Here is a 71,158-nt window from a genome sequence, read left to right on the forward strand (position 1 = left end):
TTTTTGGGACTAACCTACTAACCGGAGGCCCAACCCGTATTGCTGTTTTTTTGCCTATTTCAGTATTTAGAAGAAAAGGAATATCAAACGGAGTCCAAACGGAATGAAACCTTCGGGAGCGTGATTTTTGGAACGAACGTGATCAAGAGGACTTCGAGTGCAAGTCAAGAAGCAGCCGAGGCGGCCACGAGAGGGTAGGGCGCCCCCTACAGGGCGCCCCCCTGTCTCGTGGGCCCCTCGGGCGGCCACCGACGTACTTCTTCCTCCTATGTAAGCCTACGTACTCCGAAAACATCCAGTGAGCCAACGAAACACAATTTCCACCGCCGTAACCTTCTGTACTCGCGAGATCCCATCTTGGAGCCTTCGCCAGCGCTCCGCCGGAGGGGGAATCGACCACGGAGGGCTTCTACATCAACACCATAGCCCCTTCGATGAGTTGTGAGTAGTTTACCACAGACCTTCGGGTCCATAGTTATTAGCTAGATGGCTTCTTCTCTCTTTTTGGATCTCAATACAATGTTCTCCCCCTCTCTTGTGGAGATCTATTCGATGTAAACTCTTTTTGCGGTGTGTTTGTCGAGATCCGATGAATTGTGGGTTTATGATCAAGTTTATCTATGAATAATATTTGAATCTTCTCTGAATTCTTTTATGTATGATTGAGTTATCTTTGCAAATCTCTTCGAATTATCAGTTTGGTTTGGCCTACTTGATTGATCTTTCTTGCCATGGGAGAAGTGCTTAGCTTTGGGTTCAATCTTGCGGTGTCCTTACCCAGTGACAGAAAGGGTTGCAAGGCACGTATTGTATTGTTGCCATCGAGGATAAAAAGATGGGGTTTATATCATATTGCATGAGTTTATCCCTCTATATCATGTCATCTTGCTTAATGCGTTACTCTGTTCTTTGTGAACTTAATACTCTAGATGCAGGCAGGAGTCGGTCTACTTGTCACGGACGTGATGCCTATATACATGATCATGCCTAGATAATCTCATAATTATTCGCTTTTCTATCAATTGCTCGACAGTAATTTGTTCACCACCGTAATACTTATGCTATCTTGAGAGAAGCCACTAGTGAAACCTATGGCCCCCGGGTCTATCTCTTATCATATTTGCTTCCAATCTACTTTTATTTACATCTTTACTTTTTGCATCTATATTATAAAATACCAAAAATATATTTATCTTATCATACTATCTCTATTAGATCTCACTTTCGCAAGTGGCCGTGAAGGGATTGACAACCCCTTTATTGCGTTGGTTGTGAGTTCTTTGTTTGTTTGTGTAGGTGCGTGGGACTTTTGAGGAGCCTCCTACTGGATTGATACCTTGGTTCTCAAAAACTGAGGGAAATACTTACGCTACTATTGCTGCATCACCCTTTCCTCTTCAAGGAAAACCAACGCAAGCTCAAGACGTAGCATTGATCTTCCGAGGCCGGGCATGACCCAGGAAAGTGTGTCCGGCCAAATGGGATCAAGCGTGTTGGGTTATGTGGTGCACCCCTGCAGGGAAGTTAATCTATTCGAATAGCCGTGATGTTCGGTAACAGGATGACCTGGAGTTGTACCTTGACCTTATGACAACTAGAACCGGATACTTAATAAAACACACCCTTCCAAGTGCTAGATACAACCCGGTGGTCGCTCTCTAACAGGGCAACGAGGAGGGATCGCCGGGTAGGATTATGCTATGCGATGCTACTTGGAGGACTTCAATTACTCTCTTCTACATGCTGCAAGACGGAGGCTGCCAGAAGCATAGTCTTCGACAGGATTAGCTATCCCCCTTATTCTGGCTTTCTGCAGTTCAGTCACTGATATGGCCCTTTACACATATACCCATGCATATGTAGTGTAGCTCCTTGCTTGCGAGTACTTTGGATGAGTACTCATGGTTGCTTTGCTCCCCCTTTTTCCCCTTTCCGTTCTTTCTGGTTGTCGCAACCAGATGCTGGAGTCCAGGAGCCCGATGCCACCGTCGACGACGACGCCTACTACACTGGGGGTGCCTACTACTACGTGCAGGCCGCCGATGACGAACCAGGAGTAGTTTAGGAGGATCCCAGGCAGGAGGCCTGCGCCTCTTTCGTTTGTATCCCAGTTTGTGCTAGCCATCTTATGACAACTTGTTTAACTTATGTCCGTAGTCAGATATTGTTGCTTCCGCTGACTCGTCTATGATCGAGCACTTGTATTCGAGCCCTCGAGGCCCCTGGCTTGTATTATGATGCTTGTATGACTTATTTTTTTTTAAGAGTTGTGTTATGATATCTTTCCGTGAGTCCCTGATCTTGATCGTACACGTTTGCGTGTATGATTAGTGTACGATTGAATTGGGGGCGTCACAGTTAGTGTTTGCGACTAACATTGTTTGATGTTTGTGGCTAACCTTTGACACTTGTTTCTTGTGCTAACTTTTAGATTTGTTTGTTTCATTTGTGGTTTGACCAAATCTTTTGTTTCGCTTTGACAAAATCATGGTTGACTAGTTTTCTTTTCTAAAAAATAAGTTTGTTTTGCGGTGAATTTTGGGGATAAAATTCTTATAAGGTGGGGAGGATGTGATAACCCGAATTTTTGAGTTATTAATTAGTTTTGGTAAAATAATAGTTAACCTCTAATTATCTGCATGCATGAAAGAGAAATAGAGTTGATTGGCCTGTTTTGTTTGTGCATGCATCGATCAGCCACGCTTGAGTAGTTCTCTCTCCGTCCGAAAATACTTGTCATTAAAATGGAGAAAAATAAATGTATCTAGAACTAACATATATGTAGATACATCTCCTTTTATCCATTTTGATGACAAGTATTTCCGGACGAAAGGAGTACTAGTACGAAGCATCTAGTTAGAGGTTGTATTCTTAATCTTGAAGCAACGTGGCTTCATACAAAGAAGATGGGAGGTGTTGAACAGGGCAAACTAATAGTCGGCGGATATTTCTCCTATGTGGGCCATGCCCATGCGTTGCTGGCAGCACCCTAGTGGCTGACTCAGCCTTGTTCTCTCAACGTGGTTTGGTTGCATGGCGTCCAGGACAGCAAGGGATGTCCGCAGATTTTCCTTAGCAGCCAAGGGTCGCGCGGCAGAGCGGCAAGATATTTAGCTAGTTCTCCCCCGACCGACTCTTATAAATAGCTACTCTGTTTCAAATTATTTGATTTTCATTTATTTAGATATAGATATATCTAGACACTAAACAAGTATAGATACATTCATATCTAGACAAGTGAGAGTCAAGTAATTTGAAACGGAGAGAGTAGCACTTCTACTTGTGAGGCATACCATCACAACGTCTACCAGTCGGTCCATTCGAGAGAATGATAGAGAAGGAGGTGCTGTAAAAATACAGAGAGTGAGAGCAAGGCTGGCGAGATATCAGAGTAGAAGGTGCTGCTGATCCATAGCGTGCGAATCAGTTGCGTAGCCAGGGGGTGTGCCGGGTGTGCCCTGGCACACACAGACCTGTGTGAAAAAATTAGCTACTATTAATTAGTTGTTGTCCCATTATAGTTAAAAATGAAAAATCCATCTACAAGAAAAAAAACGTAGGGAGAAGGACAGAGGACGCGGCCCATTTACAAGCTTACAGCCCATAGAGCCAAAATTGCTCCCGATCGGAGGGCATCAACGTCTGTTTTCGCTTGGCATCCTGCCTGGGTTGCTCGTGCACAGACGACAGCTCAGCTTCTCCAGATTCGTGAAATCCCTAAATCCCCACGCTTCAACACATAGGCTGCCGGCGGGAGACCATGTGTGCAGGCAAATCAGGCGAGCCCGCGCGGCGGCGCTGAGACTTCGGCCGGCTTGCGGCGTCGAGCACGGGCAGGTCAACTGGGCAAGGACAACCTGCATCGGCGACATCACACGGGCAGGCTGCGGGCGAGCAGCGATTCGACAGGTCGACAGCAGCAGGCCAGCAGCAGCACGCCGGGCCGCCGTCGGCCGGCCAACGGCCAAACCTAGCTAGGCATCGGCGCATCGAGGTAGTTCCCCACTTTCCCTGTTTCATATTGCCATGGACCGTATACTGCAGTAGTGTTTCTGTTTTGATTTTAGCCTGTTAGCTATTTTTCTATTTTTCCTGTCAACAAAGAAACATGTTGAAACAAAGAAACATGTTCTTTATGACTTGGTTTACTTACTTCTCAAGTTGGTATTGATCCTACCGGTTTCTACGGCGACGGTTGAAAGAGTATTTTCCTCCATGAGCCTAGTCAAGACTATTTAATATTATCAAACTATTTGTATGGCTACTTTTGTTATATTTAAACATATTTGGTGAGCTATAATATTGTCAGACTTCAACTTATTTATATACCCCCTCCGATCCATAAAAAGTGTCGGCCACTTTTGATGGATCGGAGTGAGTAGTTCTTTCCATACAATTGTGGATTACATGTGTTGTCAAAAAAAATCGCCAGTGGGACACCTGTCAGGACCCGAGAGGGAGTAACAGATTTCTATAGCTAATTTGAGGAGATTATCGGGAGAGAAGCGAGATCTCAGATGTATTACTTTGGAAGTAAATGTAGGGTTCTTGTTCAAGCCGTAGCTCGCAAGGCAAGTTGGGAAATCGATAATGATTCTCTCCAGCCACAACCCGGCTGTTTATAGGCTGGCCAGTTTAGTGACTGCGATTCAACGGTGGTGATCCACCCATGAGAGCCATCGTGGCCGTTCCTTATCTGAAACGTCGGAAACGCTACACCCCTTTCTCTGAATCTCAACAGGGCGGCTTGCATAGCATACACTGCAGTCCTGACATTACCCCCTTCTTGAGAAACGACATGTCCTCATGGCGCTTGTTCTTGTTCTCTCCATCCTTGTGTAGTTGTCCGAAAGAAGTCCGGGAATGTGTACTTTATGAAATCGGCATCCTCCCAAGTTGCATCTTCAGGTGGTAAATTTTCCCATTGAATATACCATTGGACCACCAGCAGATTGTGCCGAGGAATTTGTCTGACCTGAAGGACTGTTGCAGGACCCGTCCTGACAGTGCCATCCTCTGTGACCATTGGTAGATTAGGGCTAGGAATGGCCTTTGGACCAATGTGCTTCTTTAACTGACTAACATGAAACACAGGATGTATTTTCACATGTTCAGGAAACTGTAACTTATAAGCCACTTTGCCCACTTTCTGGGTGATCATGAATGGGCCATAAAACTTGTTTTGGAGGTTCAAAGCCCCACGAAATCCAAATGCAGCAAGTCTGTAAGGAGCCATCTTGAGATACACCATATCTCCCACCTCAAACACCTTTCACTTCTCTTCATATCTGCATACTTTTTCATCCTGTTCTGAGCTTGCTGCAAGTTTGCTTTTAAATGTTCCAACATGTTTTGTTTATCTGCTAGGAAGGACTGTGCATCCTCATCTTCAGGGCCAGGTATAGCAAGTTCAGAGATCAGTGGTGGGGCAAAACCATACAGAGCTTGAAAAGGAGACATCTTCAGAGCAGTATGATAAGTTGTATTGTACCAGAATTCAGCTAGGGAAAGCCAAGAGGACCATTTTTTTGGTTGATCAGTAGTCATGCACCTGAGATAAGTTTCCAGACACTGATTAACTCTCTCTGTTTGGCCATCTGTTTGAGGACGGTATGCAGTACTGTATCTCAGTTCACTATTGAGAGCAGCAAAGATATCTTTCCATAGCTTGTGGTAAAAATTATATCTCTGTCTGAGATTATAAGCTGAGGTGGTCCATGCAATCTGATGATATTATCTACAAATGCTTGAGCCACACTTAGCACAGTGTAGGGGTGTGACAATGGAATGAAATGAGCATATCTAGTGAACCTGTCCACCACCACTAATATAACTTCCTTGCCTTGAGAATTAGGTAAACCTTCTATGAAATCCATAGAGATATGCTGCCAAGCCATGTCAGCCATAGGTAGGGGTTCCAACAAGCCAGGTTGCAGACAATTTTCATGCTTGGCTCTCTGACAGATAGGACATGCAGCAATGAAGTTTTCCACATGTGCTTTCAAACCAGGCCAATAAAATATGCTTTTAACTCTCTGATATGTAGCTCTTGTCCCTGAGTGTCCCCCCACTGGAGAGCTATGTAAAGCAGTAATAAGTCTGGTTCTCAAATCAGCCACATCTGCTACCATAATTCTTCCTTTATATCTGATAATGCCAGCTGTTAAGCTGTACTCAGACATGGTATTACTGTGCTTTAGCAGTAGTTGTTCCAAGAGAGCTTTTGTGGCTGGATCTTTGGGATAACTGTCCACTAGTTCTTGTGCCCACACAGGAGTAGCAACAGATATAGCCATGCAAGAAGGAAGTAATCTAGAGAGAGCATCAACTACCTTGTTCTGTATACCCTTTGTGTACTGGATCTTGAAATTAAACTCCAATAGCTTCATCATTAATTTGTGTTGGACTCCTTTAGTGATTTTCTGATCAGTGATAAATTTTAGAGATTGTTGATCAGTTTTAATGATCAGTTCATTTCCTATGAGATAATGCCTCCATTTCTTAAGGGCTTCTAGGATAGCCAGAGCTTCTTTCTCATAAGTTGATAGAGCAGCATTTCTAGGGCATAAGGAAGAGCTGTAGTAAGCTATAGGTCTACCTTGTTGCATCAGTACTTCTTCTATCCCTTTGCAAGAAGCATCAGTTTCCAGTATGAATGGTTTAGAGAAATCAGGCAGTGCTAGGACAGGGGCTGTGATGAGGGCTTGTTGGAGTTGAGCAAATGCTCTGTCATGTTCAGTTTTCCAAGCAAACTGACCCTTTTTCAGCAGATCATGTAGAGGTCTGCAGATGGTACCATACCCTTTAATAAATCTCCTATAGTAACCTGCTAATCCCAGAAAACTTCTCAACTTTGTGACATTTTCAGGGATGGGCCACTCAACAATTGCTTTGATTTTCTGTGGGTCAGTTGCCACTCCTGCTGCAGAGTGCAGATATCACATGTCCTAGGTATTCCACTTGTTGGACTGCAAATACACACTTGGATAGTTTAGCACATAGCTGGTTTTCCTTTAGTAGTTTAAGCACTAGCTCAATGTGTTCCATGTGCTCTTTGAGAGTTTTACTGTAAATGAGTATGTCATCAAAGAAAACTAGTACAAACTTTCTCAAATAGGGCCCAAAAATGCTGTTCATTAATGATTGGAAGGTGCCTGGTGCATTAGACAGGCCAAAGGGCGTCACCAGGTATTCAAAATGCCCCAAAAAAGTTCTGAAAGCCGTTTTATGTATATCATCAGGGTGCATCCTAATTTGGTGGCATCCTGCTCTCAAATCCAACTTAGAAAAATACTGAGCTCCATGCAATTCATCCAGTAAATCTTCTATTACTGGTATGGGGAATTTGTTTTTCACAGTGACGGAGTTGAGTTTCCTGAAATCAGTGCATAACCTCATAGAATTATCCTTTTTCTTCACTAATATGACAGGAGCTGCATATGGACTCTGGCTGTGTCTAATGAAATGAGCAGCCAACATTTTCTTGATTTGATCTTCCATTTCCTGTTTTTGATGATGTGGTACCCTATATGGTCTAGAATGAGGGGGCTCCACTCCAGGTTGTAAGGGTATTGTGTGATCACACTCTCTATGAGGTGGAAGGGTATGTGGTTCCTCAAATAGGTCTGCATATTCCATGAGTAACTTCTGTAATTGGGGAGGGGTTTGAAAACCAGCAGGTGCTTCCATTACAATATTATGCATCTGTAGTGAGAAACCTTCTGCTCCTTTATCCAACAGTTTACTCACTTCCTCTGCTGGGATTTCCTTTACTTTCTCAGGAGTGTTGAATATAGCAGCAGTCACTGTTTGCTTTCCCTTCATAGTGAAACTGAAGGTGTTATCAGGTATGTTGAAAGAAACAGGACTCATCATAGTGAACCAATCATAACCTAGTATGACATCATGACTAGGTAGAGGCAAGGTTCTGAAACTGTGTTGTAGTGTTGTTTTTGCTAACTGAAATTTACAGTTTGGGATGACAGCATTTGATATTAATTTCCCTCCTCCTGCTACTGCTATTGCTCTAGGTTTTACTGGCAGCAGATGGCAGTTTGCCTTCACAGCAAATTCCTGATTCATAAAGGATGATGAACTCCCAGAATCCAACAAGGCTACAGCTCGTTTACCATTGATATGGATTATAACAGTTGGTGTAGGAACGGCTAGCTGTTGTCCCATAGCATGAGCAGTGATAAACATGGCTTGATCTCCTGCCTCTTGAATTTCCTCTTGCTCTTGAGGAGGATTATCTTCTATATCTTCCTGTTGTTCTCCCATTTCTTGTTGCAACAGATGAATATTAGGAATGAGCTTGCATTTGTGACCATGCATCCACTTGTCTCCATATCTCCAACATTCACCCACCTTTCTAATTCGCTGAGGGTTGTTATTGGTACTTTCAGGCTGTTTGATTTGCCCACTTCGTTGTGGAGTAGCTGTTGTGGTACTGCTCTTGTTCTGGAAGTTGTTATTGTTCTTCTGATAGAAGTTTTCAAAAGAACTCTGTTGCTTCTTTTGTACTGTGCTTGCTGGTGGATGATTTGGTTCAACCTCTTTGGCTAAACAGTAGGCATCTGTTAGTGACTGTGGTCTGAGTGGTCTGATTTGGAATTTAATTCCCTCTCTCAAACCATTGACAAAGCATCTCACAAACCACTGCTCTCCAAGTTCAGGTGTTTCTTCTAACACATCTGCCATCAGATCTTCAAAGCTCTTGGTGTATTCCGAGACAGTGTTGTTTCCTTGTTTAAGTGAGTTAAATTTCTCAGTTAAGTCATAGGATCCATGTTCTGCAAATCTTTTAATGACTTCCTTCCCAAACTGAGTCCAAGACAACTGCTTCTTCAGCAGTCCAGATCTCCTAAGCCATGTGTCAGCTTCTCCAATGATGTACATTTGAGCAAGGGAGACCTTATATTCTTCAGGTGCAGCAGACATCTGAAAATACTTGTTACACTGCCTGATCCATCCCATTGGATCTTCACCAGAGAATCTAGGGAATTCCAATTTGGGCCCTTTAGTCAGTGCTTTCATGAATTGAGCTTGCATATCTAATTCATAAGTTCTGTGATACCCCTGCCACATCTGTCTGTCTCTGTTGTTCTGATAGAAATGATTGAATGCAGGTGTCTGGGCATTGTGCCTAGCTGTCAGTGGAGTACTACCAGAGTGGTGTGCTTCCTGTCTGCTCTGCTGGACAAAACCAGGTGGTCCATTAGCTTGGTTTGTGCGAATAGGAGGAAGATTCTGAAGTTGAGTATCTTCCATTTGCTTGGATTTCTCTCTCTCAGCAGCCAATTGTTTCCTTAGTTGCTCAAGTCGAGCCTCTTGTTCCTGTGTTTGATCTTGGTTCAGTGTAGGAGATTTGGGCACTTCCATCGAGCTAGAAGGGTGGTCTGAATGTTGAGCCTGCTGAGTTGTTTTGACCAGTGTTTGGAGAACACTGCTGATCACCGACAGCTGCTTACCCAGATCTATGACCACTTTTTCAGCCTCTCCTACAGTAGCTGAAATTTCCCCTTGCTTGGATCCAATAGCCTGCACGTCTGTCTGTAGTTTCGACACTTGTGACTGTACCTGAGCACTCTCTTTTTGCAGAACTCCAAAATCGTCGCGCAGTGAGAGCACCTCGAGCAGATCTGCTTCATCAATTCCTTTACCGCGTCCCATCTCCTTGATCTGAAGTAGGAATAAGGAATTTTACTACTGGACTGCCAGCAACCCGTTCCCTACTCTCGATCCTGCCGCCGCCGCGCTCCATGCCTCCTTGGCACACGGATCGGTGCTAGAGCGTGGAATTTTACAGATCAAGCAATTTGCTCGAACAACCGCCTCTGCTCTACCAATCTGTGCCCGAATAAGCACCGCCGCCAGCGCCACCACACCGTCGCCAACTACCACATCCCCGCCGTCACGCCTTGTCGCCGGTCGCCGAAGAAGGGAGGGAAGGGTGGGAATCCCGGATCTGAGAGGGGAAAAAATTGCTCCAAGGAACGATGGCTCTGTATACCAATTTGTCAGGACCCGAGAGGGAGTAACAGATTTCTATAGCTAATTTGAGGAGATTATCGGGAGAGAAGCGAGATCTCAGATGTATTACTTTGGAAGTAAATGTAGGGTTCTTGTTCAAGCCGTAGCTCGCAAGGCAAGTTGGGAAATCGATAATGATTCTCTCCAGCCACAACCCGGCTGTTTATAGGCTGGCCAGTTTAGTGACTGCGATCCAACGGTGGTGATCCACCCATGAGAGCCATCGTGGCCGTTCCTTATCTGAAACGGTATTGTCGGAAACGCTACACCCCTTTCTCTGAATCTCAACAGGGCGGCCTGCATAGCATACACTGCAGTCCCGACACACCCTTTCATAATTTCCTAGCTCCGCCACTGCGTGCGATGGTGGTATTCTTTTGGTGTACTGGTGTTTGAGCTTGTACGCCAAACCGGGTATCTGGAGCCAGTGTTGTTTGGTATCTACAGCGTAGATTATTGAGGCAAGCTCTTCTTGCATCTTTTGTATATTTTGTGATATATGCTTTGTTGATAATTTACATGATACCGAGATGGTACAAGATTGATGTCGATATATTGGGGCTAATGCGCTGGTGTCGGTACACAGTGATGGATCCGTAGGAGCCACCGGTACGAGCCGGGCTTAGCACGTACATTCGACATGGAAATGAACTCAAGAAAACTTGGTCTACGAAGGTGATCGTATTGTACCGGTTACAGTTCAGGTATGGGACTGTCTGAGTTCTTCGCGAGGGGCGGCCCTTGAATGGAAAATGTCGGTGATGGATTCGTAGGAGCGATCGACGTGAGTAGGTCAGGGTGTCCGGTGTCTTAGCGGGTCAAAGGTCTCTGCTTGTTCTGGAACCTGTGTGGTTCTGGTCGAGGCTGTCGGTATCGGAGTACCCCTCTTAAGAGCGTAAAAGTGTGAATATTCACCCATGTGATTTCCAGGTTGAGAAAGTCACTTTCATGTGTGGCACCATGTGTTTTAATATGCTTAATTACTTAACAACAATGCTCTGTTTGTATTTTCAAAACTTAGTGTATTTTACAATTTATATGAAAGTGTATGAATAGTTTGCTGAGTACGATTTGTTTGTACTCACCCTTGCTCCCCTTTGTTTTTATCAGAGTTCGCAGCGGAAGACGTCGTTATCCGAGGAGTAGGCTGGACCAGTTGGGTGGGAAGACGATAGAGAACCTTAAACTGTCACGCCCCGAGACCTGGCCCGGTAGAATGACAGCCGCCACGTGCCTATAGACCCCAAAGTCTATACACGCGCAAGGTGTGGAAAAGCTGGATAAACCAGCACAGTGGATCTCAAGATGCTCCTTTATTCAATTTACAGGATTAATTATATTTATACAAGAATAAAAAGATTCTCTAGTCGTTTCCCACCCAACTGATCCAGCCTACTCTTGGCTTAACGACGTCTTCCGCTGCGCACTCTGGTGAAAACAAAGGGAGCAAGGGGTGAGTATAAACAAGTCGTACTCAACAAACCATTCAAACACTTTCATATACTTTGTATTATATGCTTTGATGTGAATTTGCATGATACCGTATTGGTACGAGCTTATGTGTGGATATATGGGGCTAATGCGCTGGTGTCGGTATGCGGTGATGGATCCGTAGGAGCCACCAATACGAGCCGGGCTTAGCACGTATATTCGACATGAAAATGAACTCAATGTTTTTATAAAGAAAACTTGGTGCTACGAAGGTGATCGTATTGTACCGGTCACAGTTCAGGTATGGGACTGTCTGAGTTCTCCGCAAGGGGCGGCCCTTGAATGGAAAGTGTCGGTGATGGATCCGTATGAGTGATCGCCATGAGTAGGTCAGGGTGTCCGGTGTCTTAGCGGGTGCAAGAGCTATGCTCGTTCTGGAGCCTGTGTGGTTCTGGTCGAGGCTGTCGACGTCGGAGTACCCCTCTTAAGAGCGTAAAAGTGTGGAATTTCACTCCTGTGATTCCCGGGTAGGGAAACTCACTTTCAAGTGTGGCACCATGGGTTTTAAACTGCTTAATTCACTCCTGTGATTCCTGGGTAGGGAAACTCACTTTCAAGTGTGGCACCATGGGTTTTAAACTGCTTAATTATCTAACCATGATTACTTATTTGTATTTGTAAAACCTAGTATATTTTACAAAGTATATGAAAGTGTTTGAATAGTTTGCTGAGTATGATTTATCGTACTCACCCTTGCTTCCCTTTGTTTTTATCAGAGTTCGCAGCAAAAGACGTCGTTATTCGAAGAGTAGGCTGAACCAGTTGGGTGGGAAGACAATAAAAAATCTTTTTATTCATGTAAATGTAATAAACATGTAATATTAATTTAAATGAGCATCTTGAGATCCAACGTGCTGGTTTATCTTGCTTTCCACGCCTTGCGCGTGTATAGGCTTTCGGGTCTATAGGCGCGCGGCGGCTGTCATTCTCCCAGGCCCGGTCTCGGGCCGTGACATGTCGTCTTAGCGCCTCCCCTCGCCGCTGATCGCAGACGATCTTCATATTTCTCCGCCATGCCTTCGAGGATTCCTGGCAGCTCGGCGAAGTCTTCAACAACCTCCACGCTCCCAGGAAACAGCTTGTGAAAACATGCTTTCCCAGACTCGTGGAGGCTATGCAGATACTCCCCAGCCTTAAGAACACGCGCCAGGCACGGATCAGTGCTGCCTTCATCACCAAGCTTTAGGGGCACTGTGCAAATACAAAAAGAAGTTATCAATCATATGTTGAGAAAGTACAAAGGAGCATTGAAGGAGAAGAAGGAGGAGGAGGAGGAGGAGGAGGAGGAGGAGAAGGAGAAGGAGAAAAGAGACTTGCCGGTGAGAAGAAGAAGAAGAAGAAGAAGGAGAAGAAGGAGAAGAAGAAGGAGGAGGAGGAGAAGGAGAAGAAGAAGAAGAAGAAGTTATCAATCATATGCGGCTCCGTCTTCATGAAATTCTACGACATCATTTCCCGTAGGATCAGCCGTTGGATTGTTGGCCGCGTCAGAAGCAGCAGAACCACTGCCTGGAGCGGGGTCGTCGGAGATCACCAAAGTCTCCGTATGGAGGATCACGTGAACGCTAGAAGGCGTTACCGGTCCCACAGCTGGAGAAGGGCGTGACGGCTTGCCACGGCCTGTTTGGAGCTTTGGCCTAAGGCGAGTTGCCGGCTTAACACTGTAAACACGAAGAAAGAAATAAGCCAAAAGATGAAAGAAAGAAAGCAAGCCAAAATCCAAAAAAGCAAAAAGAGGAATAAGACGAAACGATTGAAGGCTTACTTCTTAACAGGAAGGAGGCTGGTCGGATCGTCCATGCCGAAGCTTATCAGTTCAAATCAAGTAGGTTTCTACCATTTCCTAACGACCAGGAAGATGCAGACGTGAAAGGGAGTGGAGGGAATAGGTGGAGTCGTTGACAGGCTTTGACTGAGTTCGCTAGTACTGCGGTTTGGGCCGGACTATGGGCGAAGCAACTACCGTGACTAGCACCAGGTGAAGAGAGTATCGTACAGAAATCGTGCACGTTTCCTAACATACAGTCTTGAGAAATATAATACTTCCTCCGTCATAAAATAAGTCTTAACTTTGTCCAAAATTGGATGTATTTAAACATAAACAAGTCTAGATACATCCACTTTTTAATTTTATGTCTAGATACATCCACTTTTTAATAAATTTGAGACACTTATTTTGAGACGGAGGAAGTAGTACGTTTTGCATGTATGAAGTCAACCAAGTTTTGAGCAGACAACCAGCCCCGAAATCAGAGCTCATGGTGGACAACAGCAGGTACTTGGATGTAATTAACACAACGGAATATATACAAGCAGCAGCAAATAGCAAAGCACATAAAGTATTCTCATAATCGTTCAGAACTTGGAACAGGGATCAAGGTAACTACTAGAAGCACGCGTAGTGTGCGCTCAATCGAACATACACTTAATGATGATGGGGCAGCTCACAATTTCCAGCTCATCCTTCTTCTTCCTGTACTCATCATCCGTAGCTTGCTTGTTGTTGTCCAGCCAATGGACGGCCTGGTCGATGGCGTCCTCGGCCACCTTCTTCTCATCCGCAGACAGCTTGGAGGCAAACTTGTCGTCCTTGATGGTGTTGCGCAAGTTGAAAATCAAGAGCTCAAGTGCTTGCAGGAAGAACGGCCTGTCCTTGAAAATCAGCCTGTCCTCAATAGTCTTATTCATTGTGAACTGACTCTTCTCCCCAGTGGTCGTTTCCTCAAATGAGACATTGAGAATCAGGATGCCATTGGCATCAATGTCAAAGCAGGCTGTGATCTTGTACTCACCCTTGGGAGCAGGAGGGATGCCAGAGAACTCACACTTTACCAACAGGTTGTCGGCCCTGGTGCCCTCACCCTCATACACCTTGATGATGTCATTGGTCTGGCCTTTGTTGGTGAAAAAGACCTGCTCCTTCTTTGCCGGGATGGTAGCGTTTCTCGGAATTAACACTGTCATGACACCTTCGTCAGTCTGCATACCGAGAGAAAAAGGTGCGACATCCAGTAGCAAGAGGTCCTGGACCTTCTCATTGCCCTCGCCACTCAAGATGGCAGCCTGGACAGTTGCACCATAGGCAACAGCTTCATCAGGGTTGATGTTCTTGCACAGCTCCTTGCCATTGAAGAAATCCTGAAGCAACTGTTGAACCTTTGGGATCCTTGTCGAGCCACCAACAAGGACAACATCATGTACAGTGCTCTTGTCCACCTTAGCATCCCTCAGACACTTCTCCACAAGTACCAAGCACTTCCTGAAGAGGTCAATGTTCAACTCCTCAAACCTGGCACGGGTGATGGTGGTGTAGAAGTTAATGCCCTCACACAATGAATCAATCTCAACGGTGGTCTGTGCAGTTGAGGAGAGGGTCCTCTTTGCCCGCTCACAAGCTGTCCTTAGCCTACGGAGAGCCCTGGGGTTACCACTTATATCCTTCTTGTTCTTCCTCTTGAATTCTTCAACAAAGTGATCAACCATCCTGTTGTCGAAGTCCTCGCCACCAAGGTGAGTATCACCAGCAGTGGACTTGACCTTAAAGATGAGGTCCTCAAGGGTGATAAGGGAGACATCAAAGGTGCCACCTCCAAGGTCAAAGATGAGAACATTCTTCTCACCAACGCTGATGACCTTCTTGTCAAGACCATATGCAATAGCAGCAGCAGTTGGCTCGTTGATGATGCGCATAACATTCAGACCAGCCAAACCTCCAGCTTCCTTGGTGGCCTGTCTCTGAGAGTCGTTGAAGTAGGCAGGGACACTGACAACAGCATTCCTGATTGTCCTGCCAAGGAAGGCTTCCGCAATGTCACGCATCTTGATGAGGACAATGGAGGAGATATCTTCAGCAGAAAACTCCTTCTCCTCGCTCATGTACTGAACAGCTATCTTAGGCTTATCACCAGGTCCAGCAATGACCTTGAAGGGCCACAACGTCATGTCCATCAGGACTGAACCATCACTGAATCTCCTGCCAATAAGACGCTAAGCATCTGCAGAGCAAATGGTATGTCAGTACTTTGAAGTACAAAAATATGAACAATGGTGTAAATTATATGGAAAATCAGAAACTTTGAAGTACATATACATGAACAATTATGTTTGTATTAATTTATATGGACCAAGGCTTGTATAAAGAAACCAACTTGACAAATGGTTATGCCAGGACAAACACCAGCGGAAGCAATAAAGTACAAAACAGTAATTAATGGGCAGAAAAGATATACTAGTAGTCAGCAACACACATCGACTTATACTTGGAACAGAAAACTAAACTCGAGTACTGTGTATAGCAGAATGTAATACCAATAAAATACTACAAAGTTATAGATGAAAACATAAAGCAGATTACAATACTACCATAGGTTACTCCAAGCACGTAGTAAGATCAGATGGTGTTGCATGATGACATTGTTCATCATCTTAGATTCAGAGATGTCTATTGATAACGCATCATCACTTCTCCCTTTAATTAAAGGAGATACTTCCTCCGTTCCACATTATAAGCCTTTTTAGCAAGGTAAAACAATTTGCTAGAAAGGCTTATATGGAACGGAGGGAGTATATGTTATGTAAACAGTTTTTTCCTAAAACTGCTTTGTCAGCAAGGAACTACTCTCTCCGTCCGGAAATACTTGTCATCAAAATAAATAAAAGGGTATGTATCTTGATGTATTTTAATTCTAGATACATTTCTTTTCGTCTATTTTGATGACAAGTATTTTCGGCTGGAAGGAGTATTTAACACGAGAGATGGGATGACCATGAGCAAGCAATACAATGGCAACAGATAACTGATTGGTATATACGAACATTGCACACGCACACTATCTTTTATAATAGATCTATGGCAGGAAGATACTAGTCAGACCAAACAATTAAACTAATCATCCAGCCACATGTACTAAAACGTGGCGCTTTGACTAATTAATAATCAACAGATAAAACGAACCGAAGCACGAGCAACAACTATCTCACATCAGGATAGAATCGAAAGGCTACACTACTGAAGCAATAACCACTACCAATCCATTCAAAATCTGTAGCCTCGGATCTAAACAGGTACTAGAACTAAAATAGATCCACACAAGCACCAGAGCCACAACCGACAGATCTAACGCACAGGAACGACAGCAATTACAAAGGTAGTGGTAGAGGGTGGGTTGCTCACCAAAAACTGTGTTGACAGGGTTCATGGCGACCTGGTTCTTGGCGGCATCGCCGCTGAGTATCTCGTAGTCGGTGAAGGCGACGTAGGACGGCGTGGTGCGGTTGCCCTGGTCGTTTGCAATGATCTCAATTTGGCCGTTGTGACGTCCCAGATTTGACCGTACACTAATCATGCACGCAAACGTGTACGATCAAGATCAGTGACTCACGGGAAGATATCACAACACAACTCTACAACATAAATAAGTCATATAAGCATCATAATACAAGCCAGGGGCCTCGAGGCTCGAATACAAGTGCTCGATCATAGACGAGTCAGCGGAAGCAACAATATCCGAGTACAGACATAAGTTAAACAAGTTGCCATAAGATGGCTAGCATAAACTGGGATACAGATCGAAAGAGGCGCAGGCCTCCTGCCTGAGATCCTCCTAACTACTCCTGGCCGTCGTCAGCGGGCTGCACGTAGTAGTAGGCACCTCCGGTGTAGTAGGAGTCGTCGTCGACGGTGGCGTCTGGCTCCTAGGCTCCGGCATCTGGTTGCGACAACCAGGTAGAAGGGAAAGGGGGAAAAGAGGGAGAAAAGCAACCGTGAGTACTCATCCAAAGTACTCGCAAGCAAGGAGCTACACTACATATGCATGGGTATATGTGTAAAGGGCCATATCGGTGGACTGAACTGCAGAATGCCAGAATAAGAGGGGGATAGCTAATCCTGCCGAAGACTACGCTTCTGCCCACCTCCATCTTGCAGCATGTAGAAGAGAGTAGATGGTAAGTTCACCAAGTAGCATCGCATAGCATAATCCTACCCGGCGATCCCCTCCTCGTCGCCCTGTTAGAGAGCGATCACCGGGTTATATCTGGCACTTGGAAGGGTGTGTTTTATTAAGTATCCAGTTCTAGTTGTCCTAAGGTCAAGGTACAACTCCGGGTCGTCCTTTTACCGAGCGACACGGCTATTCGAATAGATAAACTTCCCTGCAGGGGTGCACCACATAACCCAACACGCTCGATCCCATTTGGCCGGACACACTTTTCTAGGTCATGCCCGGCCGCGGAAGATCAACACGTCGCCGCCCCACCTAGGCACAACAGAGAGGTCAGCACGCCGGTCTAAATCCTATGGCGCAGGGGTCTGGGCCCATCGCCCATTGCGCACCTGCATGTTGCGAACGCGGCCGGAAGCAGACCTAGCCTAGCTGGTGTTCCAGTCCAATCCGGCGCGCGCCGCTCAATCGCTGACGTCACGAAGGCTTCGGCTGATACCACGACGTCGAGTGCCCATAACTGTTCCCGCGTAGTTGGTTAGTGCGTATAGACCAAATAGCCAGACTCAGATCAAATACCAAGAACTCGTTAAGCGTGTTAAGTATCCGCGAACGCCGACCAGGGCCAGGCCCACCTCTCTCCTAGGTGGTCTCAAACTGCCCTGTCGCTCCGCCACAAAGTAACAGTCGGGGGCCGTCAGGAACCCAGGCCAACCTCTACCGGGATGGAGCCACCTGTCCTTTCAGCCCCCTCATCAGAATCACTTGCGGGTACTCAACGAGCTGACCCGACTTTAGTCACCACATGTGTCATGTATAAAAAGTATATAGTATAAACCCGTGATCACCTCCCGAAGTGATCACGGCCCAGTAGTATAGCATGGCAGACGGACAAGAGTGTAGGGCCACTGATGGAACACTAGCATCCTATACTAAGCAGTAGGATAGCAGGTAAGGGTAACAACTGTAGCAACAATGACAGGCTATGCAACAGAATAGGATTAACCGAAATCAGTAACATGCTACACTACTCTAATGCAAGCAGTATAGAGAAGAATAGGCGATATCTGGTGATCAAGGGGGGCTTGCCTGGTTTCTCTGGCAAGGAGGGGTCGTCAACACCGTAGTCGTACTGGGTAGCAGCGGCGTCGGTCTCGGTGTCTAACGAGAGAAGAGGGGGGAGAAACAATGAATACAATGCAAACAGAGGCATAACGATGCATGACATGACAAAGCGTGATGCTAGGTGTGCCCAAACGCGATAGTAGGTGATACCGGCGAAAGGGGGGAAACATCCGGGAAAGTATTCCCAGTGTTTAGCGTTTTCGGACAGTTGGACCGGAGGTGAAATGTTGCAGGTTCACTATGCTAGAGACGTGTGGTGAACGAACGGGCTGCGTATTCGGATTCGTCTCGTCGTTCTGAGCAACTTTCATGTACAAAGTTTTTTCATCCGAGCTACGGTTTATTTTATATTAAATTTAAAAGATTTAATCATTTTTAGAATTTAATTAATTATTTTAATTCAACATTATCCATAATAGTGTGTGCTGATATCATCATGACGTCAGCAGTCAACAGGGCGTTGACTGGGTCAAACTGACGTGAGAGTCCCGCATGTCATTGACTGATTAATTAACTAACAGTTAAATAGGTTAATTAGTGATTAGATTAATCTAATTATGATTAATTAATTTAATTAATTCTTTAATTAATTAATATTTTATTTATTTATTATTATTATTATTAATTCCTTTTTTTAAACGTTCTAAGGGCGTGGGCCCATCTGGCAGTGGCCCAGAGGCCTATGCGGGTTTGGTCCAGCGGGTGCGGGCGCACCGAAGCGAGCACTCGCCTGCAGGGCGGGACGAGGCCGCCAGGGCACCAACAGCGGGGCACGCCGGCGCGGCCAGCCAGGGACACGGCGGGCGGAGGCGAGGGGTGGTGCCGGTGCGGCCATTGGCGCGCGGGCGAGCGCGGTGGCGCGGCCATGGGAGGAGGAGAGGGCGGAGATGAGGCGCGCTGAGGCACGGGGCCATGGGGCGCCGGCCGGAGCGGGACGCGGGTAGGAGGCCGGAGTGGTGGTGGCGGTAGCGCCGCGGCACAGCAGCAGCTGTTGCAGCTCGCGACGGGGCAAGGCCAGGAGCGGCAAGGGGGCGACGGAAGGCGCAGCCCCGACGCGGCAGCACGGGCAAGCGGGGCGCGAGGCCAGGGGAGGCGCCCGGGACGCAGGGCTGCACGTCTCGGCGCGGCAAGGCACGCGGCCAAGGGCGGGAGCGCGACGACTGTGGTCGAGCGCGGCGACGAGCGCCGGTGACAGTGGCGAACGAGCTAGGGGAGGGGAGGCCGGAGCACATAGGAAAGAGGAGGGCGCGGGGCTCACAGTGAGCCGGACGGGGAGGCAGCGGCTCGGCGTGGTCGGTGGAGAAGCGGAACGACGAGGTGGCAGTCGGGGAGGCGGGCGACGTCGTCCTCGGGCAGTGGCATCGCCGGGGCTCCGTGGCAAGGCGCCCAGATCGGGAGGGGGCAAGGAGGAGACGAGGCAATCCGGCGGGGAGGTGGTCCAGCGAGGCGGCCTCTGGCGACGGCGTCGAGCGGCGGGGGCGGAGTCGGGTCCCGATGCCCCGATCCGATCTGGATCGGGGGGAGAGGGAGAGGCGAAGTGGGCTGACCGGGGGTTAGGGTTTCGGGACGGGGAGGATAAGGTGAGTGGGGCGGCGGCTTGGGCCAGTGGGCTGGCCGGCTAGGCCGTCTGGCCAGGTTGGCAAGGGGGCTTTTTTTCCTTTATTTTGTTTTCTGTTTTTTTATTCTTTTTCCTTTTCTGTTTTATTTTATTTACACTTTATTCTTAGTTTAGTAAAATATGACAATAGCTCCAAATTAGTGTTTCAAAACAACCCACCACCCTAAAAAGTTTTACCTCAAAATAAAATAGTTTATGATTTTATAAAATATCAAAGGCATTTATTTAATAGTTTTACCTACTGTTTTAATCATTTAAGTGCATTTAAACCTTTTATAAAATTGTGGTTTCTCCACAATAATTAACTATGCATTATTTGGCAACACCTCAACATTTTAGTTTTAATATTTGAAAATCCTTACCGTTTGATTTTAATTCAAATTTTGAATTTGAATCGGTTTTGAACTAACCCGAGATTAACTACAGTGACAGAGGTGACGTGGCATCATTAGCAGGGAATTACTGTAGTCTAATTATCCGGGCGTCACAGCCGTGCTGCCACACGCCGACGCGGGAGTAGGTGGTGCCGAGGTCAATCCGGATGGCCGGACCGTCGCCCTTGTCAGCCATTGCTGCAGTTGCTGTGGTGGAGGCGGCGGCGCTAGGGTTCTGGGGGGTTTTGGAGAGGACGGGGAGATTGGGGAGGCGGGCGGTGGAACTTATAGCGTACGGGAGGGGGCTCTAAAAGATTCCAACATTGGCATCTGCGGTCATACCTGGCCAAATGGGCCGGCCCGGCCCGGCCCGGCCAGACCTGTGTTAAACGGGCCAGGCACGGCACGGCCGTCCAGGCACGCTAAGTAATCGCGCCGTGCCGGGCCAGCACGCGTGCTGGCCTCTCTGGCCCAGGCACACCCCCCTTGCTACATGGGCTGGCACGGCGGCCCGTTTAACACGCCGAAAGAGCTGGCCCGAGTAGGCACGTTCACGAGCCTACATCGATCGTTGCCTGTTTTCTATTAAAAACCCATCGATCGTTGCCTAATTGGCTCTGGCCTCTCGTTCGCTACCTCGTTGGCATCACTGGAATTAAAAAATGGAACATTGGCCGACCGGTCGTGACCGTGCAGCGTCGCAGTGCGCCAGTGCGCTTGTCACATCGATTCATGGATAAGGAATCGCAGGCACTCACATCGGCAAATTTGACAATTTTGACCTGGAAACGAAATAAATTCACAGAATTAACTGGGTGCGAAACTATTTCACACCCCTGACCCTTTTGTGTAGCGCCCGCCACACGGGCGCCACACCCTACGGTGCAGCGCCTAGCTCCGGGGCGTTGCACCTCTGTCCACCGTGGCAGCCCATGGGCCCGCACCCATTAGTGCAACGCCTCCGAGCTAGGCGCCGCACATGTAATGTGCAGCGCCTAGGCGCTAGGCGCTACACGTGTAATGTGCAGCGCCTAGCCGCTAGGCGCTGTACTGTGACTTATCCAGCCACTTGGCTGGGCCCCCCTCCCCCACCCCCCCCCCACCACACACTCTCTCACTCTCTCCCCGAGCTTTGCCCCCTCTCCCACTCTCCCCCCCTCCCAAATCTTCTTCCAAATCTTGCAAATTTGAAGAATTTGTCCGTGGATTTCGAAGTCAAACCCTCCCTCAAGGTAATAATCTCCGATCCCCTTGTTTTGATCGAAGTAAAGTTCTCCCATTGCTCATTTGTTGGTAGTTTGGGGAAACCCTAGTTTTGTTTGGATCTAGAGATTTGCATGGAGATGTGAGATGTTTGTTTGCCAATTTCTATGATTAGGCTTTGTTAGTATGCTAGGGTTATTCTTATGGGTGTTCTTATGTTGGTGCTAGGGTTAGGTTTAGGGCTAGGGTTATGGTTAGGGTTATGGTTATGGTTAGGGTTAGGGTTATGGTTAGGGTTAGGGTTGTTGTTTCATATATATATTCGGGTTTGTATTCGGTGTTAATCCATGGATTAGTACTCATGGAAGCAATGTTACCTTGTGTTCATTGCTTATAGGGATGGGAAGAACATGTGTGTTTGTTCATCATGGGGACAAAGACGCCTTTTTGAAAGGCAATAAAGAACCGGACCCGGATGAGTTTGACATGGTGTTTGATAGTAGTCCTAGCTATGCGGAGCTCTTGCAACAAGTTAGGAAAGATTTGAATTGGATGGACCCTAGTGATATCATTGAGTTGGAGGGAAGGCATAATGTTGGTTTTGGAATGCACGTCCGTTGGAAGACAATGCGTGTAAACTCGGAGCAACGTTGGGTTGCATACAAGGAGACGGTGGCCGAATCACTAGACAAGGCTCTTGAGTTATTTGCAACGAAGAAGGTTGAGTCAAGTTTGCATTTGGACTTGAACCGGAACCCCTCCCCTTTGGTTGCTAGTAGCCCCCCATCCTTGAAGCGAGATGAAATTGTTGAACCTCTTTTGACCCAAGAAGTGAGGCCAACATTGAGCCCTTATAGAAACAACCAAGATGAATCTTTGCAAGAGGACAATGATGAGTATGCGGACGATGACAATGAAGTTGATCTCCATGACAACAATGTGGGTGATCTCGACAAATATCATTTGCAAGAGACAATGGACCATTCCATCCCTTTTTCCCGTGCATATGCATCGGACTCGGATGACGATGGTCCCGATGAACAAGTTGATGCGGAGGGGTTCACGGTGAAGGAGGCGGAAGCTTTCGAGAAGGTATTTGGTCGGGATCATCGGACTACATTGTTCAAGGATGTTAGTCTCGCGGATGAAGCCGTGGTAGATGGTGGCCAATGTGTACCTCTTGGGGTTAGGCCAAGCTCTCACCGTGATTTGGTAGACGACAAGAACCGGATTGCTAAAGGTTCTAAGTTCGACAGCTTGTTGGATTTGAAGATGTGGCTCGACAACTACTCGATTACGCATTATCGTCCACACAAGGTGGTGCACTCGGACGTCAATGTGCGCTACACGGTTGCATGTGCATGTGAAGATGAAAAGGAGGTCCAACTTGGACTTACAAGAGGCCGTGGTGGTGGTAGAGGTCGTGGAAAGGAGGTCCAACAAGGAGTGGCAAGACGCCGTGGCGGTTGTCCGTGGATTGTGCGTGCAAGACCATGGAAAGGAGGTCCTACTTGGCATGTAGTGAGTTGTGTGCCAACTCACATGTGCCAAGGCAAAAGGGTGGATGGCAAGATTGTGTCCGAAGACCACAAACAACTCACGTCCGAGTTCATCGCTTACAGGCTCTCCAACTCAATATCCACACTTCCAACAATGAGCGTCCAACATGTCATTGACCTTGTGAAAGCCATCTTTCATTACAAGGTGAAATACGGCAAGGCATGGAAGGCGAAGCAAGCCGCATTTAAGATGTTGTATGGTACATGGGAGGAAGCATACAACCGAATCCCTAGGTTGTTGTTAGCCATGGCCGCGACAAACCCGGGCATGGTTCATGTGGTCGAGCCTCATGGGCACCAAACAACGGTTCATGAAGGAAGGAAAGTCAGAGTATTTGGCCGTGCTTTTTGGGCGTTCGAACAATGTGTGAGGGCTTTCGAACATTGTAGGCCAGTCATCGCAATTGATGGCACGTTCTTGACCGGACAATACAAGGGCACCTTGTTGGTTACGATAGCAAGTGATGCCAATAACCGGGTGTTGCCATTGGCATTTGCTTTGGTTGAGGTGGAAAACAATGACAACTGGGAGTGGTTTCTGCATCTTTTGAGGACGAAGGTGTTACCCGCTCAAAGGGAAATTTGTGTCATATCGGATCGGAATCAAGGAATTCTTAACGCCGTGGAGATTGACATTCCCGGGCATGCTCCGTTGCACCATCGTTGGTGCATGAGGCACTTTTGTTCGAACTTCTATAGGGCATGTGGCCTTAAGGAGTTGGCCGATGATCTTCAAGATTGTTGTCTCGCTTTCTCCGATAAGCGCTTCGCCACTTTGTACAACAAATTGCTCGCACACAAAAAACTTGATCCCGGGGGTCAAGAGTTTCTCAATAGGCACATTCAATACCGGAACAAGTGGGCACGTGCTTTTGATGAAGATGGCCGGAGATACGGTCAAATGACAAGCAATATGGCCGAATGCTTCAATAGGGTGCTCAAAGGTGCACGTGGATTACCCGTGACGGCAATAGTTCAATACACATTTGACAAGATGAATGCGTACTTTGTAAAGTACTCGATGGAAACCGATGCACAGATAGCGGGTGAGAACCCACGGAAGTACAAGTACAAGTTCCCACCCAAAGTTGATGAATGGTTGCTATTTCAATCACGGAAGGCGGACTCAGAAGAAGCTATATTATATGACAATGAAGAGTGGAAGTACGAAGTGAAAGAGCCAGGAGGAACCACAAATGATGGCCGGCAACATGGAGGTCGGGCTTTCAAGGTGTCGTTAACACAATGTGATTGCACTTGCGGGAGGCCATTGTTGCTTCATCTCCCATGCTCACATTTGTATGCCGCCGGCCGCGTTAGGAATGTGGACATCAATCACCCACGCACCGTGAGGGAGTCGGAGTTCTCAATCATGACGGTCAAGAAAACATGGGCTCCCCGCTTTCACCCATACTTTGACCAATCACAATGGCCGGAGTATCATGGAGTTCAACTATGGCCGGATCCGGAGTTGAAGGTTGTTAAACGGGGTAGACGTAAGACAAAGCGTCTTAGAGGCGACATGGACGGATGGGGCCATGGTGGGCGCCGCGAAGCGGGCAACGACCAATTCCAAGAGCCTTGTGAGAGCTCCCGTTGTGGGGAGTGCAAAGGTCATGGCCACAACAAAAGAAAATGTACCAAACCAAGGAAAAGGTCCAAGAAAAATGATGCAAGCACAAGCCAACATGGAGCTACACAAGGGAGCCAACCAAGTGGTAGCCAACCTAGTGGTAGCCAACCTAGTGGTAGCCAACAAGTGCCAAGCCAACCAAGTGGTAGCCAACCTAGTGGTAGCCAACAAGTGCCAAGGCAACCAAGTGGTAGCCAACAAGTGCCTAGCCAACCAAGTGTTAGCCAACCTAGTGGTAGCCAACAAGTGTCAAGGCAACCAAGTGGTAGCCAACAAGTGCCTAGCCAACCAAGTGTTAGCCAAAGAGGATCTAGGCAACAAAGAGGTCGGCAACTTGGACTTACAAGAGGCCGTGGTGGTGGTAGAGGTGGTGGTGGTGGTCTCGGCCGTGGTGGTGGAAGAGCTCGACGTGGTGGTAATGGCCGTGGTGATGGTCTCGGCCTTGGTGATGGTCTTGGCCTTGGTGGTGGACTTGGTCGTGGTGATGGACAAGCGCAAGTTCGTTATAGAGGAATGTTTGGATACCTAGATGGACCGTTTCCGTATTTTCCTCACTAACTATAATGTATCATATGTTCTTGTTTTTTCATATGTTCTTCTTTTTCATATGTGCTTCCATTTGTTCTTATTGTCCTTACTAACCGTTATGTTCCACTCATTGTAGGTATGGCGGCTTCCCAACCCAACAAACCAACGATGAAGGAGGATGGCGAAGATGAGATGGCCGGATGGTGGGAGAAGGCTGCGAAGAAGCTTAGAGAGGAGGATGCAGCCAAGCTAAAGAAGAAGAAGGAAGAGGAGCTTGAGAAGGAGAGGAAGCGGAAACAGAGTGCGGCAAATGCGATGCGCGCTAGGGAGCAAGCGTTGATGAGGAAAGTTGAGGAGGCACAGAAGAAGCGTCAACAGGATTTTGAAGAAAGAACCATGAAGCTTTGGGCAATTGCAGCTGAAAAAGAAGAGAGGGACAATCAGATATTCATGGAGAGGGTGGTTAAGGAGGCTCACCTCATAAGAAAAAGGGAGGAGGAAGAGGAAGAAGAGAGGAAGAAGAAGAAGGGAAAGGGGCCTTGCTCTACGCAATAGAGCTATGTCTCCTCTTCGATTTGGTTGTGAACTACTATGTCTCCAATGTGATTTGGTTGTGAACTACTATGTGCCATGAACTACTATGTCTCCTCCTCGATTTGGTTGTGTGAACTTCTATGTGCGGTGAACTACTATGTCTCCTCTTTGATTTGTTTGTAAGAACTACTATGTGTCGTGAAGTACTATGTGTTATGAACTACTATGTGTCGTGAAGTACTTGGGCGCTGCAATCTACCATGTGGCGCCTAGCTGCTGTGGCTCTCTGGATAGCTAAAAAATTCACTAAGTCCAAGTCCAAGCCACTCAAACTGTAAAGTACCTTCTGTTCTGGCTGCATAGCTACAGACCAGTGCAGCGCCTAGCCAGGAGGCGCCACACTGTACAGTGCAGCGCCTGGGGGCTAGGCGCTGCACTGTATAGTGCGGCGCCTCCGCGCTAGGCGCTGCACAAACACTTAGCGAAATTTTTGCCTGAAACTGGAGGCATACCTTTTGTTGCACTCTGGATAGCTACAGACATGTGCAGCGCCTAGCTCGGAGGCGCCACACTCTATAGTGCAGCGCCTGCGAGCTAGGAGTTGCACTGTAGAGTGCGGCGCCTCCAAGCTAGGCGCTGCACATGTCTGTAGCTATCCAGCAAGCAACAGAAGTATGGCTAGTTACAGACATGTGCAGCGCCTAGCTCGGAGGCGCCACACTCTACAGTGCAACGCCTGCGAGCTAGGCGTTGCACTGTAGAGGGCGGCGCCTCCAAGCTAGGCGCTGCACATGTCTGTAGCTATTCAGAAAAGCAACAGAAGTATGGCTAGTTGCAGACATGTGCAGCGCCTAGCTTGGAGGCGCCACACTCTACAGTGCAGCGCCTGCGAGCTAGGCGTTACACTGTAGAGTGCGGCGCCTCCAAGCTAGGCGCTGCACATGTCTGCAGCTATCAAGAAAAGCAACAGAAGTATGGCTAGTTACAGACATGTGCAGCGCCTAGCTTGGAGGCGCCACACTCTACAGTGCAGCGCCTGCGTGCTAGGCGTTGCACTGTAGAGTGCGGCGCCTCCAAGCTAGGCGCTGCATATGTTTGTAGCTATCTAGAAAGCAACAGAAGTATGGCTAGTTACAGACATATGCAGCGCCCAGCACGGAGGCGCCACACTCTACAGTGCAACGCCTAGCTCTCAGGCGTTGCACTGTATAGTGTGGCGCCTTCGTGCTGGGTGCTGCACAAACACTTAGCAATTTTTTTGCCTGAAACTTGAGGCCTACCTACTGTGCCTCCTCCCCCCCTCTACTGGGTCTTTTTCAGCCACAGTTCAACAATTAGTATAACAAACATTCAGGTTCAAAAAGGGTTCACAAAAGACATCATTTCTTAGAAAAGAACCATCACAATAAGTTCCAGTTGACCATAGAGCTACCACCACTCCAAGTTCAACGACATAAAAGGTACGACCACTCCAAGTTCAACGACATAACAATTCGCACTCGAAGTTCAACATTATAAAAAAACTAAGATGACTAGTGCTTTCCACGCTTGCTGGGTCCTCCCCCCCTCTTGACGCTTATCTTCTTCACCTTCCTAGGAAGAGGAACCCGCTCCAGCTCCGGCTCCGCCTCCGGTTCGACATCGTCATCCAAATAGTCATCCAAAGCCGCCATCCGCGAGGTGCCGACCGTCCTTTTGCCTCTTTGGGTGAAGTCTTCAGGTGTGTACTTGTTGATTCCCCTCCTAGGCTTCAACTCGTATGCAGACCGAGCCCGGTACGTCCCCAAGGTCATATCATCAGCAACCTATGCATCAACAAAAGATATGGAAAGACCGTGTGTGAGGATATAGTTGGCAATGCATCATCAAATGGATATATATCGTCATGACATACCTCTTGGGTGACCGCACCCACATCCTCATCCTCGAAAGGTTCACCATGGCTCTGCCCCGAAGCGGGATCTGATGGTGTCGCCGACCTAGACCGTTCTGGTGATACATACTCGGGGTCACGACAACCGAAAAGGTTTGATAGCCGCCTTAACTTTTGGCCCTGTCGCTGCAACATGTACAAGTGAATGAGACATGGAACGTACCAACAAATGTTAAGTGCGAGTTTGAAGGAGATGTGAACCTTAATGAATTCTCGAAGTGCACCTTCCCCATCGCTTTTGCCAGCCGGGGTTGTTTCCAGAATAGTCTCGGTCTCGTCAGCTGCTTTCTTGATCTGGGCACGCTATGAACAGAAACGGTATCAAAGTGTTAGGCAAGCAAAGATGTGAAAAGTGCGAATGGAAAAGCAAAAAGGGCTAACCACAAAGTTCATCATTGGAGCTGAAGGGATCACCGAGTTGCCTTTCCTGACTAATGCGTTGTACTGGTGTTGGGCTACCTCATCAAAAACGGTGGGTTCTTCCAGAATCTCCTCAGCATACGCCAGCTGGCATACCTCCACGCGGGTACTTGCAAGAAACCATGCGAGATAGTTGTTGAACGCGATCGGGCAGTGCTCACGAAGCTGGGCTCGTTTTCCAGCCCTTGCTTGCTCCACACTAAAAGCGAACTGCACGACATACTTCCTGTGATGGCTGGCCCAATCCTTGATCTTCCGCTGCTTTTTCCTATCCAACCTGCAAGTTAGAAACAGAATATTAGCATCATCGAAACCGTCGAGAAGCTGCTAAGTGCTCAAGGTTAATTATATCTTACGCGTGTAGCAACTTGTCCGTGTCCTCCCACTCCGGCGGGTGTGGCTGGAACAAACCAAACTGGCGGAACACCCGATGTGGCAGGTGAAGCTCAACCGCCCAGTTGCATATCAGTGGGCACCGCATATGCCAGAGATCCCTATCCCTAATGCACATCGGATTAAGCCTGAACTCTATAGGGTTACCAAAACTCTCTCCTTTTCCATACGGCTCCCATTCCACCTGCAAAATGGGATTGAATGCAAAATTGATATCGAGTGAAGATACAAGCATGATAATCACTTATGCAAGGTCGGTTCACCTGCTCAGGCGTGATCGCGTCCAGCTCGCTCTTGTACAACTTGTACATTACCGAGGGATCATCCGTCGTCTCATTTAACACATCCCACTTGTAAGCCCAAGTGGGGAGCCGTAGTGGGTCGTCTTTATCGTCCCAATCCTCGTACTTCACGGTCTTAGGTCGTCCAACCGGCAAACGCTCCCAGCTCCATATGGAAAGTGCGAGCAGACAACCACCAATACCTCCAGTGTGCCTACAACTGGCATCGTCCAACTGCACATACAAAAGAAAATGGTCAAATTTGCCGCAAGAGCGCATTGATAATGTATCAATGAAGTGAAAAGGAAACAACTTCATACCTGTCGATACAAGTAAGCTAGTGTCGCCGAACCCCAACTCCATTTGCTATCGAAGACGGTCAACACCTTCAGCCACATCCATGGAGCATTCTTGCCTGTGCCATCAGCAAACATTGTCCTCGATATCACGTACCACATGTAGACACGAGCATATGTCTTCACCATGTACTCATTAGCATCATCGGGGCAATTAGCGAAGTTCGATGATATCCACGTGAAAGTAGCGCCCGCTGCGACTCTTTCCTTCTTCTTATCTTCCCTTTCTGGCTCCCGAGGCTCCGGAGGAACCATACCGATAAGGGCATGCATCTGCGCGCGCCACCCTTCAGAATCGGTGTTCATACATAAAGGATTGCCATCGATAGGAAGACCGGTGATCATAGCGATATCCTGCAGCGTCACGGTCATCTCCCCGGTCCGAAGATGGAAAGTGTGTGTCTCCGGCCTCCAATGATCAATAAGCGCGGTGAGTGCTGCAGCATTGTTGGGTGGCGTCGACCGGCGGACCAACTCAATGAAAGGGAGAAGTCCTGCCTCCCTAACATAAGGTGTGTACCGCTCATCATAGCGCATCCCTCCAAGGCTGATCCCGTGAGACCGAAGCTTCAGAGGTGCAAGCTCCTACAAACAAACAAATCATAACATTACATATGGGGCATTTGTGTTTGAAAAAAATACGAAATTCATAACACCGGCCACTTTCAGTATTACCCGCTGCTGCACCGACATAGCGTACGACCGGTGTTGTTTGTCCCAATGATCGTCGAGAAGCCAAACCATCCTAACAATTTCAACAAAGCATTCTTGTCAACACGATTATCTTTTCAATTCAAAAAAACTAAAGTAGGCCTACTACATGCAAGATCCAAAGCATATGGTGCTTCCCCCTACTTGGGCCTACTTCATACAAATAACATGTCAATCTATGTATCCAAACTATAACATGTCAATCTACTTCTCCATAGAAATAACATGCCAATCTATGTATCCAAACTATAACATGTCAATCTATGTATCCAAACTATAACATGTCAATCTACTTCTCCATACAAATAACATGTCAATCTACTTCTCCATAGAAATAACATGTCAATCTATGTATCCAAACTATATAAATAACATGTCAACCTATCTATCCAAACCACATTCTAATCTAACAAGGGTTCCCCAAATCTAATATATGCAAGATTCAAACAAAAGTTGCCCAAATCTAATACATGCAAGATTCAAACAAGGGTTCCCCAAATCTTCAAAATATAATATTTTCTATGGATAGAAAGAAGGGGATCGGAGGAGAGTACCTTCTACGATGGATTGGTGAACAAATGCACGGACCAAATCGTCGGATCGGAAGGATTTGGGAGAGGGGATTGAGAGGGGGAGTGTAGATGGCCGCCGCCCTGTTTTTCTGTAACTGCCAATGGGGAGGGTGGGGGAGGAGAGGGCTGGCGCGTTTGCAGATAAGTCACAGTGCAGCGCCTAGCGGCTAGGCGCTGCACATTACACGTGTAGCGCCTAGCGGCTAGGCGCTGCACATCACAGGTGCAGCGCCTAGCTCGGAGGCGTTGCACTGCTGGGTGCGGGCCCATGGGCTGCCACGGTGGATAGAGGTGCAACGCCCCGGAGCTAGGCGCTGCACCGTAGGGTGTGGCGCCGGCGTGGCGGGCGCTACACAAAAGGGTCAGGGGTGTGAAATAGTTTCGCACCCAGTTCATTCTGTGAATTTATTTCATTTCCAGGTCAAAATTGTCAAATTTGCCACTCACATCGCCCTAGTCCCTGCCACCCTGGCTCGCTGCGCTGACTCCCTGTCCCTCGTATGTATACGTAGTAGGGTAGCTTTTGCTAAGAAAAACGTATCACCAGGTTAGTCGTGCTGTGCCGGGCTGGCACGCGTGCCAGGCATGCCCGGCCCAGGCACGGCCCTAGTCGGGCCACGTGCTAGGCACGGCCCACTAAGTCACGTGCCGTGCCGGTCCATGACGGGTCGGGCACACGGGCTATCGTGTCGGCCCTACAAAACCGGCCCGTTTGGCCAGGTTTGTATGCGGTCGTTGCGTCATGATCGGACGGTGGTCGGCGCGCGAGGCGTGGTTTTCTAATTTGACGCGAATATTGCTCTTGTTTCTTTCCGTTTTGAGGGGGAGAAAAAGGCCAGATGAGAAAATAGGATCCCTTTGTCCCATTTATTATCCATCTTATATATGTTTAGCACAAAAGTTCAGATCTAAATTTTGTGCTAGACTAGTAGCATTGCACGTGCACGCACGTGTCTACAAGACACATGTTATGATTTAGTTGAATGTTAGGTCGACCTGTTATAATAAGAAGTTTCAAATAATTTCTTTCAGGATGAAAATAAAGCTCCAACTTTCTGAGCATAAAAGTACTAATAAAATATAGTTACTTAGTTAGAACATCCGAAAAGGTTTAAAAAAATGTTCAGCTCTCACCAAGGTACTGTTAATACCTAGATCAAACTCTCAAAGTAACTGAAATATCAAATTCAGATATCAATTAGCCATTGAGGCATATGCAAATACACGTATTTTAGGTCGGCATGTGATACTCAAACGTAACTAAGCAAACTTTCTAAGACCTGACCGGAAAAAGGAGAAGTGCAAGCTCATTGCTTACCTATGATAAAGCGATCATACTAATAAATCGATCAGAGTTGAGGCCCAGGACGCTGCAGTACATCGCTCGCCTTGCACAGAAATTGGCCGTTGCCGCCGGACGCGCACGGAGGTGGCCACCTTGCATCGCTGTAACACAGGAACCAATTTAACAGTAGGCACGCAAGCATGGCTGCCGGATGGATCTCTCGCGTGAGTTCCGAAAAATAGGCCCGCAGCATGCTGAAAGAAACCACCCGACCTTTTCCTTCGCTTCGCCGCCTCTCCACGACAGGCTCTCGGGCGGGACGGCCGCGTGCAGGCCAACGTGCTGTAGGGCGGCAGGTGGACAGGCTTGATGGGCAACGTTTGATCGTGAGTCAGTAAGGTCTTTCCTCCTAAGGTCCTAGCTATTTGTATGCGTGAGAGCGTGAATCCAAGTTCGGCTCCGTCTCCAACGTCAGCTCATCGGCAGGCGTTTCCGACGTGCGAATAGATGGAAAAATCGAGGCGAAAGCGAAAGTTTATTTAATTTTCTTCAACTATTAAAAAATTGAAACCAAGGGGTATTTAACTTACGGGTGGCAGTGGTGAATAATTTTCTTTAACTTTGTAGCTCGACATTGGAGCGATCTTGTCCGTTTGATCCACGTCGTTTGACGGTTGAGATCAAAAGTATCTATGAAGTTTGCTCTTTTATAAGTAGTATAGATATGTACAAAATCTCTATCTAATAATAATAAAGCAAATTGGGTTTCTGCCCGTACGTTAAAAAAAATACCCTCAAAGTTGCTACAAATTACCCACTATGCCATCCATAAGTCAAGGAAACGATTTGATTTTTCGGATTAAAAGTCACCGCCTGATTGCTTCTTTTATAGAAGTGAGACGGGTATTAATCATAGATCCACTAGCAGTGGTGTTGTCGGGTGGTAGGTGCGACATATGCCAACGGGTGGCTTATTATTGTGGGAGCCAGTAAAACATCGCCGGTGCCTGGAAACGGGATGAGGCGAAGACATGCACGCCGGCGGATCTTACCCAGGTCCGGGGCTCTCCGTGGAGATAACACCCCTAGTCCTCCTCTGCGGGGTCTCCGCATGATCACTAGATCAATACAAGTAGCTACAAGTGCTCCTTGAGCTGTTTGGCTAGAGGAAAAAGAAGGGCAAGGCTAGCTCTTCTTTTCTCTCTATGTGGTGTGTGGAATTCTATGAGATCAACCCTTTGCATGGGTGTCCCGGGGGGTTTATATAGGCCTACTCCCCAGTGGTACAATGGTAATCTGGCTGGGCACGGGTCCCAGCCGTCAGTGTCTATGCTCGCCGGCTTCTCCGCCGGTCATTGGGGCCCGCCGACTGGTGGGTCCCGCCGGCTGCCGGCCTCTTGGCTGGCAGGCCGGCCCCACTGCTTGGGGGCTTTGTCGGCGACTGGTTACTGTTGCCTCGCCTCTGATGACGAGGGCTTTGTCGAGTTAAGCGTGGCTACAGTGTCACCGCCTTGCGAGCTTTCACTATAGCCTTACCTCGTCTTGTCTCCTTAATGGGGCGCATGCTTCGAGGGAGGGAGGTAGCCGGCTATTGGGAGCCGGCCACATCCCTGGCCGACTAGAGGAGGCCAGACCGTCTTCAGATGTCTCTCTGGCAAAGGGGCCCGCCGCCCACGGGCCATACTGGCACCTGTCGTGGGTGACATCGAGGCCAACATGGCTACAGTGCCGCGCCGGACGGGGGACGGCTGGCCCGTACGGCGCCCTGTGGCCATGCCTGTTCCGGGATTCGGGGGTAGTGGGCTGTACTGCGGCCACGCCCCATCCTATCGCCGTTACGTGGGTACAGTCTTATTAGGTACAGTCTTGGCCGGCTTTCTTCATGGCCGGCTTCTGGGAGTCGGCTTTCTTCATGGCCGGCTTCTGGGCGTCGGTCCTCTTGGGGCCAGCTCCCTGGAGTCGGCTATCTCGTATCTTCCTTGGGGAGGTTTCTGAGGCTGGGTCGCCTTCTGGGAGTCGGCCCTGGGGATAGCCGGCCCTATGCTTTGTATGCTTGAAGGCCTGAACGGCCTGATAATTTTTCGAGAAGCCAGGAGGAGTCGGTTAGGCTACCCGTGGCCATTTACTCCGACAGGAGTGGTTGACCCGTGGCTCTCCTAGCGAAGAGGCCAGGGTTCGATACCCATACTTTGCACTTTTTATCTCTGTTTTCTGGGAACTCCTATGCACGCAGAAGCAACGAACTGGGCCGGCCCAGCAGCGGGAGCGCAGCCGAAAACTCCAAAAATTAATGCGCTCGATCAGGTTCGAACCCACGACCGCACAAACTACACGCGGGCTAGTAACAAACGCACCTGAACAGGCTTGCTGTTCAATTCCTAGCTCGGGGCTTTAATAAGCAGTAGTGTAAGATCGAACGTGTTATGAAAATTCAAACACGATTTTTTAAAGGAACTAATTACCTTTTTACATGCGAAACATACAAAAAAAATCTAACGAAATTTTAGAAAATCAAACATCTCTTGATTTTGTGATTTTTTTAAAAATGGAAATATTTTTTTGAAATTGGGAATAAAAGTGGAAGCACGAACATTTTTTGAAACTCCGAACAAAAACTGAAAACATGAACATTTTTTTAGATCTGAATGTTTTTTTAAATACGAACATTTTTTGAATTTATGAACAATTTTTGAAAATACGAACAATTTTCTGAAACTCCGAACAAATATTGAAAAAATGAACATTTTTTCATATGTCAACAAAATATGGAAATAAGAACATTTTTTGAATCTATGAACAATTTATGAAAGTATGAACATTTTTTGATTCTATGAACAATTTTTTAAAATACGAACAATTTTTTGAAACTTTGAATCACAATTGAAGAAATGGACATTTTTTCAGATGTGAACAAAATATGAAAATAAGAACATTTTTTGAATATATGAACAATTTATGAAAATACGAGAATTGTTTTCAAAAGAAAACAAATTGTTGACAAATGCAACCTTTTTCTAAAAATATAAACATTTTTTAGTATTCACGAACATTTTAAAATTTGTGAACAAAAACTAAAAATGAGAACATTTTTTAAATTCCCAAATACTTTTTGTAAAGTGTGAACATTTTTTGAAGTTGTGACCAATTTTTGAAAAAATCAGAATAATTTTTGAAAAAATGAGAACAATGTTTGATTTGGAACAGTTTTTTGAAACGCTGAACAATTTTGAAAAACAAGAAACATTTTTGAATTTCGAACAATACTTGAGTTCTCGAACTTATTTTGAAATAAAAGTGACAAAGAAAATAAAGAAAAAACGAAAACGAAACAGATAAAACAGGAAAAAAACTGAAAAAGGAAAGAGAAACAGAAAATAAAAGAAAAAAAAAACCGCTTAAGGAACCCTCTAGAAACGGATAAAAACCGGCTGGGAAACTTCTAGAAAGTTCCCAAAACCGGGACTTCCTACAGCGGGAGATGGGCCGGCCCACTTTATCGCGTCCTCTGTGCGATCGGTCGATCCCCTGTGGGATCGGTCGACTGTTTGACGCAGAGAGCGTCAAATAGGGTTTTCCCTGTTTTCTAACGCATCTCCTCCACCTTGTATGCGTTCATGGGCCGGCCCATGTGCGGTGCTTCACTCACCTGTTTGTTTTTATTTTATTTTATTTGTCTTTTTTTCTCATTATGTTTTCTTTCTCCTTTAAATTAATTCCGGAATCTTAAATTTTAAAATTTGTGAGTTTAAAAAATATGTTTGAGAAATCATAAAATATATGTAAATTTGAAATTTTTTAAAAACATAACCTTTTTGCAGACTCAAAAAAATTGGTGGTTTTGCAAAACTGTTCGCAAATTATATAAAAAATATCATAATTTGAAAAAAAATGGTCGGGAAATAAAATCATGTTCATGATTTTTACAAAAATGATCGTGTATTCAAAACATATTCGGGAGTCTGAAAAACATTTCCATGAAATTTTAGAAAATGTTCACATAAATAAAAATAAATAATTTTTGAAAACTTTCTTCCCCAATTTTTAAAAAAGTTCGTCGATTCAAAAAATATTTGTTGATTCAAAAAATGTTTGTTGATTCAAAAAATGTTAATGAATTTGAAAACTGTTCATACATTACAAAAATATTTGTAAACAAGCTAATGTTCGTGATTTTTTGGGAAAATCCAAAATTTAAAAAAAATGTTTGTCGATTTGAAAAAATGTTCACCGATTCAAAAGTATTTTATGTCTAGGATTTGATTAGTTTTTTGAAAGTCTTTATATGTCTTGGCATTGGGAGTAGTTTGTGGTCGATGAGATTTGTTTCTAAAGTTTTGAATGTTGCTTGCGCAGCATAATGATAAGTGTGGCATGCACTGGCAAGCTCATAGCCTTGGGATTTACCACGTCAAATGCATTTTGATCACGTGGACATTGCGACCATCATCGATGAGAGTGAGAAAAAAGTAAATGGCAACATGGTGAGCCACTGTGTTAAAATAGAGATTCGTAGACAAAGCAGATTCGGAATTGTCTTTCCTTCCAAGGATAACTTGTAAACGCTCATATATCAGGGTATTGAGTCATACTTATTTGGTTAGCGCATAATTTTTTTTACTTCCGTTATAACGCACGGGTATATTTGCTAGTAAAAATTAAGTAGAACAATCCGTTTTTGTATCCCTAGTTTTACATTGAGTCCGTTTCCGAGTGGTTAATACGGGCACAATAGATGTGTCCTCTTCCGAAATGGTATGAGGGTCTCAACTCTCAAAGTGAAGAGTAGCTCTAAAATGAGTTTTTTTTTGTTTACAATCAATATCATGATATATTTATAGTAGCGAAAAGTACATGATACGATTACAAAATAATGTTTAAAAGAAACAAGCAAAATTTTGAAATCTTAAAATTCTTTCTTTTTCTATGACATAATTTTGTGTTTTTCTAAAGAGCGGCTCTAAAATGGGTTTAGAAGAGTGTGTAGGAGCAAACTCTAGCAGATACTAAAAAACGGTTCGTTCTACTTGCCTCGTACAGATCCATTATATTTGCATATGCAAAACCACGAGAAAAAAAGCGCTAGGGAAATTCATGAAACTCCCGTGGTCGCTGCTCTGGCAACCCGCATCACAGCCACGTCATCGATAGGGTCCGCCGTTGCGTGTCGCACTATTCCCACCCCTCCTGGAGCTCGTCGCAGTCCCTACCGAGGTCTCGGTGAGGTGTGCGAGCTCTATCATGGACTGTCTCTTTGAGCTAGATGGGGGTTCTCAACTGCCTCCGAATGGCCATAGCGGGACGTTCTTGAGCGGCGCGGCAGTCTACCCCGCTCCTCATGTTTCGCCCTGCATCGTGCATCCCTCCTGTCGTGAGCTCGGCGCCCACTGTCGCCTGATTCGGCTGGTTAATCGAGCTCCTTACTGCCGACTTGCATTATTCTTATGGGATTGTTCTCCCCCTGCCTCGAGCTCAATTCCAATCTTCCCTCTCTGATTCGGTAGACGAGGAATTCCACACACATAGGTTGTTTGGCAAAATATCCGAAAGGTACATTCTTAATTGATTCGTCGATTTCAGTCACATGCAAATTTTTGTTTCTTTAGATGGCATGGAACTTGCAAAACGTGTAGACATGTTCATCGATCATGGATGACCCATCTACTTTAGATTATTCCATTGAAAATTTGTTTGACGTTTGTCGTGGGGTCACCACGACAAATCCCATGCTTGAGTCGCTAGGGTTTTCTGAATAGGGGAGCGAACGTACGGTGCCGGTGGACTCGACGGTTATCAAGCAAGACAGGGAGCGAGATTTACCCAGGTTCGGCCCCTTTGTTGAGGTAAAGACCTACTCCTGCTTGTCTGATCTGTTATTGATGGGGTGGATTACAATGGCGAGAGGCGACTGTGCGCAAGGTTGATGATGGCTATGGGGCTACGATGGAGAGATTGTTCGGTGCCTAGAGAGGCCCCTCCTGTGCCTTTATATAATAGGCCAGGTCCCGGGTGCCCTAGGTCGGTTACATGAGAGAGTTGGAGTCTAATTCTACTTCTCCTTTCCTTGTGCGGGAAGTTGTATCCGTCGAGTCTTGATCGGACTCTCCACTTTCCTTGTTCGATGCTTTGTCCCGAGTGGGCTTCGTGTGCGGTCCCTTGGTGGGCTTCGTGTGCGGCTCTTGAGCTTCGTGTGAGGATCTTGGGCTTTGCTTGTAACTAGCATAATGGGATATGGGTTGTCCTACACCGGGGAGCCTTGAGTCGACACTCGGGTAAGTGTGACCACGTCAGTAGCCCCCGAGTCGCCGTTCGAGCACTATTAGAAAAGGGGGCTTTGGTCCAGGCCAGAATTTGGCTCTAGTCCCGGTTGGCTTTCGAACCGGGACTAGAGGGGGGCACTAGTCCCGAGTGAAAGGAACAGAGGCCGCATACCTCTAGTCCCGGGTCGTGTGGGATCTCTAGTCTCGGTTCGTACTAGAGGTGTCTCGGCCAGCAGGGCCACATGCGAGCACCTCTAGTCCCGGTTCGTGCCACGAACCGGGACTAAAGATACTCTGCCTATATATACCCCTGCCCACAACCTCTCCCTCTGTTTTTTTCCTTTTCTCATGCACAAGAGGTGGGTGCTATTTTTTTTTCTCCTATGCACACCATGTGTTCGACGAAATGCCCAAGCTAACTAGGTTCACGAAATTTGTCAAGATTTTGCGGGGCGCCCTTATGTTGAACTGTTCCAAAGGTTAGCAACTAAGCCATTTAATTGATAATTAAGCTCAGTAGAAAGGGGGTAGGCGCGGCGGCACGCCGCGCTAGGCTGCCGACGTCAAACTACACATAAGACACGGTGTCAATACTAACAGACCCCATTCCGCAGGCACAATCAGTAAAACCAACGCCTAACTACACCGATAAGATGGCGCGTTAGCCTAACAGCTCGAGCTTCATCGAAGACCGCCGACTGACCCATCAAGAACCATCCCACAGCAATCTCAAAACCTCAAAACCACACTATACCGAACAGGCGTCTCCCATCCCAAAGGCGTAGAAGCGAAAGCCGCACTCCTAGCGCCTGGAGCCGAAACGCGAAGCCGACCATATTGCAACAGGAAAATGGGACGACGACCAAAAACCCATTGTCAAGCACGGGTAGAAATAGAACACAAAACCACATTGTGAGGCACAGTCCTAATGGAACCCAGGCCTCTTCCTGGAGCCGCCAGACACAAACGAAAAACATATATACTCACTCTGTTTCATCTAACATGGTACTAACTTAAACGTACATACGACTAACATAATTTAAAAAATACACACAGACCATCGGGAATTAAAACCCTGTATAGACAACCAGAAATATAAGATAAACAAAAGACTCGACCACGAAACCACATAGCAATTAAATATACAATTTAGGCTAAACCAACGGTCACTGCTCGTCACCCCTCTTCCGGCGTTTGCCGCCGCTCGAACATTCCGTTACCTGTTTACAGCTACGACGGATCATCTCCCCGTATCGTCCCTGTAAGTGATGTTGCCCCCTATTCATGCTTCTGATTCTTCGATATAGCTCGTACGTAATATATGCATCCTTCGTAGCATATTCGAGGTGCCTCCTCGGAAGTGGCTCCGTCTCCCACAGCTCATGTTGCGTCCAGTGAAAATTCCTCTTCGTATCCCTATACGTGGCATCGATGATCTCAGCCGCCAAATCTCCCATTCCAGCCTCACCGTCTTTCCCTTCAGTCCTAAATAGATCCTGAATATCAACGTAATATGCTTCTGAAATTCGGACGTTAAAACCATGGAAGAATGCTAGCTTGTCATTAGCGGTGTCCACGACCATAGAGACTACCAACACACAAAGCAAGAGCCGAAATCGCCCGCCCCCAGAAGACGCCACTGCAACGATAGAGGTCTGAGTCGCCCTCACGGAAGGTACGCTGAGGTACAAAATAGAGAGACATTTTACGGTGCATCATACTCCTGTAAATAGTGGGTAGTATATAGTTGATCCAATGGTCATTATTGATCCCTGTTTTTTTCTCTTGAGGACATTTTAGGAATTGGTTGTAAGGGTAGATTAGTCCTTTCTTAATGATAATGTTATTAATTAATAATATGGGTAATTGCTGTGATTAATAACGTAAGTAATCACAGCTGGAATAGAATTGCCCTATCGTAGGTTTCACTTCTCGCGTTCTTCATTTTTCTGCCGCCGCCTCTCTGCCCGGCAGCCGTTGCCTGAGTCGCACAGGGGCCGCCTCTCCTTCTCCCGCCCTGCGGTCGCTCCTTCCCCCGCCCATCGGTCGCCGTTTCCTGAGTCGCACTGGGGCGGCCGCTCCGTCTCCCGCCCTGCGGGCGCCGCCGCAAGATCTTGGACGGGCCCCAAGATCTTCAACGGGGCAGCCGGCCAGCGCCGCCCGGCGGCCCTCTCTCTCCATCGAAGGATCTTCGGACGGCGGCCGAGATCGGTTCCTCCGCGCGTCGTGGTTGAGATCCCTCGCATAGGTACGTTGCCTCTGATGCTCCCCAAACACCATAGCTGGGCGCACATGGATGTTGGCTGTGCACGCAATACGAATCCGAAAATGGCTGCTGGGTTTTCTGTCCGTGTGGATGCTGGATTAGTAGTGTGTGAGAGGTTCCTAGTTCTTCTCATTTTTCCTAGCAAGAAATAGTAGTGTGTGTGTGAGAACTCTCAGATTATGAGTTTGATATTGTGGGATGCATGTTACTTCTTACAAGAACATAATACAGATTTCTTAGAACATGAAAACGATGGGTTAAAAACTATGGCCAGTAGGATTCTTGGCTGCTCAGAAAATTAGTAAGGATGTCAGAGATTATTGGTTCAGTTACAGATGATAATCATTGACAATGTATAATTAATATGTTTTAGTTGCAGCGTATTTTCTTTCATGTAAATATGTAACAGGTTTTGCTGTTTCTTATGGCAGGATATCGGCATGGCTGGCGAAGGCATCTCGATAGATGAATTTATGGAGTACGACTCGATGGTCAGGCAGACATTTAAAAGTGAGAACGAAGCGTACAAGTTCTACTTAGGGTATGCGAAGAACAAAGGGTTTGGTGTTAGAAAGGGCGATCTGAAATATAAGGGAAACAAGGAAAATGCATACCGGAGGACGTTTGTGTGTTGCAAACAAGGATATCGTGACGTAAAGCACTTTGATGAAACCGACAAGAAAAGGACGCCAAGGGCACTCTTTCGGTGTGGTTGTCCTGCTCTTTTGCAGGTTGAGCTTCAAGCAAGCACTGGATTGTGGTTTGTAAAGAATTTTGTTGACCAACATAGCCATCCATTCATAAATCCTGAGTTGTCACCTTTCTTGTGGTCTCATCGTGGCATGACCGATCCACAGAAGGCGGATGTCATTGAGTACTCGGTTGGTGGACTTCGCACACATCAGATAATGGATGTGATGGAGAAGCAGGCTGGTGGTTTGGGCAAGGTTGGATTTATATCTCGCGATCTGTATAACCATGTCGCGTTGGAGAAGAAGAAAAAGATAGAAGGTAGCGATGCTCAATTTATGCTGAACTACATGACAGCACAACAGATGAAAGACCCAGATTTTTTTACAGATACACCACAGACAGTGATGGGCATCTGCAGAACATATTCTGGGCAGACGCCCAATCTCGCTTGGACTATGTTGAATTTGGTGGTGTGGTGGTGTTTGACAGCACATACCGGTCAAACAAATATAGGTTGCCGTTTGTTCCATTTGTGGGACTGAACCATCACCGCAGCACAGTCGTGTTTGGGGTTGGTCTTGTATCCGACGAGTCGGCTAACTCATATGAGTGGCTGCTTCAGGTTTTTTTGGAGGCAATGCACCAGAAGCATCCCATTTCAGCGATCACAGACGGCGACGTTTCAATGGCCAAAGCCATATCATCAGTCTGGCCTAGCACATATCACCGTCTGTGCAGCTGGCATATCGAGCAGAATATGGTGCTTCACCTCCGAAAGGAAAAGCTTAAGGAATTTAGGAAATTTATTTACTATGCCATGGAGGTTCATGAGTTTGAGAGACGCTGGTTGGCTTATAAGAAGAGATTCAGAATCACAAGGAAAAAGAAAGATGCATGGATTCACAGGATGTACGAGCTGAGAGAAAAGTGGTCTGTAGCATATAACAAGGGAAGGTATTTCCTAGGGATGTTGAGCAATCAGAGGAGTGAGTCTCTAAACTCGAGGCTTCATGTGCACCTGAATAGGAGAATGAAACTCGTTGATCTCGTGCAACACGTTGAACACTGTGTGTCAGTTTTGCGTAGGAATGAAGCAGCATTGGACGACGTAGCTTCGCACACAATCTTCTTCACTAGATTGACTGCCGATCCACTTGAGATAAGTGCCTCATCTATTTATACCCCTGTTATGTTCAGTAAGGTAAAGGACGAGATTGTCAACTTATCAAGATGAAATGTTCTTGAGGTGGAAGAGGACACTGGTTTGGTTAGCTATGGAGTTGCTCGCAAAGAGTCGGTGCACGTTAGGTTCCATGTCACATGTATTTTTGATGGATCTAAGATGGAAAGTGCATATTGTGGATGTAGGAAGATGGAAAGCGAGGATTTTCCATGTGCTCATATATTTTGCGTTTTGAAGTAGAATGGGATATGCACCATCCCCGCATGTTGTGTGAAGGCTAGATGGACAATGCAAGCCAAGCCTGCTTTCGGTTCTGTGAGGAGTGCCAATACACATGTATGGTCAGAACAGATGGATAAGTACCATGAACTGCGCAATATGGCTAGTGAGGCTTTATTCACGGCCTCAGCTAGTGAAATGCAGTCAGAAAAGGTGATGGAGTACCTGAGGAGCATATTGGACGAGGGCAACAAAAATGATGGGAATACTGGCACGCCATCATTTGTTCCTATGCCGGCTTATTTTTCTGGGGCGCGGCAATGGTTTACAGATCAAGTCCAAGACCCTAAACCAATAATAAATCCCAAAGGCAGACCAGCCAAAGAATCGAATAAGAGGTTGAAGCCATTCCTGGAGAATTTGCAAGCAAAAAAGAAAACATTGAAGTAAGTGTTTGGTCATTTTGATGTGTACTGCATATGTTCATTTCTTGGTTGCAGCCTGTCAATATGGTTTACTTTTTGCAGGAAAGTTCATGGTCAGTTGAGTAGGGGAGGAAGAAAAAAGTGAACAATACTGTAGAAGAAGCAGGAGAAGAAGAAGGAGGAGAAGAAGAAGAAGAAGAAGAAGAAGAGGCGGCAGAAGAAGAGGATCGTGCTAAGAAGAGGAAACCGGTGAAGTAAGTTTTAAAAAAAATTCATGTATCTTGTCTACTGTACTTGTGCAAGTCGAACTGTTGTTGAAGCATGGTAATATGTGCAATTTAAACAATGTTTTGCACTACACAGGAAAGCTTCAGCAAAGGTGACTGAAGTTAGTATGATGACTCGGGGGAGAAAGAGAAAAGAGAACAATGACGAAGTGTGTGCTAAGAACAAAAGACCTTTCAAGTAAGTTTATGCATTTTCAGAAGTACAGTCGTCTGTATAGCAGTGCTGCACATTATATGAGAACGTTATTCGTCGTATTAATATGTGTAGCGAACGCTTTTTTCTGAGGGCGTGATTGGAAGGGAGGTGGGGCCCCTTCGTGGGGAGATAAATGATACATATGCGTAGTCTAACAGAAATAGATAACCGACCGGCGATTTTGTTTTCTTTCCAGAAAAAAGAAAAGTAGCTATCGTTAGCAACGGAAGGAGATGAGGCATGCACGCCCTACGGGATTGCATGCAAAATATTTTAGATAGGAAAATTTTGGAGGATTCTAGAAAGTTACTTCCAATCCCATCAACAAGAAACAAAACATGGGTTTATCTCTTCGGCAAGAAATATACGACTTGATTGTAACCAATCGTGTATGTCGAAAGGTCGACCATCGTCAACATCCTGAAGAGAGATGGCACAGTCCCGAATTGTACCTTGGATGTTTTAAGCGGCAAATCAGGCACTAAATGGGGAGATAACTACCTTAAACATGACATGGTAACAACATCCACCCTTCTGTTATAATAATAAGAAATTTTATTTTTAGGCACTTCAAACCACTTACAAATTTTGCACGCAGATTTTCCTACCTTCAAATATTCCCAAGAACCACTGGTTCCTGGCTGTTGTCAACTCCCAAAAGAGGGAGATTCAAATTCTGGACTCACTCCAATCACGCAACAACCGGAAAGAAGTAATTGCTGCGGTGAGGCTCTAACAACATTTTATATAACTTACAGTTTATACGAATACGGTACTAAATTGAGTGATATGTTACTTGCAGCTTCTTGGAATGGAAACACATATTGATATAGCAGTGATGGAAAATGGAATGCAAGGAAGTAGATGGCCGGACAATCAAGTGGCTTCGTGGCCTATCAAAGACTATGAAGTGCCACAGCAAACAGATGGCTGTTCCTGTGCTCTCTGGGTGTTGAAATTCATCCAATATTGGACCGGAGTGAGATTGTCGGCAATATTCAACCAGGTAACTACATCTTCCCTATCTAACTTAACTTTCACATATACAAAGGGTCCTAACGTCTACCTCCTATGCAGGATGACATAAGACAGTTCAGAAGATGGCTTGCTGCTGCCTTGATCAATTCACCTCACAATGAGTTGAAAGTTCGGAAGGCCATACCAGCAGTTGATTTACAAGATGATTTAGAAGATCTCGACCTCGGAGGTGACGACGGACACAACGACAGCGGAGATGTCTCAGGAGACGATGGTTCCGCACTATAGTTGTGTGTTGCTGGACTTAGGGTAGAGTTAATAGGATTGGGCGTGGTGTGGTTTTTGCCCCGTAGACGGTTTCCACACCGTTTTCAATTTTATTACTTTATCTATACAGCAGAGATGTATCAAACAATTTTTTTGGTTGTGCTATTTCATATATACGGCAAATTGCCGTACATTACTACTTTTATCTGCATTGAATATCTACATTAATTTTTAATTAAAGTCTTTCATGCACAAAATCTTGTATTCTTTGTTTAATGATGCAATTCCCTTTGGTTTATAGGATGTGCTTCAAAAACCAAATTTCTAAGTGGCTTTACACTACCGGGCGCAATTTCCTTGCTACTTGTGTCCTTGAAAGCAACACATCCTTTTTAAACCTGGGGTTTCAGTTCTGTATTATGCCAATGAATGATAGGCAAATGCTGTCCTGTTTGCTTACCCCGTTACAAAATGTCAAAGGATGAGCCAACTTGGCCACCAACTTGGGAACTAGCCATTGCCTAACCTCTGAGTGTTTAACAGGTGTCTGAACTGGAATGTCTGTTCATATGACTATGACTTAATCTGAAACTGAAACATGCTCTCTGTGGAATCTGAAACTGCACATCCTCTGCACTAATATCACATACAATAAAAATCATTGTGTACATGAGCTACTTTCGGACTTGCTGCTATACAAGCTAGTGTTGATTTCTGAATTTGAACAACGACACAAGATGAGCAGAGAGGATGAGCATGGACCTGAACTACTGCTGGTGTGATGAAACTCGTCCTCCTCCTAGGCGAGGACCATGGCTGGATCAGCTTTTACGATGGACAAGCTAGCTTAGGAACTCGACAAAAGAAATGGGGGCCAATGGATCGATGGGTCGGATGCGAGTACCTGCATCGGCCGCGACAGATCTGTACGGCACTGGTCGGCGGCGCGTAGGGCCTTGACAGCGACGGGGCATGCCGGCGACGTCTCGCCTTAGTCCTCCCCCTCGGCGACCCGCTCCACATCCCGCAGCTTAGGAGGGGAACACGGGCGGCTGGGACATTTAGCCGCCGACCACAGCCGCCTAGGAAACCGGGGAGGGGCGGCGCCCGCGGTGCTGGCTCCTCCGAGTACGGCGGGGCGCCAAACCATACCGCCCGTAAATACTGCGCGGAGGGTACTCACGGCGACCGGGGTTCGCCGTCATCCTGTCGCCATAGCGCCGCCATCGGTCGCCCTTTTTCTTTCACCTTTCATTCGGTTCTGTGCGTGGGCCGTCAGACTGTGGGCGAGGAAGGGCGACGATGGCTATTGAAAAAACAAATGATCACGTTAAATTCCACTAATGCCCTTCACTTGTTTTTCGGGGGAACCAGCCCGCGTTTTCGTTAAACAGTGAACTACCGAAACTACCCCTGATCGCAAAATATACTACCAGAAATCTGGAGTAGTATTTTCATATCTGGGCCATCCATACAGAAAAATGAACGACCAAAATTCATCTGATGCACCGTAAAATGTCTCAAAATAGAAGATTTTTGCTACTCCGAGCAGACAGAGCACAGCCAATTTCAGAGATAACCTCTAGTGGCAATGGATTACAGTCAAGCCTAGACAGCCGGCCCTCGTGACGCAAAAACGCTGCCAAGAGAAACCGATAAACTAACCAAAAAACCACTGGAACAGGAACATCGTAATCACCATTCCGAAGCCGAATGCAAACACGATAAGCATGCTCGGATGGTAGGAGGCCACTTCAGTTCGTAGGCGTACTCTGACGCGTGGCGCATGCCACGAAACGTAGCGTAGTCTTCACCGTCCGGTAAGACAGAAGACGATAGCTCAGCGGCCTCCTTGTCGAGAGCAAGAAGAACGCGGACGCCTCCGATTGTCCAATACGCCACCGATCCATCAGTCCCACAGCCCGCAAAGCGCAAACGCGCTCCGTTAGCATCCCAGTACCCGGTGCCGCACACGACCGTGCTAAAGGAAGTCCAGCGACCAGCGCCGGCGGGCGAGAACGCGCAAGCCCTGGCGGTGCCCTGGTAATGGTTGTAGAGAGCACACGTCACCCTGAAGTTTGACAGTCCGATGCGCACACCCACATCCTCGCCGTGGAGTACGAAAGCACCCAAAAACCTGCAGCCACGAAACCGCGCAGAGGGGAGGATATGCCTGTACCGCTGCGCGAAGGGATCGCAGACAATGAGTTCTGACTCCAACGGATCGAAGAGGAGCAGCAGACCGCCCCGAGCGTCGGCGATCTCCCAATTGAAATCCCCGAATTCCGACCAGGGGAGGAAGTCCAGGCTAAGATCATGAGTGGCGGCAACATCAGCCCACGGCGAGGAGGAGAGGGGAACGATGACCGGGGCACCACCAGGCGGACACGGACCCTGCGACGTCATAGGTGTACACACCCAACATGAACATATAATAGAGGTACACTCCTGGCCCTCTTCGATACGACACTAAGACGACGCGACGGTACAACACTGCTGACACCACAGACGACTCCCTCGCAGACGACTCCCACGTGCCCGCTGCGCGAGCCCACAAGACACAGTCCATCGTGAGTCGACCTATAGCACTGGCCGACACAATAGGACCACATCACGCTCTGCACACGCTTCCTACCGACGCGCAGCAGACTGTGTGTTTGTGTGCAGGCCGGCCGTGTAGCGTTACGGACTATTTTTTATGTGGTATTCTTCCTGCGCTCTGCCATTCTGCTCCGGCGTGTATGGGCGAACACGGTACGCATAGCAGCTACATACAAAGGTCCATGTGCACAGTGTAGCTGTACGCGTGGACGACCATGAGGCCGCATGGGTATCCTCCAAAAAGACGCGTGTACGCTCGTACCTGTCACGGCAGAGACAGGTTGTCCACGTTGCTGGATCTTCTGACAGCGTACCCTGTACAGTTGTACGTAGATGAAGCCTGGGCATTTCTTCTTCACTGGACGGACAAGTATCGTCTCTTTTCAGTGAGAGCTAAGTCGTCCCTTCCACGTGCCTTCAACTGCCCGAGTACAGGTGCCGAGTCAATCCTGTCCTCGGTTTGCTACGTGTGTGCGCGCATTCGCTCCTGTACACCCGTCACCCAGGCCGACTTCCAAAACACGGAAGTCGGCCTGAGTGCCCAAGACTCCGAGCGTCTCACTATCCTCTGACAGCGACTACCAGACAAAGGCCATGTAGATATTCACTAAATAGATACACACACCACGTAAACTGCTTACACCCCGACCCAGCACAGATACACAGACAACGGAGTCGAAGACACGCGGAGAGGACGATACGTACTTAAAAACACGTAGCATCTACAACAAACCCGTCCATCACAAACAAACATTCAACAAGGCAAGCGACCCCAGAGCACACGCCATTACAATGGAAAGGCCCAGCTCCTCCGAGTTGCAGCCTATTCCCTCTTAAACCATCCACAACAACAACGGAGAACAAAACACGACACAAGACAATCCATCCAGTCGGACAGGCTACCATAATCCACCCAGCCAACGTCCTCTAAAAGCGGCCAATGACCTCTCTATACACAAGATTCTTAGTCTCATTCGTAGGGACACCGTCATCGTCCTCGATAAGAAGCTTTAGGCCGGCACGCGAAGTAACACGCGAAACAGCCACATAGAGCTGCCCATCGGAGAAAACAAGCCTACGAAGATAGACGCATACCTTGGACAACGTCTAACCTTGACTTTTGTTAATAGTCATACCATAACATACACGGATAGGAAACTGACAACGCCGCAGCGTAAACGGCCACCTGGAACCTGTAGAATTCAGAACAATTCTAGGGACGCACACACATTTGCCAGCATGGGTTCCCATTATGATTTTTGCTTGAAGGACTCCCTCACCCAACATCAACCGAGTACTGTTGCATAAGTCAATCGACTGATTAATATTCCTCAGAAGCATCACCGGCGCACCAACCTTCAGATTAAGTATATGCTGAGGGAAGTTGTTATAATCTATAGAATGAAGAAACTCACGCGGATAGAGCAGATCAACATCAAAAACAAAATCCGTTGATTCTGATACTGTATCACCGCTATAGTAAGTCGAAGCATTCCCTGGAACCGACTCAAAAATAACATCATTGATCTCATCCACAGCAGCATTAGTCAGACACACAATCGTCCTCTCCGCGAGATAATCAGGATCAGAATATTTGTTAAAAAAATCATCATAAATGCTATCGATAGCCGCCCGTATATTAGAAGAGGAAGGGCCAACCACAAGATCATCAGGTATAGTTATCCAGCAAGCCGAATCCTCGCCTTCCCTCGCGTGCGCAGGCACAGTACCCTCTCCAATACTTAGAACCCAATCAGCAAATTCAGAACACTCCCGTACATCCGCAGCCAACAAATCAGGGTGCATCAACCGCATATTGATCTCTAGCTTCATCACTTTAACATGCTGCCAAAGGGGACACGTAATAAGAGAAGCATCCAGAATGTCATTCCTAGCCCCTCCTTCGACAACTGGCAAAACTTGACGAAAATCACCACCGAACACGACCGTCTTGCCCCCAAATGGAAGTTTCGACATATGAGCGTCGTCAGCAGATAGTGAAGGAAATATGCCCTAGAGGCAATAATAAAGTTATTATTTATTTCCTTATTTCATGATAAATGTTTATTATTCATGCTACAATTGTATTAACCGGAAACATAATACATGTGTGAATACATAGACAAACATAGTGTCACTAGTATGCCTGTACTTGACTAGCTCGTTAATCGAAGATGGTTGAGTTTTCTAGCCATGGACATGAGTTGTCATTTGATTAACGGGATCACATCATTCTCCTAATGACTATGAGATTATGCAACTCCCGTTTACCGGAGGAACACTTTGTGTGCTACCAAACGTCACAACGTAAATGAGTGATTATAAAGGTGCTCTACAGGTGTCTCCGAAGCTACTTGTTGGGTTGGAGTATTTCGAGATTAGGATTTGTCACTCCGATTGTCAGAGAGGTATCTCTGGGCCCACTCGGTAATGCACATCACTATAAGCCTTGCAAGCATTGTAACTAATGAGTTAGTTGCGGGATGATGTATTACGGAACGAGTACAGAGACTTGCCAGTGACGAGATTGAACTAGGTATTGAGATACCGACGATCGAATCTCGGGCAAGTAACATACCGATGACAAAGAGAACAACGTATGTTGTTATGCGGTTTGACCAATAAAGATCTTCGTAGAGTATGTGGGAGCTAATATGAGCATCCAGGTTTCGCTATTGGTTATTGACCGGAGACGTGTCTCGGTCATGTCTACATAGTTCTCGAACCCGTAGGGTCCGCACGCTTAAAGTTAGATGACGATTATATTATGAGTTTATGTGTTTTGATGTACCTAAGGTAGTTCGCAGTCCCGGATGAGATCGGGGACATGACGAGGAGTCTCGAAATGGCCGAGATGTAAAGATCGATATATTGGACGACTATATTCGGACTTCGGAAAGGTTCCGAGTGATTCGGGTATTTATCGGAGTACCGGAGAGTTACGGGAATTCGCCGGGGAGAAGTATTGGGCCTTATTGGGCCATACGGGAATAGAGAAGAGAGGCCAAAAAGAAGGAGGCGCGCACCCCCCCTCTGGTCCGAATTGGACAAGGGGTACAGCCCCCTTTTCCTTCTCCCTCTCCCCCTCTTTCCTTCTCTCCTACTCCAACAAGGAAAGGAGGAGTCTTTGGCGCGCCCTCGTCCTTGGTCGGCCGCCTCCCCCCTTGCTCCTTTATATACGGGGGCAGGGGGGCACCCCATAGACACAACAATTGATTATTGATCTCTTAGCCGTGTGGTGCCCCTCTTCACCATATTCCACCTCAATAATATCGTAGCGGTGCTTAGGCGAAGCCCTGCGTCGGTAGAACATCATCATCGTCACCACGCCGTCGTGCTGACGGAACTCTCTCTCAAAGCTCGGCTGGATCGGAGTTCGAGGGACGTCATCGAGCTGAACGTGTGCTGAACTCAGATGTGCCGTACGTTCGTTATTTAGATCGGTCGGATCGTGAAGACGTACGACTACATCAACCGCGTTGTGATAACGCTTCCGCTTTCGGTCTACGAGGGTACGTGGACACACTCTCCCCTCTCATTGCTATGCATCATCATGATCTTGCATGTGCGTAGGAATTTTTTTTAAATTACTACGTTCCCAACAGATAGCACATCGCTCATGCTTCGATCAAGGGCTTCAAAACATCTTCGGTTCGTCATCGGGGCTTCGTCCCAAAGAAATAGACTGGCTTTCGCAAGAAGAGCAGCCAAAGTGGAACCCCTCGAAATAGTACACAAAGAGCCTTCATCGATATCCAGCGGGATCCTGAACCGAGAATGAGCGGTCCTCCCACTGGGCAACAACAGAGAAGCCACACCAGAAGACGCAACAGCAAGCACAGTCAAGCCCTGAGATCTCAGCGTAGAAGCAATACAATTCCAGAGGAACGTCTTGCCAGTGCCGCCATGACCAGACACAAAAAAAAAAAACACGGGGCAACCCCTCATTGATAGCACACATAATCTCGTTGTAGACGACTCTCTGATCGTCGTTCAGCTTATCACGGAGCTCCTGCGCCAACACCCCAAGAGCACTCTTGTCGTACTGCATCTCTTCGGTGATCAGCCTATTAAAAGGGAGTCCAGCCGACGAAACAACGCGAGGAGACAGACCAAAAGAAGCTAGAGCCGACCCATTCCTGGCAAACAGCGCAGCCAGCTCCTGAAGCAACTCATGTTTCAGAGATTCCTGTGGTACAATGAAATCGGGAAGCCGTTGCTGAATGTCATAGACTATATCGTCAACCATACTCTCCCAGTACTGATCAAACAAAGCACGCCCGTTATTAACCTCACAGAACACCAGCACAGTCATGAAAAGATGTCTCAACTGATAAGGCGTGGCCCACACAATAGCTTCGTCAAACAACCTGAACCACTCTTTATCATCACCAACCAAACCCCGAACGAAACAGGCCTCTTTAAAGGTATCGTAAACCACGCCTCCATATGTTCTAACATCTTCAAAACAAGTAGCGCCTGCCACGTGCATAAGAAGGTGCCGCAGATAGAACAGCTCACCAGTTCCAGGGTGAACATTGTATACTCTACCAATCTTATCGCCAAATTTACTCGCGCGCTTTCTCTTGTGCCAGACCTTGTTAGTACCGTCCCACGTCCACTGCGAAGGAAACTGACCATATGTGAGAGCCCTAGCCTCAGGATGATCCCGATTGGCAACAAACCACTCGGTCAACCTAGTCTTGCAAGCCAACGGGTTATTTAGAACCGACTCAAGCGTGTCATGCTCAGAAAAAATCGCCCTATTCATTTCGGGCATATGAACGACAAGTCTCTCCACAGAAGGCTCCTGTCCATGAATGTCAAACGCAAACATCCGCCAGCAAGCCTCACAAGAAGAGATATACCTAGAGGCAGAACAACAAAGCACGTTAGCAACGTCTAGAGCACACACGTAAGAAACAGGAAGCAGCAAGCTAACAGACACACCTGCACCTAATGTAGTCATCAATCTCATCTCTACCAGAGTGCGCAGCTCCACTATCAATCTCCATGGGCTGACCCACATGGCGCAACCGAACAAGCGCAATATCAGTACCCTTATTAACGTACTTAAAAAGATACTTGAGCAAATTTGTCCTGTTGCACCACTCAATATTTATATGCGCCTGAAACCTCTTGAGCAGAGCAAGATTATGAGGGACAACCCACCGATTGTCTAACTGTACGGCCCCTTTATTTCTATAAACAAAACGACCATCATCACGACGGCGGTACAACGGAAAACCCTTCTCGTCAATTCGAAGTCTCATTGTTAAACGAACGCGGAAACCGTTTAGAGCACGCGTCGTTCCTCATGTAAGGACACCTCGGGTTCAACTCACCACACGGACCATGCACCATGAACTCATCCACAAGCACGTACCCGACTGGATCCGTCACGTAATCAGGAATCTCCGCCGATATATAGCTATCTATCAAGGAAGCAGATGGTTCAGTCGTTCGCTGATTCAACCACACAAGAGTATGTGTATGTGGCAGCCCTCTCTTCTGAAATTCGACCACATATAGATCTACGGTTTATTTTAAAAAAAGGAATGTTAGATGAAGTTGATCGGCAACAGAAAAACGAAACGAACCAACGAACAACAACGCTAACGCTAACAAAAATAAAAACAGCAGAGCAAATACGTACAGGCTCGAATCTTGCCAAACAAGACTCCTTTCTTCGCATCCTTCAGAAACTCCCTGAATTTCATATGGAAAACCCGAGCGACGATGTCCGGGCGATCAGCAGCGGTCTGACCAGGCTCGGACGCCAGCGCATCGGCAATTTCCTGCCACTTAGGGTTACAGGTAAACGTAATAAACAAATCGGGAGCACCATTGTGACGCCCCCGATTTGACCGTACACTAATCATACACGCAAACGTGTACGATCCGATCAGGGACTCATGGAAATATATCACAACACAACTCTAAACATAAAATAAAAATAATTCAAGCTTCATATTACAAGCCAGGGGCCTCGAGGGTTCGAATACAAAAGCTCAAGAGCACAAGTGTCAGCGGAAGCAAAAATATCTGAGTACAGACATAAGTTCAGGTGCCATAAGATGGCTAGCATAAACAAAGATACAGATCGAAGAGGCGCAGGCCTCCTGCCTGGGATCCTCCTAACTACTCCTGGCCGTCAGCGTCCTGGACGTAGTAGTAGGCACAGTCGGCATAGTAGTAGCCGTCGTCGGTAGTGGCAGCCGGCTCCGGGGCTCCATCATCTGATCGCAGCAAACGAGTATGGGGGAAAAAGAAGTAGCAAAGCAGCGTGAGTACTCATCCAAATTACTCGCAAGACTTACATCAGAACTATACTACATGTGCATCGGTATCAATGAAGGGGGTAGTATCTGTGGACTAAACTGCAGAATGCCGGAATAAGGGGGGAGAACCTAGTCCTATCGACGACCACGCTTCTGGTAGCCTCCATCTTGAAGCAGGAGAAGAGAGTAGTTGGTAAGTTAACCAAGTATCCACGTGTAGCAATCCTACCCGGCGATCCTCTCCTCGTTGACCCGTGGAAAAGCGACCACCGTGGTATATCTGACACTTGTAAGGGTGTGTTTTATTAAGTATCCAGTTCTAGTTATCATGAGGTCGGAATACAACTCTGGGTCGTCCTTTTACTGAGGGACACGGCTATTCGAATAGATAAACTTCCCTGCAGGGGTGCACCACATATTCCCAACACGCTCTCTGCTCCTCCGGGCGCACACACTTTTTTGGGTCATGCCCGGCCTCGGGAGAATCAACACGTCGCAATTCTACTTAGGCTCTCCGAGAGGTCAACACGCCATCACCTAGACACACAGGGGTCTGGATCCATCGCCCCGTGCGCTATCCGATGATACGTGGGCGGCCGAAAACAGACCTGGCAACCCACATGATCACAGCGGTTACTTAACGCGGTCCAAATCGGCGCGCGCCGCTCTGTTGCCGATGTCGTTGAAAGCTTCGGCTGATACCACGATGCTGAGCTGCCCATAACTTGCCCACGTCTGTTGGTTAGTGCGTATAGGCCGTAGCCAGACTCAGATCAAATATCCAATCTCGTTAGCGTGTTATCTTGAAACAACCGCGGACAACGACCAGGGACCAGGTCCACCTCTCACCTGGGTGGTCTCTGCCTGCCCTGTCGCTCCGCAACAAAGTGTCACTCGGGGGCCGTCGGGAACCCAGGCCCATCACTACCTGGATGGAACCACCTGCCCCTCCAACCCCCACTTACCTGAATCACCTGCGGGTACTCTACGAGCCGACCAACTTTAGTCATGCATAGTGTAAAAGTATATATATACCCGTGATCACCCCGAGTGATCACGGCCCGATAGTATAACATAGCAGACGGACAAGGGTGTAGGGCCACTGATGAAATACTAGCATCCTACACTGAGCATTTAGGATTGCAGGTAAGGTATCAACAGTAGTAGCAAGGACAGGCAATGCAACAGAGTAGGAATTAAACGATACGTAGTAACATGCTACACTACACTAATGCAAGCAGTAGAGAGAAGGAATAGGCGATATCGGGATGCTCAAGGGGGTTTGCTTGCCAGGAAGCTCTGCTGAAAAGGAGGGGGGTTCGTCGACGCAGTAGTCGTTCACGGCAGCGTCGTCGGCAGTCTCGGGGTCTATCGAGAAAGGAGGGGGAAGAAACAGTAAATACAAGCAAACAAAGCAGCACAATACAAGACAAGGCGATAAGCTGTGTCGGGTGTGCCCTATCGTATGGTTGCACGTTACTGAAAAGGGGGGAACCCTTCCGAGAAAGTATTCCCGATTCCGGACATCTGTCAGACAGGTGAACGGAGGGGGAATGTTTCATGTTCAGCTATTTAGAGGCATCACATGGATATGCGGGTAGCGTATCCGGATTCGTCTCGTCGTTCTGAGCAACTTTCATGTTCAAAGTTTTTTGATCCGGGTTACGGTTTAATTTCTATTAATTTCTGAAGTTTTATAAAACATTTTGGGGTATTTTTAATTCGGTCAACAGTCAACAGTCAACTGCTGTTGACTGGGTCAACATTGACCAGTCAACGGGTCAAGGGGACCCACATGTCATTGACTACTAACACTAACTAACAGTTTATCTGGTTAATTAACAATTAGGTTAACTAAACCTAGTTAGTTTAACTTAAATAGAATAATTAACTTAATTAATTAATTATTAACTTAACTATTTATTTATTTTTATATCTTTTAAAACGTTTTAACGTTCAGAGGGGGCTGGGCCCCCTAGTCAGTGACCTAGAGGGCCATAACAGTTGCGGCAAACGGGCGTTGGCGCCCAGCCCGAATGGGCGCACACCCAGATCGACAGGGGGTGGGGCGCCAGCCACCGGCGCGGCGAGGCCGGTTGCCTCGGGCCGGACAGGGCAGCGTTCGCCGGCGAGCGGGTGCAGCAGAGGGCTGCGGCGCGCGGCACAGGGGGTGGGAGGCAGTGGCGGCGGCGCTAGCAGCAGCAGAGGCAGCGGCAGCGAGCCGGGCGAGCAGCAGAGGCGGGCGAGCGGCACGAACAGCAGCGGCTGCAGACGACGCGGGCGCGCGCGGGTTGCAGTAGGGCGTGGCCCGCGCGAGGCGGCGTGGGCGCAGGTGGTGCTGGGCAGCAGCGGTGGAGGTGGTGGCGGGGGGCGCGCGGGCAGAGCCGGGCGCGGGCCTGTGCGGGGCCACGTTCGTCAGCGGGCGCGAACGCCGGGCGGAGCTGCGGGAGGGGCGGCGGCGGCAGAGCGTGGACGGGGCAGGGCGAGCGTGGCGCGAAGCGGGAGCACGACGAGCGTGGGCTGTGTGCGGCGACCGCGGCGAGGAGAGGAGGGAGGGGGTGGAGCTCACGGGCGCGGCAGGTGAACAGGGGGCGGCGAGCCTCGACGAGGCCGGTCGGGGCAGAGGTGGGGTGGACGGCGGCGACGTGAGGCGGTCCGGGCGGCGGTGTTCGGCGCCGGCGTTGGGCGGCGAACGGCGGCGGCGTGGTCGAGCCCCTCCCCGATCCAGATGGGATCGAGAGGTGAGGGGGAGAGGGAGATATTTTTGAGGGGGGGAGTGGTGTCAGTGGGGTTTGGGGTGAGGGGAGGCCAGCTAAGTAGGCGCCGGCTGGGCCGGCAGCAGGCCAAAGCCCAGTTGGGCGGGGAGGTGTGGGGCGGCCTGGCTGGGCCGCTTGGCCGAGTTGGACCAGGGGGTTTTCCTTTTGTTTTTATTTTTAGTTAGATTTAGTTTAGGACGTTTCTTTTATTTATTTTACTTATTTCTTTGCTACTGTTTATTTTTTATTATTAGATTTTAGACTTATTAAAAATATGAGGCCAACACCTAAATTAATGTTTTAATTTATCCCACTGCCACATTAATTTGGACAGCCAAATAAAATAGTTTAATATTTTATTAATTTGAAAGGGTATTTAATTAATGTTTTGCTGCTGTTCAATTGTTTTAGTGCATTTAAGCACTTATAAAAATGTGGTTTCAGTATGTCAAATATCCAGAGAATATTTCCAACACTTTGAACATTTTTGTTTTCATATTTGACAATCTTGAATTTTGACTTTAAATTTGAATAGGATTTGGATTAACGTGAGATCAACAACAGTAACAGTGGTGACATGGCATCATTAGCAGGGGATTACTGTAGCTTAATTATCCGGGCATCACAATTCTCCTCCACTACAAGAAATCTCGTCCTGAGATTTAAGAGGTGGAGAAAGGGGAAAGGATTTGGTTACGAAATTCTATCGAGTCTTGTCTGTCTCGGTTGCCCTTCTCGAAGAGGTCTATTACGTTGACGTCTTCGTTCCTCTGTATCAGGTCGTCATGATGAAATCAGCATCCTATCTTCGGGAACTCCATCGTACTTACGAATGAGCAAGGGGCAGCTCGTCAACGCTAGAATGCTATAAGGGGTAATCGTCTGGGGTTTTCCCATGAATGAACATATGAGTATCTCTCGAGTTGATCAAATGAATCACATCGAGAGCAAGGTAAGTGTGACGCCCCCAATTCGACCGTACACTAATCATCCATGCAAATGTGTACGATCAAGATCAGGGACTCACGGGAAGATATCACAACACAACTCTACAACATAAATAAGTCATACAAGCATCATAATACAAGCCAGAGGCCTCGAGGGCTCGAATACAAGTGCTCAATCATAGACGAGTGAGCGGAAGCAACAATATCTGAGTACAGACATAAGTTAAACAAGTTTGCCTTAAGAAGGCTAGCACAAAAGTAGCAACGATCGAAAAGGCAAGGCCTCCTGCCTGGGACCTCCTAACTACTCCTCGAAGCCGAACTCCATGTAGAATCATCCTCGGGATCTCTAGCTCTTGGACTCCAGCATCTGGTTGCGACAACCAGGTATAGCAAGGGGAAAAGAGGGAGAAAAGCAACCGTGAGTACTCATCCAAAGTACTCGCGAGCAAGGAGCTACACTACATATGCATGGGTATATGTGTAAAGGGCCATATCGGTGGACTGAACTGCAGAATGCCAGAATAAGAGGGGGATAGCTAATCCTATCGAAGACTACGCTTCTGGCAGCCTCCATCCTGCAGCATGTAGTAGAGAGTAGATGGTAAGTTCACCAAGTAGCATCGTATAGCATAATCCTACCCGGCGATCCCCTCCTCGTCGCCCTGTTAGAGAGCGATCACCGGGTTGTATCTGGCACTTGGAAGGGTGTGTTTTATTAAGTATCCGGTTCTAGTTGTCATAAGGTCAAGGTACAACTCCGGGTCGTCCTTTTACCGAGGGACGCGGCTATTCGAATAGATAAACTTCCCTGCAGGGGTGCACCACATAACCCAAGACGCTCGATCCCATTTGGCCGGACACACTTTCCTGGGTCATGCCCGGCCTCGTAAGATCAACACGTCGCAGCCCCACCTAGGCACAACAGAGAGGTCAGCACGCCGGTCTAAATCCTATGGCGCAGGGGTCTGGGCCCATCGCCCATTGCACACCTGCACGTTGCGAACGCGGCCGGAAGTAGACCTAGCCTAGCAGGCGTTCTAGTCCAATCCGGCGCGCGCCACTCAGTCGCTGACGTCACGAAGGCTTCGGCTGATACCACGACGTCGAGTGCCCATAACTGTTCCCGCGTAGTTGGTTAGTGCGTATAGACCAAATGGCCAGACTCAGATCAAATACCAAGATCTCGTTAAGCGTGTTAAGTATCCGCGAACGCCGACCAGGGCCAGACCCACCTCTCTCCTAGGTGGTCTCCACCTGCCCTGTCGCTCCGCCATACAGTAACAGTTGGGGGCCGTCAGGAACCCAGGCCCACCTCTACCGGGATGGAGCCACCTGTCCTTTCAGCCGCCTCATCAGAATCACTTGCGGGTACTCAACGAGCTGACCCGACTTTAGTCAGCACATGTGTCATGTATATAAAGTATATAGTATATACCCGTGATCACCTCCCGAAGTGATCACGACCCGATAGTATAGCATGGCAGACGGACAAGACTGTAGGGCCACCGATGGAACACTAGCATCCTATACTAAGCAGTAGGATAGCAGGTAAGGGTAACAACTGTAGCAACAATGACAGGCTATGCATCAGTATAGGATTAACCGAAAGCAGTAACATGCTACACTACTCTAATGCAAGCAGTATAGAGAAGGAATAGGCGATATCTGGTGATCAAGGGGGGGCTTGCCTGGTTGCTCTGGCAAGTAGGAGGGGTCGTCAACTCCGTAGTCGAACTGGGCAGCAGCAGCGTCGGTCTCGTAGTCTACTGGAGAGAAGAGGGGGAAGAAACAGTAAATACAATGCAAACATAAGCATGACGATGCGTGGCATGACAATGAGCGGTACTAGGTGTGCCCTAACGCGGCAGTAGGTGGTACCGGCGAAGGGGGGGAACATCCGGGAAAGTATTCCCGATGTTTCGCATTTTCGGACAGATGAAACGGAGGGGGAAAGTTGCGAGTTCGATATGTTAGGGATGTGTGGCGGACGAACGGGTTGCGTATCCGAATTCGTCTCGTCGTTCTGAGCAACTTTCATGTAGAAAGTATTTTCATCCGAGATACGGATAATTTTATATGATTTTCTAAAGATTTAATCATTTTAGGATTTATTTAATTACTTTAATTCAACATTATCCAGAATAGTAAAAGATGACGTCAGCATGACATCATGCTGACGTCAGCAGTCAATTGTGCAGTTGACTGGGTCAACTACGTGTGGGTCCCGCATGTCATACACTACTTAGTTTAATTAGGGTTTAGCTAATTAATTACTGTTTAATTAAATTAACTAATTAATTAGATTAATTTAAACAGGATTAATTAACTTAATTAATTAATTAAATTCATTTTTATTATTTGTTTTATTTATATATATATATATTTTTTAATTCCTTCTTTTTTTATTTATGTTCTATGGGTGGGGCCCATATGTCATAGGCCCATAGGGGCCTATCGGGTTCGGGCGCTCGGGTGCGGGTGTGCGCCCGAGCGGGCGCCGTTGCAGGTGAGGCGCCCATCGGGGCGGACCCGAAGCAACGGGGCGGGCGCTCTCCGGCGGGCAGCGACAGGTGCGGCCAACCGGGCGGTGGCCGCGGCGGACAGGGCGCAGGAGGTCGCGGGCGAGCGCGGGGAGCGGCAGCAGCGGCGAAGTGGGCGGCAGGGCGGAGCAGTGCCGCGCGGTGAGCAGGCGGCAACGGAGGCGCGGGGTCAGTGGGCGAGGCCAACGCGGTGGCGCGAGGAGCGGGACGGTGGGGCGCGCTACCCAGGCGCGGTGCGGGGAAGGAGGCCGCGGCCCCCGGGGTGGCAGCGGGGCGCTAGGCGCGCGAGCGCGCGCGCATCGATGGGGGCAGGCACGGCCAGGAGCTGGGGCGCGGCGCGCGGGTGCCGTGTGCGTGCGGACGGTGCGTGCACGGGACGAGGGAGCCGCGGGGGGAGAGGGCGTGGGAGGGGCTTCGGCCACGGTGAGCGAGCAGCGGGAGGCAGCAGGCGGTCGGGCGCGTGTGCGTGCATGCGCACGGGGACAGGGGGAGAGGAGGAGAGAAAAGGCGGCGGCTCACGGAGGGGAGTAGGGTCCAGGGGAACGGGGGGCGAGGAGGAGGACGGAGACGACCGGCGACGAGGAGAAGCAAGCCGGCGGGGAGGAGGAGGCAGGCCGGCGAGGGCGAGGCGGCGTCGGGCGGTCCGGGCGGCGGCGTCGACAGTCTCCTCCTCTCGATCCCGATCCAATCGGGGGAGAGGGGGGAGATATTTTCGGGGGGGGGGGGGGAGTGGGGTGTCGGTGGGGAGTGGGGGGGAGTGGGTGGATAAGCAGGGGGCAGGGTGGGCCGGCGGGTGGCCTGGTTGCTTGGCCGAGTTGGGTCTGTGGTCAGCTGGGCCGAAGCCTAGGGGGGTTTCTCTTCTTTCTTCTCTTTTTATTTATCCTTTTCGATTTATTATAGTTTCTATTTATTTTAGATTTAATAAAATACAAAAGTGGCACCTAACTTAGTGTTACAAATTGTGCCTTTGCCACTATTAATTTAGTTCTTCAAAATAAAAGGGTTTGTAATTGTTTATTCTTTTTAAAAGCATTTAAGTAATTGTTTAGCCCCTGTTTTAATTAATTTCTTGCATCTAAACATTTTATCAAAATGTGGGTTTTCCACCACAATCAGCCATGATTTATTTTCTAAATTTTGAACATTTTAGTTTTCAGTTTTAGTTTAGTTTTCTTTATTTGAAAACTTTTATTCTTTGCCTCTATTTTAAATTTAAATTTGTATTGATTTTGAACCATCGCGAGATCGACAACAGTAACCGTGGTGACGTGGCATCATTAGCAGGAATTACTGTAGCTTAACTATCCGGGCGTCACAATTCTCCTCCACTATAAGAAATCTCGTCCCGAGATTTAAGAGGGGAGTAAGGGGGAAAGTTCTGGTTACGATATTCTAACGGATCTTCTCGAAGAAGTTAATCCCTTTCGTTGATGTCTTCAATTCTTTATTCCAATGCATCATGATAAAGTTGTCGTCCTTTCTTCGGGAACTCCATCGTACTTACGAAAGGATAAGGGGCAGCTCAGCTATGACAGAATGCTTTTGAGGGAAACAATCTGGGGTTATCCCATGAATGAGCATAAGATTATCTCTCGAGTTGAACATATAAAATACATCGAGAGTAAGGTACGAAGGTACAATAAGAGGTTCCAAGCGGATAGATAGTTGCTCGAGGTCTAAACCAGAATGAGAAAGGGGTTCAGAGTAGCGAGAGTAAGCATTGCGTCTGATACCAGAATAGAGCACTAGGAAGGTGGCCCGTGAATTAAATACGAAGCCAAGCGCGAGGAATAAGTTTGGAAGCAGGGAGTATAGGAGAGTCAGGTTTCGATCCTGTGGAACTGTGGGTTATGGGCCCACCATGTGGTTAAAAGTAGGAAGGCCGTTGGCATCTTACACGGTCATGATAGCAAGACATGTCAGAGGGTAGCCTGTCAGTTATGTTGGCAACAACGTTGGTACCAAGGGCGAGGGACAAAGAGAACCATTTTCCTGCTCGTTGAACGAGGCGGACCAATAGGAAAGGTTCTCGTCCATCGGTGGTTACCAGAATGTCATCAACAAAAGTATCAGGGTCTTACTGACAGAATTATACACCGAGGTGTTTACATAATCAGGGAATATTAATGCTTAGATCATATAGATCACAAGAAAGGTTAAACCAAACAATGGAAAGGAAAATATGTTTATCAGAGTAAACAGAACAATGGAAAGGAAAATGTGTTTAAGCACATATTTCAGGGATATATCCTTCCCAAGGACAAGCCAAGCAAGATATCCATGACAGGATATAATGTAGAAAACTCTTTGGGTAAGCGGAGAGAAATTTCAACACATTACCCATACAGCGGTGTTTGGATAATTGAGCAGGAAACATTTAGCATTGGGCTCCAAATGTTCTTGTTGAAAATCAGAGTATCACAAACATGCTTCGAGATAGCATCGACATGGACTTCAAGCAAAGGTCAGACTTTGGAAACACAAAGGATCCATCAGGAACCGCTTGTAGAATAAGTCTTATAATTTCCTCATGGAAGAAAGGATAAACTTGCTAATAAGGAAACTATAACTGTAGGTCCTCCGGCCAGGTGTGTTAGGCATGACATCACCTTACCGGGTCATATAGAGACCAATGTTATAACTCTTGGAATTAGGTTTCAAACATCATATCTGAACGAGATTCAGATCTGATTGGGGTCTAGATACTTCAGACTCAGAATGCCTAAGAAGAAAAAGGCGCAACACCAATTGACGAGATGACATTGTAAGATTCTCGGGAAACGAACTATGGAAGCAAGTTCTGAGACAAGGGTTCGTCATTAAATCAAGGAGAGGTGAGGAGGTGACTGATTGACTCAGCGACAATCCATTGAGATTTCCAAAAGATGGATTTCCACAACTATGTGAACAAGGAGATAACATTTGTCAGATCAAATGGTATAATGATGTATGCTCGAGGAAAACATACACAATTAAACATTGGTTGAAATGTGCACCCGAAATATGGGCTAGGTAGCACGATCAATGTTCGAATGATGATTCAATAAGCAACAGACTTAGAATGAAACTATCGACCATTAACTTCAAAGCAATAAGGTTACTAGAAGTTTTAAATTTACACATCACAGACCATTTGTCGGCATTCCGGTTTGAAACAACACGGACACCAAGAAAAGAACGGTGATGGTAATAAGTATTACTTGTATCAAGAATTCTTAAGGGGTGGTGAAAATTCCCATGACATTCTTGACATAAAAGATGATAATACTCCAAGGTAAAGAAGAACAAATGCTGGATAGCAAGGATCTCAAGGTATAACACAAAAGACGAACAAGTTTGTGTTAAACGGAAGGCAATAAAGTGGTCAAAGATAACACAAATCATCGGGGCAAGGATGGTATTTCTCATCATGAACTCAATTGATATCCTGGAAGAGCTCATAAGGTTGATGATGATCACGACACATTTGTCGAGAGATTTCATGAAGATGCAATCAATCAGCGACAACATCAAGTCAAAGGAATGATGAAGCGGAAGGTTATTGGAACCATGGGTAGGACACAAACTCGAAATCAAGCTTGTTGTTCAAGGACAAATGGTATGACGAGGAAGATCGACGTAAGATTAGCTCACCGTCGAAATTTTTGCTCTGGGAAGCAGGACCAGGTAGCACAGTTAAAATCGGCACGACAAGGATATAGCCAAGTAGGCTAGGAATGACGTGATCGAGTTCAAACTCGTAAGTAATGAAGGTTACCAAGAGTTGTTTACTCGCGGTGTGGACTCGAGTCAGTTATCGGTGTATTTGAGTGTTTAATAACTCAGAGCCCGTGAAATATTGGAATCAGTGAGAATGTAGCACTTGATGAAGAACTCATAAGAAGTTATGCAGTTCCATGATAATCTCGAGATACCAGGGGGGTAATACTCGACGACAGATCAAAGTAGAGGTTGGACTAGGGTATTGCTCTGCAGAAGACAAGTGCTCAAACTAGCACGAGAAATGGAATCAAGGAGAAACATGGTCGGAACCACGTCCACAGATACAAGATGAACTTATAATAAGGGGATAATTATTTTAGGAGAAGCTTCCATGATAAGGTATACATCGTGTCCATGGGCATGAACACAGGGTTCAAGGTCGACTCCCACTTGTTCAACGCATAACCTTTCATTCGCTGCTCTAGAAAAAGATGATTTCAGTTTCAAAACCTACCTGGTGAATTACCAGAGGAGTATGACCCGTGAAAACTTTCGGGTTCACACATATTAAGGAAGGCATAGGTTCAACCCGTCAGGGTATCGTGGAAACATATACCACAAGCTTCAATAGTAAATATCACCAGCTCGAAAGTAGAGCATGGTTGGCCAAATCATAGAACGGGATTTACCAATGGTATTATGTATCCCGAAAAGAACTTCTCGAGGTTTTTGTATACGAAGGACACTGTCAGATGATAATTCAACAAAGGGCTTGATGGTTCATAACGGAGCTGATGGGAGCATCGGCACACAACCAGAGGAAGAATCAAGGCAAGGGCCTTAGATTATAGAAACAACTGACTAACTCAAAGCTCAAAGGCAAAGAATCATAATTTCCAAATCAAGGGCTCAGAGGCAAAAACTCTGATTAAGGATGGATAAGTTGAGTAGGCTTAGGGTACAATCGACGGCAATTGGATTGCTTGAGAAACAACTCACGTTTAAAATGATGTCTGAGCCGGAAGGAAATTTCCAGGGAATAACTGATGATTGTGTGTATTTACACACATGTTGAATCAACACGATCAGAATGTCAATCACAAGGATTTTAATGGTTATTGTTAGTCAAATGGAATTGTCCAAACTGCAAGCAGACAAGTATTTGCAGAAGGACTACCGGAAGATCGGGTAGTATTTCGAAGACTTTTGTGAGACATCTGAACAACTGGGGATGACCGGATACTCGGTAAGTGCGAGGAATTATCCGTGGGGGTATTTAATGTGGCAAAGAACTGCAATGCAGTAGGCACAAAGTATTCTTGGAACAATAGAGAGGATATCGAGGTATCTTATAATAACAAGATCAACGGGGAATGATTGTATGAATGGCAAGTGTACGTGGTTACCCATAGAGGTTTATCGATGGATGGGAATTGCAAAAGCGATGGCACAAATTCTCGAGAGAACATCATAGAATATCCTCGGAATCTTCTGGTGCAGCAGACGATCATCGGTAATAAGGTGCTCTCCGGGTGAAAGTGATCACGAGATCCTAATGTTAGATTTAGCAAAATTCACTTAACCCGAATAGAAGAGAGATCAGAGTCCCAGAGTATAGACAAGGAGTAAAAGATCCTAATACCACCCAATGGCGACGTGGGCCCGTAAGCCACACACCCATGTTAGTAAAAGTTTTTCATTGACTAGACTCGACTTCGGCCAAGGAGTTGGAAAGGGGGATTCCTACAGGCAGTTGGCTCTGGTACCAACTTGTGACGCCCCCAATTCGACCGTACACTAATCATGCACGCAAATGTGTACGATCAAGACCAGGGACTCACGGGAAGATATCACAACACAACTCTACAACATAAATAAGTCATACAAGCATCATAATACAAGCCAGGGGCCTCGAGGGCTCGAATACAAGTGCTCGATCATAGACGAGTCAGCGGAAGCAACAATATCTGAGTAGAGACATAAGTTAAACAAGTTTGCCTTAAGAAGGCTAGCACAAAAGTAGCAACGATCGAAAAGGCAAGGCCTCCTGCCTGGGACCTCCTAACTACTCCTCGAAGCCGAACTCCATGTAGAATCATCCTCGGGATCTCTAGCTCCTGGACTCCAGCATCTGGTTGCGACAACCAGCTATAGAAAGGGGAAAAGAGGGAGAAAAGCAACCGTGAGTACTCATCCAAAGTACTCGCAAACAAGGAGCTACACTACATATGCATGGGTATATGTGTAAAGGGCCATATCGGTGGACTGAACTGCAGAATGCCAGAATAAGAGGGGGATAGCTAATCCTATCGAAGACTACGCTTCTGGCAGCCTCCATCTTGCAGCATGTAGGAGAGAGTAGATGGTAAGTTCACCAAGTAGCATCGTATAGCATAATCCTACCCGGTGATCCCCTCCTCGTCGCCCTATTAGAGAGCGATCACCGGGTTGTATCTGGCACTTGGAAGGGTGTGTTTTATTAAGTATCCGGTTCTAGTTGTCATAAGGTCAAGGTACAACTCCGGGTCGTCCTTTTACCGAGGGACACGGCTATTCGAATAGATAAACTTCCCTGCAGGGGTGCACCACATAACCCAAGATGCTCGATCCCATTTGGCCGGACACACTTTCCTGGGTCATGCCCGGCCTCGTAAGATCAACACGTCGCAGCCCCACCTAGGCACAACAGAGAGGTCAGCACGCCGGTCTAAATCCTATGGCGCAGGGGTCTGGGCCCATCACCCATTGCACACCTGCACGTTGCGAACGCGGCCGGAAGCAGACCTAGCCTAGCAGGCGTTCTAGTCCAATCCGGCGCGCGCCACTCAGTCGCTAACGTCACGAAGGCTTCGGTTGATACCACGACGTCGAGTGCCCATAACTGTTCCCGCGTAGTTGGTTAGTGCATATAGACGAAATGGCCAGACTCAGATCAAATACCAAGATCACGTTAAGCGTGTTAAGTATTCGCGAACGCCGACCAGGGCCAGACCCACGTCTCTCCTAGGTGGTCTCAACCTGCCCTGTCGCTCCGCCATACAGTAACAGTCGGGGGCCGTCAGGAACCCAGGCCCACCTCTACCGGGATGGAGCCACCTGTCCTTTCAGCCCCCTCATCAGAATCACTTGCGGGTACTCAACGAGCTGACCCGACTTTAGTCACCACATGTGTCATGTATATAAAGTATATAGTATATACCCGTGATCACCTCTCGAAGTGATCACGGCCCGATAGTATAGCATGGCAGACGGACAAGAGTGTAGGGCCACCGATGGAACACTAGCATCCTATACTAAGTAGTAGGATAGCAGGTAAGGGTAACAACTGTAGCAACAATGACAGGCTATGCATCAGTATAGGATTAACCGAAAGCAGTAACATGCTACACTACTCTAATGCAAGCAGTATAGAGAAGGAATAGGCGATATCTGGTGATCAAGGGGGGGGGCTTGCCTGGTTGCTCTGGCAAGTAGGAGGGGTCGTCAACTTCGTAGTCGAACTGGGCAGCAGCAGCGTTGGTCTCGTAGTCTACCGGAGAGAAGAGGGGGAAGAAACAGTAAATACAATGCAAACATAAGCATGACGATGCGTGACATGACAATGAGCGGTACTAGGTGTGCCCTAACGCGGCAGTAGGTGGTACCGGCGAAGGGGGGAACATCCGGGAAAGTATTCCCGATGTTTCGCATTTTCGGACAGATGAAACAGAGGGGGAAAGTTGCGAGTTCGATATGTTAGGGATGTGTGGCGGACGAATGGGCTGCGTATCCGGATTCGTCTCGTCGTTCTGAGCAACTTTCATGTAGAAAGTATTTTCATCCGAGATACGGATAATTTTATATGATTTTCTAAAGATTTAATCATTTTAGGATTTATTTAATTACTTTAATTCAACATTATCCAGAATAGTAAAAGATGACGTCAGCATGACATCATGCTGACGTCAGCAGTCAACTGTGCAGTTGACTGGGTCAACTACGTGTGGGTCCCGCATGTCATACACTACTTAGTTTAATTAGAGTTTAGCTAATTAATTACTGTTTAATTAAATTAACTAATTAATTAGATTAATTTAAACATGATTAATTAACTTAATTAATTTAGTTAATTAATTAATTAAATTTATTTTTATTATTTGTTTTATTTATATATTTTTTAATTCCTTCTTCTTCTTTTTACGTTCTGTGGGCGGGGCCCATATGTCATAGGCCCATAGGGGCCTATCGGGTTCGGGCGCTCGGGTGTGGGTGTGCGCCCGAGCGGGCGCCGTTGCGGGTGAGGCGCCCATCGGGGCGGACCCGAAGCAACGGGGCGGGCGCTCTCCGGCGGGCGGCGACAGGTGCGGCCAACCGGGCGGTGGCCGCGGCGGGCATGGCGCAGGAGGTCGCGGGCGAGCGCGGGGAGTGGCAGCAGCGGCGAAGCGGGCGGCAGGGCGGAGCAGTGCCGCGCGATGAGCAGGCGGCAACGGAGGCGCGGGGTCAACGGGCGAGGCCAACACGGTGGCGCGAGGAGTGGGACGGTGGGGCGCGCTGCCCAGGCGCGGTGCGGGGAAGGAGGCCGCGGCCCCCGGGATGGCAGCGGGGCGCTGGGCGCGCGAGCATCGACGGGGGCAGGCACGACCAGGAGTTGGGGCGCGGCGCGCGGGTGCCGTGTGCGTGCGGACGGTGCGTGCACGGGACGAGGGAGCCGCGGGGGGAGAGGGCGTGGGAGGGGCTTCGGCCACGGTGAGCGAGCAGCGGGAAGCGGCGGGCGGTCGGGCGCGTGTGCGTGCGTGCGCACGGGGACAGGGGGAGAGGAGGAGAGAAAAGGCGGCGGCTCACGGCGGGGAGTAGGGTCCAGGGCAACGGGGGGCGAGGAGGAGGACGGAGATGACCGGCGACGAGGAGAAGCAGGCCGGCGGGGAGGAGGAGGCAGGCCGGCGAGGGCGAGGCGGCGTCAGCAGTCTCCTCCTCTCGATCCCGATCCAATCGGGGGAGAGGGGGGAGATATTTTCGGGGGGGGGGGGAAGTGGGGTGTCGGTGGGGAGTGGGTGGATAAGCAGGGGGCAGGGTGGGCCGGCGGGTGGCCTGGTTGCTTGGCCCAGTTGGGCCTGTGGTCAGCTGGGCCGAAGCCCGGGGGGTTTCTCTTCTTTCTTCTCTGTTTTCTTTTTATTTATCCTTTTCGATTTATTATAGTTTCTATTTATTTTAGATTTAATAAAATACAAAAGTGGCACCTAACTTAGTGTTACAAATTATGCCTTTGCCACTATTAATTTAGTTCTTCAAAATAAAAGGGTTTGTAATTGTTTATTCTTTTTAAAAGCATTTAAGTAATTGTTTAGCCCCTGTTTTAATTAATTTCTTGCATCTAAACATTTTATCAAAATGTGGTATTTCCACCACAATCAGCCATGATTTATTTTCTAAATTTTGAACATTTTAGTTTTCAATTTTAGTTTAGTTTTCTTTATTTGAAAACTTTTATTGTTTGCCTCTATTTTAAATTTAAATTTGTATCGAATTTGAACCATCGCGAGATCGACAACAGTAACCGTGGTGACGTGGCATCATTAGCAGGAATTACTGTAGCTTAACTATCCGGGCGTCACAGTAAGAAGGTACACGAGGAGTTCCAAGCAGATAGACAAACGTTTGTTGTCTGAAAAAGAGTGTGTAAGGGGTTCAGAGCATCGAGATTATGTATTGCATTTGATACCGGAACTGACGATCCTTATGCAGGTGGCTTGTGAATTACATGCGAAGCCATGAGGAATAACTTTTAAAAACAGGGGTGTACATGAGAGTCAGGTTTCGATCCTGTGAAACTGTGGGTTATGGCCCACCATGTGGCTTCAAAATAGGAAGGGCGGTGACATCTTATACGGTCACGGTAGGAAGGCAAGTCAGAGAATAGATTGTCAATTATGTAGGCAACAACGTCGGTACTAAGGACGGGGGAACGAAGAGAACCATCTTCCCGCTCGTTGGAATGAGGCGGACCAATAGGCAAAGTTCTCGTCCACCGGAGGTTACCGGAAGGTTAACAACAACAGTAACATGGTCTTACTGGCAGAGTTGTACACTGAGGTTGTGACGCCCCCGGCTTAATCGTGCACTAATCATACACGCAAATGCACACGATCAAGCCTAAGGACTCACTTGAAGGAATCACAACACAACTCTAAAACATAAATAAATTCATACAAGCTTTATATTACAAGCCAGGGCCTCGAGGGCTCGAATACATAAGCATGATGACATACATGTATTAGCGGAAGCATTAGGTATCTGAGTACAGACACAAAGTTCAACAGGTAGGCCTCATAATGAGGTGGGGCAAAATAAAAGCTAAGATCGAAAAGGCGCAGGCTTCCTGCCTGGGACCTCCGATCCTACTCCTGGTCGTCGTCCGCCGGCTCCTCGTAGTAGTACTCGCCGGCCGGGTAGTAGAAGTAGCCGCCGTCGGGCTGGTAGTGAACGTCGTCGGCGGGGGCTACTGGCTCAGGGGCTCCGTCGTCTGAAAGATCATGCGGGTAGGACAAAAGGGGAAGCAAAGCAACCGTGAGTACTCATCCAAAATACTCAGCAAGACTTACATCATAATTAATCTAAGCATGCAACATTTTCAAAGAAGGCTGTATGTGGGTGGACTAGACTGCAGAAAGCGAGAGTAGAGAGGGAAAGCCTAGTCCTATCGAAGACTAGCATCTTCAGGGTCTTGCAGCATTAGAAGAGTGCAGATTAGTACAACATCATGTAAAGTATTGTAGTAGTATCAACCTCGGCCGGGGATCCTTCCTCGACTCCCTGCGAGAAAGCAATCCCAGAGCCCTATCACATTCTCATCACAAGTCACAGTTCTAGTTGCACCGAAGTGGATACAACTCCGAGTGTCCGTTACCGTAGGACAGGCTATCGATAGATGTTTTCTTCCCTGCAGGGGTGCACCAACTTACCCACCACGCTCGCTTAACTCCGGCCGCACACACTTTCTGGGTCCTGCCCGGCCTCGGCTAACCGATACGCCGCAACCCGACCGGAAACCATCAGAGAGGAACAAGCACGCCGGACTAACCCTATGCCCCCAGGGGTCTTGAGCCTTCGCCCCGGGAACTCCTGCGCGTTGCGAACGCGGCCGAGAGCAGACCTAGCAACCCCTTATACAAGCACGCAGTTGCTTTCGCAGTCCAACTCGGCGCGCGTCACTAGTCGCTGACGTCGTGAAGGCTCTGGCTGAAGTATACGACGCAGAACGCCCATACTATGCCCACGTGATGGTTAGTGCTATCGGACCAGAGGCCCCTCGGATCAAATATCCAAATCGCTTAGTGGATTGGTAGCGCGCGGTAACGAGCAGAGCTCACGATCGATGTGCCCCCGTCGCCCCGTCTCGAGGGCTTGCGGCAAGGACTAAGAATGTCCGGCCACGCCTCGTATTATCTTGCGGGTACCCTCACTGGTCACCCGTCTACTCGCGGGTACTCTCCTGGTCACCCGTCTTCGCCACATAGGCACGCGCGGGTACCCCTCAGGGCCGACCCGTCTTTATTAAGTAAACATCAGTAACAACATAAATATAAAGGGCATA

The 71,158-nt window shown here is 47.5% G+C and overlaps 2 protein-coding genes, 3 long non-coding RNA genes, 1 other non-coding gene and 1 pseudogene across 7 annotated transcripts; 2 read left to right on the top strand and 5 right to left on the bottom strand.

Moving 5' to 3' along the window:
- Nucleotides 1-3,494: 3,494 nt before the first annotated feature.
- Nucleotides 3,495-12,373, top strand: LOC141026617 (uncharacterized). Of its 2 annotated transcripts, XR_012189012.1 has the most exons (3): nt 3,607-3,994; nt 11,143-11,485; nt 12,240-12,373. It is a non-coding gene; the product is annotated as an uncharacterized lncRNA (long non-coding RNA). The 2 variants fall into 2 exon arrangements; XR_012189011.1 differs by lacking the exon at nt 12,240-12,373 and having other exon boundaries at nt 3,495-3,994; nt 11,143-11,577.
- Nucleotides 12,374-12,441: 68 nt separating this feature from the next.
- Nucleotides 12,442-20,775, bottom strand: LOC109761115 (heat shock cognate 70 kDa protein 2-like; annotated as a pseudogene).
- LOC120970077 (small nucleolar RNA Z195/SNORD33/SNORD32 family) lies at nt 15,905-15,989 on the bottom strand. The gene has a single exon (XR_005764825.1). It is a non-coding gene; the product is annotated as a small nucleolar RNA Z195/SNORD33/SNORD32 family (small nucleolar RNA).
- A 6,793-nt stretch (nt 20,776-27,568) lies between the features above and the next one.
- On the bottom strand, nt 27,569-30,743 carry LOC120968938 (serine/threonine-protein phosphatase 7 long form homolog). The gene is made up of 8 exons (XM_073504187.1): nt 30,095-30,743; nt 29,384-30,004; nt 29,046-29,297; nt 28,746-28,966; nt 28,429-28,666; nt 28,171-28,272; nt 27,931-28,095; nt 27,569-27,841 (listed from the first exon to the last, which is right to left on the bottom strand). The coding sequence occupies exons 1-8, from the start codon at nt 30,161-30,163 to the stop codon at nt 27,569-27,571; spliced, it is 1,941 nt and encodes a 646-aa protein (XP_073360288.1). The 5' UTR covers nt 30,164-30,743.
- A 9,486-nt stretch (nt 30,744-40,229) lies between these two features.
- On the top strand, nt 40,230-43,827 carry LOC123495171 (uncharacterized). The gene is made up of 3 exons (XR_012189013.1): nt 40,230-40,492; nt 40,942-43,284; nt 43,394-43,827. It is a non-coding gene; the product is annotated as an uncharacterized lncRNA (long non-coding RNA).
- A 1,541-nt stretch (nt 43,828-45,368) lies between these two features.
- LOC141028069 (uncharacterized) lies at nt 45,369-46,026 on the bottom strand. Its single transcript, XR_012190326.1, has 2 exons — nt 45,663-46,026; nt 45,369-45,583 (listed from the first exon to the last, which is right to left on the bottom strand). It is a non-coding gene; the product is annotated as an uncharacterized lncRNA (long non-coding RNA).
- A 1,499-nt stretch (nt 46,027-47,525) lies between these two features.
- On the bottom strand, nt 47,526-52,374 carry LOC109761145 (uncharacterized). The gene is made up of 4 exons (XM_020319944.1): nt 52,310-52,374; nt 51,291-52,227; nt 48,716-49,204; nt 47,526-47,621 (listed from the first exon to the last, which is right to left on the bottom strand). The coding sequence occupies exons 1-4, from the start codon at nt 52,372-52,374 to the stop codon at nt 47,526-47,528; spliced, it is 1,587 nt and encodes a 528-aa protein (XP_020175533.1).
- Nucleotides 52,375-71,158: the final 18,784 nt, after the last annotated feature.

This window comes from Aegilops tauschii, chromosome 7 (genome assembly GCF_002575655.3).
Source record: "Aegilops tauschii subsp. strangulata cultivar AL8/78 chromosome 7, Aet v6.0, whole genome shotgun sequence".
NCBI lineage: Eukaryota > Viridiplantae > Streptophyta > Magnoliopsida > Poales > Poaceae > Aegilops > Aegilops tauschii.

What these genes read in the sequence shown, in the direction of transcription:
- LOC120968938 (XM_073504187.1), bottom strand. Translation starts at nt 30,163, where the DNA reads ATGGTTTGGCTTCTCGACGATCATTGGGACAAACAACACCGGTCGTAC. An exon ending in CTATGTCGGTGCAGCAGCGG is followed by an intron (nt 30,005 to 30,094) that starts GTAATACTGAAA and finishes GTTTGTTTGTAG; the next exon opens with GAGCTTGCACCTCTGAAGCT. An exon ending in ACGCGATCACGCCTGAGCAG is followed by an intron (nt 28,967 to 29,045) that starts GTGAACCGACCT and finishes CCCATTTTGCAG; the next exon opens with GTGGAATGGGAGCCGTATGG.
- LOC109761145 (XM_020319944.1), bottom strand. Translation starts at nt 52,374, where the DNA reads ATGGAGATTGATAGTGGAGCTGCGCACTCTGGTAGAGATGAGATTGAT. An exon ending in GATGACTACATTAGGTGCAG is followed by an intron (nt 52,228 to 52,309) that starts GTGTGTCTGTTA and finishes TTCTGCCTCTAG; the next exon opens with GTATATCTCTTCTTGTGAGG. An exon ending in TCAATGAGGGGTTGCCCCGT is followed by an intron (nt 49,205 to 51,290) that starts GTTTTTTTTTTT and finishes CCCCTTTGGCAG; the next exon opens with CATGTTAAAGTGATGAAGCT.